The sequence below is a fragment of the Kogia breviceps genome, chromosome 7 (genome assembly GCF_026419965.1).
Source record: "Kogia breviceps isolate mKogBre1 chromosome 7, mKogBre1 haplotype 1, whole genome shotgun sequence".
Classification (NCBI taxonomy): domain Eukaryota; kingdom Metazoa; phylum Chordata; class Mammalia; order Artiodactyla; family Physeteridae; genus Kogia; species Kogia breviceps.
This window is the reverse complement of record NC_081316.1, coordinates 2,409,320-2,481,408: the sequence shown is the minus strand read 5'-3', so window position 1 is coordinate 2,481,408 and position 72,089 is coordinate 2,409,320.

Sequence of the window (72,089 nt, the reverse complement as noted above, 5' to 3'; positions counted from 1 at the left end):
AGAGGCAAGGAAAAATATATTATTACTTTTAGGTACACAGGAGCTGAAAGTGTTCAAACACTAGTGAGCTTCAGAATGTGTATCAAGATTAAAAATCAATGTTTTTCAGGTTAATATCCATTATACATTTACAGTACTGAGTGGTTGTTTAAGTGTGCCCCAAACCTTCCAATTCCAACTAAAAAGCATCACATTCAGTTCAGTCAACTCTCTCACAAGAGCTGAATTATAGAATGTATTGAATTTAGCTCTGAAATGAGAGCAACAAAATTGATTAGAGGGCTGTGTAATCAGGAAAGATGAAAGGAAAAATGTCTTTACAGCTAAGCCGAAGGGGGAATAGGTACACATATTTGTACACATATTTGAATAGAGCAGATCAGAGTAAAAGAACCACTTATTTTGGCACAAGGTATTGTACAGCTGTGAATATTGGGGTGAAATATAGTAAAAAGCATATTTTTGGTGAAGTCTGAAATGTAAGATAGACGTAATCTTTGTAGGAACATAGTAAAACTAAAATGAACAGACATAGTTGTAAGAAATGTGTTAAACTTTACTCAAGGAGTGCATAAAACCTGGATGTTTTATGCTTTCATTATTACTGTTTTACAACAGGTTTTTTTTTTTTTTTTGCAGGAGATGTGAAGTTCTTTGAGGAATGGCTGAGAATTTGTTCATTTTAGATTCCATGTAAGATGCATCTGCCAACAAAAACCATAATAATATTAAGTAAGATATGGGAGGCTTACTATGTGTTATTCAAACTGCAATGAAACTGCATAATAAAACTGTATTAAATACTTCAGTGTAAAGAATCCCAATATCTGGATTTAAATTAAGTGAATCTCAAAATTTGTACTCTGCACTCTCTAAAAAGGAGAAGAATCAAAGAAAAAAATAATAACAACACAACACCAACAACAGCAATATTTATAACAATAGTTAAAAATAATTTCAATTCCAGTTTGTCCAGGAGTGAACCAAGAGTGTAAGCTGTGAATTGATTGCACCCTCAGTGGATTCAGTTCATGGGCCTCCCACAGAATGAGAATTATGCTGTACTCTATGTTATTCTAGTGTTAAAAATAAGTAACTATTATATCATACAGTCTTTAAATACAAGCTAAGTGTTGTATCTGGTGCTTGATTGAGGAAACAGAGCTTTCTTCTTGCAGTGGAGAAAAAGGGGCTGTCTTTGTTGTACAGACATGGCTAAGTAATTTGTTTAGGTGATTTTGGTCTTTAGACAATTATGCCCTAAACACTGACGTTAGAACTTAAGTTCTACACATAACTCCAATCTAATCCAAATAAGTCCTTTGATTGTCACATCTTTAGGTAGACACATTCATTGACCTTGTTTATGAAAAGGAAATTAATGTTTTACAGAAGTAATGTAACCTGACCAAGACTAAATTAGTAGTCTAGTAAGTAGCAGAGACCTCTCCAAACCCAAATCTGTTTGACATCCAAGCCTGTGCTCTTATCCACCTCCCTGTAATTCAACTTAGCCACTTCCCCATAGTTCAACTTAGTGATTTTCAAACTGTTGTGCGCATCAGAATCATCTACATGCAGTGCTGTAAATCACTTCCCAACTCTGTACTCGGGAATGTTACATTTGTATCTTCCAGATGACCATGGTGGGAGTATTTATACCACAGAAATAGGTAAATACCACACATCAGGGTCTTCTTTTTATAAAGACAGATTTCTGGAATCCACAGATCTTGAATGAGTCCAGATAATTTGTGTTTCTCACAGTTTCCCAGGTGATATCATTGCTGGTGGTGTGAGAACAATTATAGAATCACTAATCCAACTCATTTTTTTCTCCACAGACATATAGGTTTATTACAAACATTGAATAATACACTAAGGTGTTATGTATTCATAAAATCCTATTTATCTTGAAATTTAATTGGATAGTAAATGATATTAAATTAATCTTTCATCAAATTTTATGAGGCTACAGGCAACAAAAAGCTAGTAAAGGGGAAAAATATAAAACTTCATTAATGGTTTGGGGAAAATCAAGTACATGTTTGGTGAAATATACAGTCCTCTTTTTCTTAATGTGGCAATTCATATATATTTAAATTGGACTAAGAATTTACTTAATACTGCAAAAATTAACCTATACCTTTCTGTAGACTCAACAAACAAAACAAAGCAAGTTAATACATAAACATACACTCTAGTTCTTAAGCGCTATAAGAGAAATAAAGATAATATTTAGTCTCAGCAGTTTTAACATTCATAAGAATTAATTCTTGACTTTATCTGTAAGCTTACTGACCTTATTTGTTGCAGTTTTAATTCTCCCAAGTTCCAGTGATTTATTCCCATACAATATTCTTAAGTCTATCCTTTAAATTATTTATCTCAAAATGCTAAGTCTAAAGGCAAAGAGAGGGGAAATTTACTGGTGTAAAGGATAATAAAACATAATAAAATTACATATAAAATATTTGGGTGAATGTATTAATATAAATACTTAGAGAAATGTAATTATTTATAAATGCCATTAAAATTCTGGTTCAATTATTTTACATTTACTATTGCTAAATTCTTGATGAAAATAACAATGTGTTGAAAAAAATTCATAAGCAACTTAATTTAAATGAGCAACTTTTAATAAAATCATTTAAATAGTAATAAATGGAAACTATAGTAGGTACTGTCTCCTAGGTTGAAATGTAAACAGGATGCTTGGTTCTCAAGATAGATAGAGAGATAGATAGATAGATAAATAGATAGATATAGATAGGTATATATAGGTATAGGTATAAATAAAGATATAAATATAGGTATAGATATAGGTAAGATACAGGTATAGATATAGAGATATCTATGTCTATCTGTATACATATATATATATATATATATATATATATGGAGGGAGAAGAGAGATTGTATATTTAAAAGCCAAAATATTTTAGGATAAGCTTTTTGGATCCTGTCTTCTGTCCATTAAGTCTACCACATCACCATACTTCAGGGGGTGATGTACACACAAGCAATACACACTGTCCTGGCAAACATGTTGGCTCTGCTGTATACTTTTGAGTTAGAATTATTGGAACTGGTCCTAGAAGATGGTTTGTAATTGTTAAAAGTATATATGCATCAAAAAATTTTTAATGTTAAACTTAGCTCACTTACTTTCAGAGTCACAATATGGTGTTCACTTGTCAGATTCATGCTTATTGTTACATAATAGATATCACACGGATTTGATCATTGGGATATTGGAACTATGGTCTAGTTTGGGATTTGCATGCCTATAATGCCTACTTGTTTTCTTCTTGATTAGAAGGTTTTACAGAATCTGTCTTTTAAGGGTTGCTAAGTGGATCATTCTTTCAGGAACAGTGCATCTTCAGAAAACTTGATGAAAGTTTCAAAACTTCATGGTCAATTCATGTTTAACAGTTCTTTGAACTTCACCAATCGCCTGCATTGAAAGGCATCGTAAAACAGTTAAGCTTCTTTTGGTGACAAAAGATGAAAAAAATATCTTAGTTTTTGGTTCCAAATGCACAACATGATACAATTGGAAAGGAAGGCAGACTCATTGCTTTTTGGCTCCAAACCTCTTCATTGCTGGCTGCTGTGGAAGAAGTATGTTTTCAGCAGGGAGAAATTGACAGGAATACATAAGCTGTTTTGGCAAGCACTTCTGCATTTGGCCTTTTCCAGTTGATGCACCAAGATGATGAAAGGCCCCAAATAAATTAGCAATCTTCTTTTTTGTTTCCTTGCCACGTTAAAGTCAATGGAAATATAGTACAAATTGAAAAAGAAAGATTTTTAAATGGAAGCAAACAATAACTAAAAGGGAAAACCGAGAGAATGAGTGGAACAGTGAAGCAAATTAATTTCCACCTGATACAGTGGAAAAATAATTCAACACTTGTTTACAAAATGCTTACTATATGCTGGGTATTGGGCTGATTACATAGCTTTTGTTCTAATGGAGAGACAAGGCACATTAACAAGTACTTATAGTGTGACAAATGGTACAGTAAGTGTATGAGCAAAAAGCAAGGAGCAGATAGGACCAGGTGAGTCACCACTCTTACCCTGCTTTGCTGTGTATCTTTGGGCAAAACATTTCATCTCTCTGGCACTCATTTTTCAGTCATACTGAATAATGACAAGAAGTGTAAAACTCTCTCCATCTCCAAGTTTAGTTGCATGAGAAATACCTCCACTCAATACTCTAAGGAATGGGTACAGAATAGAGTCTTCAAATCAAGTACCCACAGTGGGCAGAAAGAAAATAAATGAAAGAATATAAGCCAATGCGAGGTATTAGGGATTCTGCTCAAAAGGACAGGGTATGTCCCTTCTAAGTGCATTTAAATGGAAATAAATGCCCTCTCCCAGTACAGAAGTGGGAGACAAACATGTACCAAAACCAACAAGAAAAAAGGACAGTTATCAGTAAAGCCTCACATGAATTATATAAACTAAATAATGTAAAGAAGAGGAAGAGATACAACTGACTGAATAGTCAAGAAAGGTGTCATATGGGAGGAACAACACAGTTCAACTTTGACAGATTAGTGTTTAGAAGGTTATAGTATTCTGAGGTGAAAGCCTTGCCTAAGTGCACTAAGTCAGAGATTGAAGTATTTGTTTTTTTCCGGAAACGTTTGAGTAGATTGGACAAAAAGTTTAGATAGTTAGCTTGAAACTAGTTAAAAATATAGATCAGGTTGAAGTTTTTGGAAACTTTAAATTATTAGGAAATATTGAGGATGTGGGAGATGCAGGTAATGTAGCTTTATAAAAGTGACAGCTTGGATTAAAAATGGATTTTTTGTCCAGACAGTCTCCTTATCCTAAATTTACTATTTCATTAAATATTTTTTAAAAATCAAAGCCAGTTAAGGAGACTTAGTATTCTATTATTCTGTACATGGTTATTATTATAAGCATTACAGAACTTGAGAAAAAGTAGAAAACTATTTAGAATGGCTTGAAGAAAGTTCTGCCTTAAAGAAGGGGACTAGAGTAGGGAAAGACTTAAAGTTGATTTTAGATCTCCAAATAAAAGATTTTTGGTCTTTTGCATGAGAATATATATTGTATCTGCATAGCCCATTTTTCTTTCATATATAGTGTGAATTTCTATCTTTTAATATTAAAAGTTAAGAATGGACCATTGCCATGCATATAGGAAAGCAGAATTATGTACAGTAAAATACTGACATACAAAATGTGTTCACTAGAACTGTCTCCTATTGGATAGAGTTTTTAAAGAAGCATTTGGAAATCTTTGTTCAAGGAAAAAAACTAAAAATTCACAATTAAATTTCTTGGTTATATTTCAAATTTCAGCCAGTTTGTCAGAAGAATTATTCAGCATACTGGCCTCCAACATTTGAAGAGCTGCCAAACTCACCATAGTTAATTTATATGAAAGAAAATTGTATTTTAAAAAAACTTTCATTCCTCCTCTTCTATTACCATGCTTAGAAGTTAAAGTATCAGTAGTCTCAGATTTAGTGTTTTATTAAGATCCAGATGTATTTTTTCCAACATGTAAATACTGTCAGTGATTAAATGAAAAACAAATAAATTATATTAATTAGAAATCAAAACTAACTGAAGGGATACACTAGAATCTAAAAATGTAATATCAACAGCAAATACTTGCAGACGTTCAATTTAATTAAAGACTTAAAAGTCAACAAATGAATCTGCTCTGCATATCAACTACCCTGCTCCATCTCTACTATTACCACCTGGGCCATGTGTCATCGTTTCTCACCTGGACTATGCCAAGAGCTCCCTACATCTTCTGACTGCTGCCTTTCTCCTTTTTTTTGAGTTGTGAATTTTTTTAAACTTTTATTTACCTTCTCCAGGTCATATGTACTATTTTTTTTTTCTTTTTAAAACATCTTTATTGACACATAATTGCTTTACAATGGTGTGTTAGCCCACGTACCTGGGTAGGGCAAAAGAAAAAATTGACTGCTGCCTTTCTTGGTCTTCTATAACCCATTTTCCATACAGCTGTCTCTCTGTGCTCTAGCCATAAGGTCTTTCTTTTCTTTATTTAAACATGCAAACCTCCTTTGGGTGCTCCTTAGTTGAGGTGCCCTGCCACCACACACTCACATGCTTGGTTTCTTCTTGCCAGTCTAGTCTCTGCTCACAGGTCACCATTTCTGAAATGTTTCCCTGACCATTTCATTTAAATTAGACCCTAACCCAACTCACACTCTCTCACATTATCCTGGTTACAGTCTTCATAACACTTAATTCTTTATGTCTATTTTTCCTTGAGTGAATATAAGCTCTATGAGAGCAGGGCTTTCCCTGTATTATTTACTGTTAGAGTTCCAGGATCTAAAAAGTTACTGACATAATAACAGACTCTCAAAAATATTTTCTAAAATAAGGAGCAAGCTTTTTGAGGAAATTCTTAGAAAGCTGGATATTTTTGTGAGATACTGATTCTAAGTATTAATCAAAATTTTGAGATTGGGATTGACATATGCACACTACTATATATAAAGTAGATAACTAATAAGGACCTACTGTATAGCATAGGGAACTCTTCTCAGTACTCTGTAATTACCTATATGGGAAAAGAATCTAAAAAAGACTAGAGACAGGTATATGTATAACTGATTCATTGTGCTATACAGCAGAAACTAACATTGTAAATCAACTATACTCCAACAAAAATTTTTTTTAATTTTTTGAATTTAGAAGAAATAAAACACAACAGGAACTTTTATCACCTCTTTTGACCTTAGGACATGCAGAAGCATATAAAATATTAATAATGTTTATGATTAACACATGAAATGACTTAAAGACATAATTGGAGTGTTATGAATAGTTTTCAATAAGAATTTAATCATTTTTCTTGTTTTAAATATCTGTGTATTTGAAATCCTGATAACTATAAAAAGAGTAAAATGATCTCACTCTTCCATTTTTTTCTTAAATTTCTGCTTGTATAATTAAATTGTACCTTGCCTATTTATATGTTTAGTTTAATTTAGGTATAAAATATAGTGACCCTTATTCATTTAATTATATATTTCCAATTTAGCTGTTTTAGAAAATTTATTTTAAATGACTTATGAATATCTAATACAATGAATATAACTGATATAATTTAAGTCAAGAAAATCGTTTACAAGCACTTTTCTGAGAGCATCACTGCTCTTTCTTTTATTAATGACGATTTGTTAAAAAATTGGAAGTGAGTAGATACTTTTAGGAGAGTCAACAAAAATAGAAGACATGTATTTAGGCTTAAAGGAATATAAAATATGATTCTTTGAATGAGACCTGGAAATTTTAAGCCTCTGTATTCCCCCCAACCCAAATATTAGTCACATAGATTATTTAAGTGATATTTGTAGCTCTCTGCATTCTTCAATTAGTCCACAATTTTAAACACTGTGACGAAGTATTTCAAAAACTAATGTTTTCAGAGCATAAAATGTAGAAATGCAAATTATTTGTTTTGCCGTGACTTTTTAATTTTCAGAACTGTAAATTCAAAGTTGGGGATGTTAAGAACCTAGGAGATACTGTCACTACTTAATCTCAGCATATATTCCATGGGTTTTCAATAGAACTCTGCTTGTTTTTAAAGAAATCTAGCGTCTTTCAAATGTCTGCTTTGCATTTTACATGCTGTATCAATATTAGCTCATTAATATTCTAGCTTTTCTAACAAGTCATAGAAAAGTGAGTCTATTCCTAGTACAAAAATCCATAGTAACAATTAGTATTAAGTTGTTTATTTTTGAAAGTTGTAGAAATTAGGATGTGTTAAATAATATTATAGGTGGTTTAGTCAGGAATATAGATCAATTCCATTTTCCCCTTCCCCATTCTAAACCAGTACACAGTCAATGTGATCAAGATTTTGCTTTCATATGAACACTACTTTCTAGACAGAGAAAAATAAATGAAAACTTTGAAACGATAAGTCAGAAAGTAATGAGGCTGCAAGAAATGGTCATTTCCCCCCCCTCACTTTCCTACTTTCTCTTCTGCCAAATCTTTTTGCTTTCTTTCATCACCTTATCAAAATGTATCTTTCTGAGAATCAGTATAGTAGAGAGATTGGGTTGATATTGACTATTCACTAAATATAGGACCTGAAACAACTTAATTAATCCTTTGTGCTCCAGTTTCTCATCTATAAAGTGGAGACAATATTAGTTTTTACTCAATAAGATTGTAGTATGAATCAAATATATTAAAATATTCAAGGTTTTATAATCATGCTGAACTCATTGTGAGCATTCAATAATTATTAACTGATAATTTTGATGGTAGAAATAACAGCAGTAGTAGTACTAGTATTAACAGTAAGTACTAGTAATATGTAGTAGTAGTAGAAGCAATAGTACACCTACTGTGTTAAAAAATTATACTAGTTGCTATATTTATAGTGGTGAATCAAGCAAGACAATCCTTGTTTCAGTCTGGATATTATCTTGTAAACTACTTTCCATGTCATTAATTCTCTCTTCAGCTGTGCCCACTGTAGTCTTGTGAGTTATGTCATGATTCGTTTTCAAAAACAAAAACCACAAGTAAAGGTGGTATAAAAAAATAGGACTTATGGGGCTTCCCTGGTGGTGCAGTGGTTGAGAGCCCGCCTGCCAATGCAGGGGACACAGGTTCATGCTCCGTTCCAGGAAGATCCCACATGCCGCGGAGCAGCTGGGCCCGTGAGCCATGGCCACTGAGCCTGCGCGTCCGGAGCCTGTGCTCCGCGACGGGAGAGGCCACAACAGTGAGAGGCCCATGTACCGCAAAAAAAAAAGAAAAAAGAAAAAAAATAGAACTTATTAGTAAATCCCATATAATAAGAAGGTGGCTGAAGGCAGATGATGTAAGGATTTGTTAAATCATTCAGCAATATCAAGGATACAGGCTTTTTCTAACGTTCCACTCTGTCTGCCATTCTTAAAGTATCAGCTATATCTCTCCACATGGTAGAGATGCCTGAGACAGTTCCAAGTGTCTCATCCTTACAGGGCTTCATCCAAAATCAGAAAAAGATGAGCTTTTCTTTCATTCCTCAAAACCAGTGGTTAGGCACTGTTGTAGATACTAAGGGTACCTCAGTCAACAAAATAGACCAAAATCCCATGCTCAAGGCATATATATTTGAGGTAGGAAGAAACAGAAAAAAAGAAAAAGAAAACTAAGTGAAATATAGAGTCTGCTAGTTAGTGAAAATGTCAACAGGAAAACAAAAATAAAGGAGAACTGGAAGTGTGTGCATGTGTCATATCTCAATTTTGTATAGGGGGTGAGTTGCAATTGTTGATAGTATAACTGAGGTAGGTTTTAATGATTAGTGACATGGCAGTTAAGATTTAAAGGAGATTAGAGAAGTTACCATGCAGTCACCAAGGGGCAGAAGTGTCCAACAGGTAGAACAGCATTCCTGCCAAGTTGGAGGAAAAGTATGGAGAATGCTGTTAACGGAAGCAGTGTTAGAAAGGAGGAGGGAAGTAGGGGGTGAGGTCACAGAGTTAAAACAGGGCACGGACAAGGGAGTGTGGCCTATGTAGAGATTTATAGGCTACTATGAGAATGTTTACTGCTACTCAGGAGATAGGAAGCCAGGTGAGGGCTGAGAGTAGAGGGGTGATTGACTTCTTTTTCAAGGACTTCTTTTTTAAATGGCTGCCATATTCGGAAAAGACTGAGGAGAAGCAAGGACAGAGCCAGTAGAGGCAGTAGGAGCTAATACAATAATCTTTACTCATCTCTCTCATTCTGTCAAGGAGGAAAACGTTTCCGAGAATCTCTCTAACAGGTTCTATCTCAGGTTCAGCTGGCCAAAATGGAGTTATTTGCTTACTCTCAATCTGCAAACGTGTCTGGGAAAGGAACTTTCTGGCATTCACAGTGAGTACAGTGGAAGACAGGCTCTGTTGGTAGGAAAAATAAAAGCAACAGATGTTGTTTACATACTCAATAATGCTTTTCATGGTGGACTAAGAGCATTAAAATGGCTTGCAGCTTTTAAGTAGAATATTAACTTGATAAACTTTTTTTTTTTTTTTTTTTTTTTTTTTTGTGGTACGCCTGCCTCTCACTGTTGTGGCCTGTCCCGTTGTGGAGCACAGGCTCCGGACGCGCAGGCTCAGTAGTTGTGGCTCACGGGCCCAGCCTCTCTGCGGCATGTGGGATCTTCCCAGACTGGGGCACGAACCCGTGTCCCCTGCATCAGCAGGCAGACTTTCAACCACTGAGCCACCAGGGAAGCCCTAACTTGATAAACTTTTATTTTAGAACAGTAGTTCTTAATGCCTAGAAAAAAATGGACCAGGTTAGGGCAAGACTAGAAGCAGGGAATCCAATTAGATGCTGTTTCCATAATCCAGGTAAGACATGATAATATATGATAGTGGCCTGGGATTGATTGATTGATTGTGAGAATTGAGGGTGATGGAGAGGATGCATCAATTGTGTCGCTCAGACTAGATTTCTGGAATGGACACATGGGTAGAACATATTGCAATTATTTGAAATTTGTAGTTTTTTTAAAAAGGGAACAAGTTTAAGAAAGAAATGAATTTATCTCTGGATATGCTGAGTTTAAGACATGATTGGAAAAGTTTAAGTAATGATGTGCAATAGGCAGGGCCTGAAGGATAAGAAAATATCAAAGCTCAAAATATGATTTTAGGGTTATCTACATATATATAATTATGCTCAAAGTATATAAAATGTTTAATCCAGAAAGAATAGAATTGGTTCAATATGTTCTAAACAAATAATTTTACTGTCTCTCCTGTTCCATGTGCGATGGGATGAGTGAGAGAGAGAGAGAGAGAAAGAGAAGAGCATGTGGAAGAAAGATATTAGTCATGAGCTACAAATGTTTAGCATCAGAATATAAAGAGTATATACAACGTAATCTTCAGAAACACAGAGTGAGAAGAAGTCACAATGCCAAAACCCATGGAGAAAAATATTGTTGCACATTTACAAGTAATTCTAGGAGTCAATCTGAGAATTTCTCCTTGAGAGGAGAAAGTGTAGAATTATTGTCTCTGTACTGGAAAAGTGAACTGCCAATGAAAATAAGTGTTATTGACAGACTCCTATGATCATGCATGCCAAATCTGTAGTCACAAATTTAAAGGGAGACAAGTCAGCATCTTTGCTTGTTTCTGCAAATTAAGTATAGTTTTGGATGTAATCATAGTTGGAGTTTTGCCAATTGAGAAACACAGAGGAAGAGTGGATTATTTGTTTTGAGTGTATTGAGCAAGAAATTCTTAGGCATAAGAACCAAAGAACATAAGCTGTGTGCAAGAATAAATTGCAGATCTGGTGATAGTGGTAGACATTCAAAAAAAAAAAAGTGACAAAGTCAATGGATTATGATTCAGGGAAATCAAAGAATTTTTGAAATGTGTGCAATTGGGTTGAAATGTTAGAAGGTGGTAGTAAAAGTCTCCCTTAAATCAACATTCTGGATGCCATATATTTATTGGTAGTATAAACAGAAGTCCAGGAAATGACTATGAAATGTGGTGGATACGTGGGATGGAGGAAACACTTATTTCAAATGAGGATACCAAGGTTCTGAAGTTCCCAATGGCACCTTGGACTTACCAGATGTTGAAGACCATATAATAACCAACACTATAAGCAGTAAAGAGAAGGATAGCAGGTGTTAAAACGTAAGTTTTATAGTGACTACTAAGTTTAGAAATAGCACATAGTGCAGCTGGATAACATGAGTTTCAAAGGAATTGGGATTTAAGGGAGTGTTAAGGACTTAATGTTTGTGTCTCCCCCCAAATGCAGTTGTTGAAGCCCTAACTGCCGTTGAAATGGTATTTGGGGGTGGGGCCTTTGGAAGTTAATTAAGGTTAGATGAGATCATGAGGGTGGTGCCTTCATGATGGGTGTAGTGCCCTTGCAAAGAAGAGGAAGAGACACTGGAGCCCTCTCTCTCCTCGAGTGCACAGAAAAGAGCCCATTTGAACACACAGTGAGATGGCAGCCATCTGAAAGCAAAGCAGAGGGTCCTCACTAAGAACGAAATCTGCTGGCACCTCGATGTTGGACTTCCCAGGCTCCAAACCTGTGAAAAATAAATGTCTGTGGTTTAAGCCACCTAGTCTATGCTGCTCTGTTATAGCAGCTCAAGCTAAGTAAGGCAGGGAACAATGAGAAGAAACCATGTGGAACCAGCAATGAGGAGCATGTTGAAGACTCTTCCACCTCCAGCCCCAGCGCCATGGAAGGTATGTGGTGCCAGCGAAGTAAGCAGCCACCCTCAAGGGAGCTATAGGGGCAAACGTCCCTCAGATTTCACTGAGAGGTGTTATGAGCAAGAACATTTGGAGAGGAGGTGTAAGGGGTAGACGATCTGGCTGGTGATAGACCATACATATTAGAGGGCATCATGGAACAGTTCTAGGAGTTGGGGAAAAGTCTGAGACTAGGAGATGTAGACAGGGGACAAAAATCCAGGTGAGGAATTAGAGCACTGGGTCAGGACTGGGGTAAATGAGCATGTAAGACAAGAATATCTTAATTGTCTTGCAATTAAATAAGGATATTTTATTCTCATTATAGCAGACAGGTCGCAGTGGCGAGGTCTGGTGTTGGAGGTGGCCCAAGAGCTGGTCCTGCCGTGGAGAACATGAATCTCTGTCGGCCTCTCTTACACGTGCCACAAGTGTGATGACACAGGTGGGAAATGGGTGGCTGCACCACAGCATCTGGAGCTCAACAGCTTCACAAAACTTCAGAACATCTGCAACTTTGTAGTTTGCCTTTAAATACATGTTTGGGCTGACAGTTTCTGTTGCAAACTAGCAGTTTTTGCATTTAGCTAATGGTTATCTCACTATGTGCGTGGGTTTTGTTTGTTTTTCCTAGCATGCCTATTAGTAAAGTGGTATTTGCTTTGGATAAAATTTTACATAAACACTTTTTTCTCGCAGTTAGCTGTTTGAAACTTCTTACAAATTTACAAGAATGTATTTTTTGGTTATGTGTAAATACTTCATGAGGACATTTGTATAAAACAATTTAATGACAAGTACATCAATGTAAATAAAAGTCCTAAACTTATTTCATAAAAATCATGTGAAATATATGCAATATATAAAAGAATATTAATTTATGACATGCAATAATAATAATGGCTGACATTTATTGAGGGTATTGTATGTGCTAGACACAATCCTTAGACTTTTACATGTATTATCTCCCCTAATAGCCATAATGACCCTCTAAAGTAAATACTATTATTAATTATATTTTCTACATGAGGACACTGAGGCACAAGGAGGTTAAAGAAGTGACACAGGAACACTCACACCTTATGGAGAGCCGCCAGAATTTAAACCTTGAGTTCAGACCCAGTACCTTTAACCATTATGCTATCCTGTTTCTCATTCAACATACAACATAAAATTTTATACTCGAATCACTAAATCAGGGAGCAATGATTCAGTGAAGGGAAACAGATCCTTCACTCTGACACAGGATCATATGTTGAGATATGGAAAAGAGTATCAAAATATTCTTTGTTAAAATTTATGTGCTATTCATTCATTACTTCCCTATTTATTGCCTATATCCATGATAATGTTAGGCTCTAGGAGAGCCAAGCATAAAGAAAATATGACTTTGACCATGACTAATAGGTTGTGTATGTTATGAAGACAAATCTCTGTGTATGTGTGTGCGTGTGTATATATATGTATACACACAGATATATATACACACATGTGTAACATACACATATATTCATATATCCATATATTACATATATATGTGCTGAGATGATTTATGAAATATAGAGTATGGAAACTTCAGGTAGAAGTACCAGAATGCACACACACACAAAGTGTATATTTGCAGAGGGCAAGTATCTTGACTTAGCTGGAGAGCCGGTACATATGAAAAGGAGTAATGGTCAATATGGATAGAATAATAAATTGGGACAACATTATTGAAGATTTGGATTGTATGCTAATTTTTTAGGGTCTATTTAATGTATAGTGGGAATCTTAAGACATGTGATCCGAGAAATTCTGTTTTGAGAATAGCTGTATTTGGGGAAGATCAATCTGGAAGAGGTTAATGATACGAATCAGCAGAAGAATTGCTAAGTTGTAAAATACTAAAAGGCATTTCTATAATAAATACTGGAAAAGTAAGGAGGATCGTTTCATACTTTGCTGTGACTAAAACAGTAAACTCTGTAGCTTTAACTTTACAATTACATGATCTTAGTTGCAAATTACTTATCTAATAATTCAAATCCTTAAAACTTCTGGCAGAAATTAAAGACAAAAATTAAACCTGAACTAATATTAAATGTTAATGTACTAAATAAATAAAATATTCTTAGAATGTACTCCTCAGTTCAGTGTTTGCCATACTTCCAGGAGGGTTATAGCATGTGATAAATATCACTTTGCTTGTATTCTGAAAGGAAAAAGGCAACAGATAGAATAATAATGAGGAACTCAATATACCTCTTCTTTCATCACTTCACCTTTACACTTGCTTAAATAGCTGTTTAACAAAGCAGACAAAATATGACTACAGACATGTCCTGCAAGGGCAGCTAAAGATATTTCCAATCAAAATTGGTTATGCAAGGGCAGATGTAGCCACACCTATCCACCCACCATCTTCAAAAATTTTATTAAAACTTCCATTTTTATCAAGTGAATGATTTACATATGAGAAATGAGGTATTTCTACATTATTGACAAATCACAAATAGACTACTACCTGTGAGATGCAATGATTTGTGACATCAATAATTTTACAAAATTTGTTCTATTATATTTTAGGTAACTCGACATCTTCTAAGAATATAGTGACCTCAAAACATATATAATCATTTCCAAAATCTTTCAAAGTTAATAATGAATAACAGCTTGAAAAGTAAATGCAAGTAAAGTCACTTTTCCTGAAGGAAGATAAAACCCACCGCAGGTCATCAGAACTTAATATTTCTTTCTCTCATTAGTGAGGAAGATTTTATCTGTAGTCCATTTATTATCTGAAAATTTTTCAGATCATTCCTGCAGTTCAAGCTATTTTTATAATGAAAATTTATCACATTAGCTTCACTGTACCTTTAAAATAATCCTGACAAACAAAAATTAATTTGCTTTGTAATATTCCATTCGTAGATAAGCATGGAGCATAACAGAAGAACTTGCAGGATTTGTAGAAAAACGAAGTAGCAGAACTTGGTCTGATAACTGAACTATTGTACATGCACTCATCTACTTTTTTATTCCCTTCTCTATTTGGAATGAAAGCAACGTAACCTTCACTGTGCCTTATCATTTCTGTGGTTTAGCGTGTAATTTGGAAGTAAGAACACGTTGTAAATACAGCTAAACAAAACCCTCCTTCTATATGTAGAGGGGGTAATTAGGCATATGCTGCAGACAATTCCAAAAGCCCAGAAGAGGGGTTTTCTTCCCAGTAATCTAAACTTGTCAAATATATTTTTAAATGAAACGTTTCCCTACTTTCCTTGTTTTGGAACTCAGAAAGTTGTTTGCATCTATTAAGTCCAAATATCTAAATGTGTTGAAAATGATGTTTTCAGTATCTAAAAATATTTGTTTTTAAGGCAGGCAGCATACATGTTCAAACAAATCAGTTATTCGCTCTCTCTTTTTTAAGGTCTGTTTCTAGATACAAAGACTAAATTAGTCTCTTTTTTAAGCAACAACCTCCAGCTGGGGCAGGGTATTCTATGAATACCCTAAATGTCAGGACTCTTTTTGGCCTAAAGTAACTGAGTCGTTCTAATAATGAAGCCTAGGGTTTTTGTCTATTTTCTGAACTATTTTACAACCTTTCATAAGAGTAATCCATAGACTTTTTTCACCGCACCAATGTATTTGATGATGTCAACATTTGGGGAGTGCACTACACACCCAGTTATCCGAAGATAAGATTTCCTGCAAAAACATCCAGCCAGCTAAGACCCAATCTCCATGGTGATTCACCAGCCAACCGACATATTTTTTTTTCTTTTTTGCCAAAACCCACATGCCTTATTCTAGAAGACACTCTTGACTCTCACTCCAAACTTAATGACTCTTGTAATCGTCTTAATGCACTTGTTTTGAAATATTCTCTTCCATTGCAGATTATAGAAAATAAGTCGGAAGAATTGACAGAAAGCTACATTGAGTACTAAAGATTCTAGGCCCAGGAGATAAAATTAGTGACATGTTGAGCAAAGATACAAAAAGTGAAGACTACACAAAGAGAGTATTTAGTATCATGCAGCTGCTTCCTCACTTTCATCACCTTTGACAGGATCACTACATGTATTAAGATCAGCCACACCTGTTTCTCGTAACCATGAGTCATTAAGAAAAAGCTAAGTTAGGTTCCATATAGTATGTTTAAAAAGGCATGCCAGTGTGTCCAGTATTAGAGGTTAATATCTCCCAGGGGGAAAATAGCCTATCCTTTCTTTTAAGTTTCGTGGCTTAAATGACTCTTTAGGGAAATATTGCACAGGTAAAAATTCATCTCCCAAAGATGGAGGAGTAAAGTCTCATTTATGGGGGGAATATGTTATTTATTCAAAACTTATATTGGAATAATTGATCACTAATCACGGTAACAATCAGTCAGCGTTTAGATCTTGAAAACTGTTAGAATACGTTGATTGCATTTGATGACTCAAGTGTTTGTTCAGATTTTACCCACAGGGAAACTGAAGATCAAAGATATGAAAGGAATCGCACCAAGTCACAGAGCTGGTAAACAGTAAAACATGACCATAAATTCAAATGTTGTAAAGCTAAATTTGTTAGAGTTTCCTTCAAAACCTGCCACTTCCCATTTTTCCAGATACTATTCATATCAGTATGAATATCTGTCACATTACAGACTAGATAAAATCCAGCAGTTGAATGAAAGTCACTGCTTACTATAGTAAATCATATTATTCCTTTGAATTCTAAGATGAAATGGAAAATACTTTCCCATGGGAAAAACAATCTGCATTATTCTATCTTCTGTTAGAGAAGCTTAGCCTGAATTTAAAAGTCATAGCCCTTTAGCTAATGTAGTACATGTGGGGCTTTTGCCAGTTTCTAGAAATATAAAAAATGACGCACCTCCTGCCTTTTTCAAAAGGCTTCAATGTCACTGCATATTCTTACAAGAAGAGCATGGAGAAGTGGTTAAGAATATTCTAGAACCAGATTTTCTAGCGTAAATCCAGTCCTTTCACTTCCTTAGGTTTGTGACCTTGAGCAAATTACTTCCTCACTCAGTGCCTCCTATTTTCCTCTGCAAATAGGGATAGTAATATTACTTACCTCAGAGTCTGTTGTGAAGAATAATTGAGTGTAAGCTCATTTACATAAGGTTAGAGCTTTGAATGAAATGTACATTTCGGGCTTCACAACAACCCTAAGATATAGGTGTTTTTAATCCGTATTTTAGAGATGAGATCATTGAGGCTTAGAAAGTTAATTAACTTGCCCAATGTCAAACAGGTGTGTGTGGCGGAGCAGGAAATTAAATGCAAGCCTGATTCTAAAGGCTCTGTTTTAACCCATGTTACATTTTAACCTGGAACCAGCTGATGTGTAAAATACCATCTTCCCTAAAGTAGTGCAATATTCAAACAGTTCAGAAAAATGTAGAGTTATATTAAATGAGTTTTGTTTTTTAAAAACTAGACATTGCACTGATGTCGTTAAATTTTTTAAAAAAGTTTGTTTTCAAAGGGCACCATAGAGTTTAAAGCTAGGTGGTTTACCAAAGACAGCAGAATATTGGCAATGGTTGCCCTCACCAAATAGCATTAGTTACAACAGAAAAATTCTTCTTATATTTAGCACCTTTCATACATTATATCAAGAACTTATGACAATCATATAACATAAATACCTATGTTTGCAGATGAGAACACTGAGGCTTTTATACGTTGAGAAATGAACTTACAGTTATCCAGATATAAAGTTGGAGACCTGTAAAATGAAACCAATTGACTTAGCTCCCAAGCCCATACCTTTTCTTCTATGCCTAAGTGCCTTTTTTTTTTCTGTAGGCATTTTATTTTATTTAAATTTCTTATTATGCTTTAATAATTTAAAAGTTGATTGTTACACATACCCTGTGATTTTCTTCAGCTTTATCGAAACATAATTGACAAATAAATTTGTGAGATAAAGTATACAATGTGATGAATTGACGTATGCATACAGTGTGTAAAGATTCTCCCCATTGAGTTAATTAACACATTCATCACCTCACAACTTTCAATTATGCAGTACAGTGTTATCAACTATAGTCAACATGGTATACACTAGATCCTCACACCTTATTCATCTTATAACTGAAAGTTTCTATCCTTTACCAGTCTCTCTCTATTTTCCCCACATTCAGCCCCTGACAATCACTTTTCTACTCTTCATTTCTATGAGTTTGAGTTATTAATATTGTTTTTAGATACCACATATAAGTGATACCATGCACGATTTGTCTTTGTCTGGCTTACTTCACTTAGCATAATGCTCTCAGGTTTCATCCATGTTGTCACAAATTACAGGATCTTTATTTTTTTTCTTTTATTAAAATTTTTTTTTTTTTTTTTTTGCGGTATGCGGGCCTCTCACTGTTGTGGCCTCTCCCGTTTTGGAGCACAGGCTCCGGACACGCAGGCTCAGCGGCCACGACTCATGGACCTAGCTGCTCTGCAGCATGTGGGATCTTCCCAGATGAGGGCATGAACCCATATCCCCTGCATCAGCAGGTGGACTCTCAACCACTGTGCCACCAGGGAAGCCCAGGATTCTCTATGTATAGTATCATGTCATCTGCAAACAGTGACAGCTTTACTTCTTTTCCGATTTGGATTCCTTTTATTTCTTTTTCATCTCTGATTGCTGTGGCTGAAACTTGCAAAACTATGTTGAATAATAGTGGTGAGAGTGGGCAACCTTGTCTTTTTCCTGATCTTAGTGGAAATGGTCTCATTTTTTCACCATTGAGGATGATGTTGGCTGTGGATCTGTCATACATAGCCTTTATTATATTGAGGTAAGTTCCCTCTATGCCTACTTTCTAGAGGGTTTTTATCATAAATAGGTGTTGAATTTTGTCAAAAGCTTTGTCTGTATCTATTGAGATGATCATACGGCTTTTTCCTTCGATTTGCTAATATGGTATATCACATTGATTGATTTGTGTATATTGAAGAACGCTTGCATTCCTGGGGTAAACCCCACTTTATCATGGTGTATGTTCTTTTTAATGTGCTGTTGTATTCTGTTTGCTAGTATTTTGTTGGGGAGTTTTGAATCTATGTTCATCAGCGATATTGGCCTGCAGTTTTCTTTTTTGTGACATCTTTGTCTGGTTTTGGTATCAGGGTGATGGTGGCCTCATATAATGAGTTTGGGAGTGTTCCTCCCGCTGCTATCTTTTGGAAGAGTTTGAGAAGGACAGGGTTAGCTCTTCTCTAATGTTTGATAGAATTCGCCTATGAGGCCATCTCGTCCTGGGCTTTTGTTTGTTGGGAGATTTAAAATCATAGTCTCAATTTCAGTGCTTGTGATTAGTCTGTTTATATTTTCTATATTTCCCTGGTTCAGTCTTGGAAGGTTGTGCTCTTCTAAGAATTTGTCCATTTCTTCCAGGTTGTCCATTTTATTGGCGTATAGCTGCTTGTAGTAATCTCTCATGATGCTTTGTATTTCTGCAGTGTCAGTTGTTACTTCTCCTTTTTCATTTCTAATTCTATTGATTTGAATCTTTTCCCTTCTTTTCCTGATGAGTCTGGCTAATGGTTTATCAATTTTGTTTATCTTCTCAAAGAACCAGCTTTTAGTTTTATTGATCTTTGCTATTGTTTCTTCATTTCTTTTTCATTTATTTCTGCTCTGATCTTTATGATTTCTTTCCTTCTGCTAAATTTGGGGATTTTTGTTCTTCTCTCCCTAATTGCTTTAGGTGTAAGGTTAGGCTGTTTATTTAAGATGTTTCTTGTTTCTTGAGGTAGGATTGTACTGCTATAAACTTCCCTCTTAGAACTGCTTTTGCTCCATCCCATATGTTTTGGGTCGTCGTGTTTTCATTGTCATTTGTTTCCAGGTATTTTTTGATTTCCTCTTTGGGTGCTTCAGTGATCTCTCGGTTATTAAGTAGTGTATTGTTTAGCCTCCATGTGTTTGTATTTTTTACAGATTTTTTTCCTGTAATTGATATCTAGTCTCATAGTGCTGTGGTTGGAAAAGACACTTGATACAATTTCAATTTTCTTAAATTTTCCAAGGCTTGATTTGTGACCCAAGATATGATCTATCCTGGAGAATGTTCCAGGAGCACTTGAGAAGAAAGTGTAGTCTGTTGCTTTCGGATGGAATGTCTTATAAATATCAATTAAGTCCATCTTGTTTAATTCTTTTCCACAGATGCAGGTACATCAAGTTGATTGTGGAGATTTAATCCGCTGCTCCTGACGCTGCTGGGAGAGATTTCCCTTTCTCTTCTTTGTTCGCACAGCTCCTGGGGTTTAGCTTTGGATTTGGCCCCGCCTCTGTGTGTAGGTCGCCTGAGGGCATGTGTTCTTTGCTGAGACAGGACGGGGTTAAAGTAGCTGCTGATTAGGGGGCTCTGGCTCACTCAGGCCGGGGGGAGGAAGGGGTACAGAATGCCGGGCGAGTCTGCGGAGGCAGAGGCCAGCGTGAGGTTGCAACAGCCTGGGCCGCGCCATGTGTTCTCCCGGGGAAGCTGTCCCTGGATCCCGGGATCCTGGCGGTGGCGGGCTGCACGGGCTCCCGGGAGGGGAGGTGTGGAGAGTGACCTGCGCTCGCACACAGGCCTCTTGGGGGCTGCAGCCGCCTTAGCGTCTCATGCCCGTCTCTGGGGTCCGCGCTGATAGCCGCGGCTCACACCCATCTCTGGAGCTCGTTTAGGTTGTTCTCTGAATCCCCTCTCCTTGCGTACCCCGGAACAATGGTCTCTTGCCTCTTAGGCGGTTCCAACCTGTTTCCCAGACTGCTGCCTAGCCGTGGCGCACAAGCCCCCTTCTGGCTGTGTTTATGCAGCGAACCCCCGTCCTCTCCCTGGGATCCGACCTCTGAAGCCGGAACCTCAGCTCCCAGGCCCCGCCCGCCCCGCAGGTGAGCAGACGAGCCTCTCAGGCAGGTGAGTGCTGGTCGGCACCGATCCTCTGCGGGAATCTCTCCGCTTTGCCCTCCGCACCCTGTGGCTGCGCTCTCCTCCGCGGCTCCGAAGCTAACCTCCCCCCACCACCCCCATCTCTGCCAGCGAGGGGCCTTCCTAGTGTGTGGAAACTTTTCCTCCTTCACGGCTCCCTCCCACTGGTGCAGGTCCCGTCCCTATTCTTTTGTCTCTGTTTATTCTTTTTTCTTTTGCCCCACCCAGGTACGTGGGGGAGTTTCTTGCCTTTTGGGAGGTCTGAGATCCTCTGCCAGCGTTCGGTGGGTGTTCTGTAGGAGCAGTTCCACGTGTCGATGTATTTCTGATGTCTCTGTGGGGAGGAAGGTGATCTCCGCGTCTTATTCCTCTGCCATCTTGAAGGTCTCTCTAAGTGCCTGTTATTATAAACTTCCTCCAGTAAGAAAAATAGTGTCTTTACTATGTCCACGCCTACCTTAAGGTCATGTTCTTATTCCTGTGAGACGATGTAGCTAGCACGCCTCCACATTCTTCCTCGCTTATTTTAAACACACAGGAATATTTTAGTTTAGTGTCTTTCTTCTGTTTGTCATCCATCCAGCCATCCATCTCCATTCATGTTGTACTTCACTCCCATCCATTCAGCAAATTGTTATTGGGCATCTTCTCTGTGCTAGTAGCACTCTGTTTAATGTTCAGGAAGGAGATACTATTTCACTTTTGTGTGTGTGTGTGTGTCTATGTGTTTACCTGATGCACCAGTTCTTCTAAAATCTGAATTCCCTTGAATATGTTTTGCAAGGACAATCACTTGCTCTTCTGCGTTCTTTTGCTTCAGATTCTTTCTTTTACACCTGGAACATTATTACAAACATACATTCTACTGTATGATCTATTCACTTATTTATTCTTTAAAGAGTTACTCATCATGCTCCTATCATCTACTGATGTTCATCAGATGCCTGGTTACAGAAGAAAGCAAAACAAAGGAAAGACCTTTCCTTCATGAAACTCATCTTTAATGTAGAAAAGACAGAAAATAAACCAGTAAGGATGTGTTTTCTGTGTCAGGTGGGACTATGGAGACAATTAAGGCCAGTTAAAGAAAATGTGATTACAGGACATGTGACTAGTGTAAATTACATGATCAGAAAAGATTTTTCTAAAGGGTAGCATTTAAAGTGGTACCAGAAAGAAGTGACCTATACAAATACCAGGCAAATGTCTTTAAAGCAGATGAAGAGCAAGTGAAAAGGTCCTGAGGCAGGAGCTTCCTTGGCATATTCAGGAATATGGCCATGTTTGCTGGAACAAGGAGCAGGGAGATAACATGGTGGATAATGGGACCAGAAAAAAGGTGGGGATACTGAGAGTGTAAGTCTAATCCTTTTAGAGCATTATAAGCCATTTTGAGAACTTTGATTTTCAATCTAAATGAGTTGAGAAGATGGTAGAATGATTTAAGAAAGGGAGTGACTTGATCAGACTTACTTTTTTAGAACATCATTCTGATGGTTGTATTGAGAATAAACTATGTAGAAAAGAAGACAGTTAAATAAGAGATGAGGGCTGTTTGGGCCACGGTAATTGTAGAGGATAGAGAGAAATACAGAGAAAGTGAAACAAGTTTCCTGTGGGCATTGGATGCAATATGTGTGATACAGAGGAGTCAGTAGTAAGTCCAGGTTTGGACTGAGTACCTGGAAGGATGCAGTTGCCATTTACTAGAATGTGAAAGAGGAGGTTCTTATGGGGAAAAATCAGGAAAATTGTAAGCAGCATCCTTATTATATGCCAGCACTTTTTTTTTTTTTTTTTTTTTTTTTGCGGTATGCGGGCCTCTCACTGTTGTGGCCTCTCCCGTTGCGGAGCACAGGCTCCGGACACGCAGGCCCAGCGGCCATGGCTCACGGGCTTAGTTGCTCCGCGGCATGTGGGATCTTCCCGGACCAGGGCACGAACCCGTGTCTCCTGCATCGGCAGGCAGACTCTCAACCACTGCGCCACCAGGGAAGCCCAGCACTTTTTATACATTACCCCCTTTAGTTCTTACGTACAAATTTATAATTCAGTTATGATCATCTACATTTTATAACAGAGGAAACCAAGAATAAGTGAGGTTAATGATCTAAGTTTACACAATTAAGATAGCAAATGAGAATTTCAATTCATGCCTGTTTCATTCCCATGCCATTTTTGTGTGCATCATATCTTTCTCCCCCTCTACTTGGTATTCTGTAAATGTTTGCCTGACTTTTTGATCCAACATTACAATAAGACTCTACACCATAAATATATACACTGGGCTTCTTCGTCATTTTGGGGAGTGCTGTGTTCAAAAGACGTACACGACAAAAGAGTTTTAAATAGAGTGTACCGTGCTTGACAAAGAAAAGTAAACCCTATCCTACTGCTGCAAGCAAGGTGACCAGTGTTTCGGATGTGGCATGATGTGATATTTAATTGTGTAAGTTTATCATCTAGAACAGTTGTGACAATGGCTAATGTAATGTTCAACTTCTAAAAATAGGAACTGAAAGACACACACACACACATAACCCAAATTACAATCACTGAACGTTAATGCTAGCAAAGAACAAAGAAATAACCATGTTATAAAAGAAATGACAAAATAGAGCCCAGAATAATTAAATTATTTTTCAGTATCACAAAACTGAGAATTTGGCTTCAGAGTTTCTTCACTTCTTTACAAAGGGACATTCTATTTGTGTTGCTCTGTATCCCTAAGTATTTCATACAGTCAGTAAAAGTGGGGCAAAAATTTGGCAGCATACATAGCCCATAATTAACACTGACTAGTATCAAAAAAAAAATATGGTGGATGAAATACCTCAGAAATTTTTCTGCAAGGTTTGCATTTCCTAGGATTAGAAGTTTGGAAAATTTGCTGCAAGGTTTGTCTAAACAAATCATATTTTTATTTGAATAGACCTGCTTTGCTTAGAGAGTTGGTTGCTTATAAGTTATCAAGTGATGTTCCATAAAGGTCTTAGGAATGTGTAGTCTGTAAGAATCTTTCAACTGGTAATAAATTGTTTCTGATTCTGTGTCATTTGGAAGCTTTATTAACTCTTTCAGCCCACTAGAGCCCTATTAGACAATAACTAGTTCAGTAAATGAAGTAATACTGCTAGATCTGGAAAAACAATCCAAAAGAAAGACTCAAAAAAGAGCTGCTAAGAGGTTCTTAATCTCTACCCCACACATTGCTGTATCTCATTGTACATGTTTACAGACATAAAATATACGCACAAACTTTCAAAGTCAATATCATATTGCTTTTTTGCACAAAAGAAAGATAATATATTTAAGAGTTGAGATTAGCCACTACTAGAATTCTATACATAACCCCCCTCATTTACTAGAGCATTTTAAAGGCAATTGTATCTAGAAGTGTGTGTGTGTGTGTGTGTGTGTGTGTGTGTGTGTGTGTGTGTGTGTGTGTTTTGAGTAAGAGTCAAGGTTAAGTGGTAAAGAATTGCTTATTAAGAAAAGCTATTTCATGTGACATTAATAACTTTAAAACTGGAAATTTTTTTAAAGTAATGGAAATTTCAGATTGTTTTATCACTTTTTTTGGCAAGAATTCACATCTAGAATGGAGGAGGAGGATTGCCTGAGAATTTAGTGATGTAAGGTCCTTGGAAAACACATTAGGTAAATTAATAAAGAAACTGTAGACTTAAAATAATGATTCTTATGTGTCTAAATTCAAATTGTCTAGAATAGATGCTTGAATATTCGAAACTTTGTTTTATTTTATTTTGTCCTTACCTTTTTCAAGGCACAATCTTTAGGTTCTGAATGCCTTGATTATTACAAGCTCTATGGCAAAATTTTACCCTTAAAATAGAAGTCATATAAATAAAGTCAGGTTTAATTAACAAATGCAAATCTTTTCTGCAGAGCAAATAAGTCATTCATTGTAAATTATTCACAAAGGGCATTTAGAAAGTCATGATAATTAATCATTATGTTTATATTTGTGTTTGTGTGTGTATAAATCTTCCTTTCTTTAACTGACTAAAGCTCTGAAGGTTAAAATACTGTTAGTGTATTTTTTTTATTTGTAAGAAAAATTATTCGGAATACTAGAATACATAGAGCACAAACGCTGCTGATTTTATTCTAGCAGCATTTAGCACATTGGAGCCAGACTGCCTGGGTTTGAATGTTGACACCAACACTCGCTAGCTGAGAAATTTTCGTATTCATAAATTGCTTCATCTTCCCAAAATGTTAAATGAAGTTGAGAACAGTACTATGTCATAAGGTGGTTGTCATAATTTAGATAATTAATGCATATAAACCTCTTAGAACATATATCTCTAGTTTAATACATGTGCAAATATAAATCACTGACATTATTTTATTTTTATTGGCATTTGGCATTATTTTCTCAAACTTTGCCAAAACATATCTGATTTGACCCTACTAGATTCTCTTCTGTTAGATTGTAACTCTTCTATTTAGTATCTAAAATTTTTTATGTATTTATAAAATACATACTTATTGGGCAAATTTTGGAAATAAATGTATCAATAGGCAAGAGAAAAGCACAGTCTCTCATCAATCAAAAATTATCACTATTTGAACTTGGTGACTTTATGAGGCTTTTTTCAGTCATGTCTTTCATGAATGTGTTACATATTTTAAGTCATTATATACACAAATTTCTCTATTATAACTATCCACTTAGTATTTTTTTAAAAGCATTTTGGTGTATCATCATATTTAAAAAAACATTTTAATGAGTGCATAATAGTGCATCTGGTAAATAAAGCATAACTTGATTAATCAGATTCCTACTGTTGGTCATTTAGCCTGTTTCCAATTTTATCACTGTCACGTATGTTATGAATTTGTTAAATTAACATGTGTTACGTAGAACCCTGGGGTGCAGGATGTTAAACCTGGTTCAACAAAAGACCACGAGAAAAACTGAAAGAGAAAAAGATGTATTACTCACTGGTCCTTGAAGAAGCACTAGGCATGCTTTGAGGGGCAACACAGGGCGTCAAGGCAGGGTATAGGCAGAGAGACAGATAGGACCTGGGGCACATGCCTGTATTAGGGTTCATGGGTGGAGTGCTTTGGGTTCTTGAGCTAAGGCTTGATTGGGCTTAATATCATAACTTGATCAGTCTGGTTCCCCAGGCCATGATAGATGGAAAATGTAGTTACTTTTCAAACTCCCTAATTTTTTAAATAAAAATGTTACTGATCAACCTGAATTTGAATTTATTTAGTTACTACTATGCTTAATAATCATGTATATTTCCTCTTGCTTCTAGTAAATTTTTAATAACAGCATTATTGAAATACAATCCTCAAATAATAAATTTCCACTATATAATTCCAGAAAATTTTCATAGCCACATAAAGAAGAAACACTATACTCCCTGGCAGTCAGTCCCCGTTCCCCCTTTCACTCAGCCTCTGGTAACCTCTCATCTGCTTTCTATCTCTGTGTATTATTTCTCTATTCTGGACATTTGATACAAACGGAATCATAAGATATACAGCCTTTTGCATCTGGCTTCTTTCACTTAACATAGTATTTCAAGTTCATCTATGTTATACCAAGCATCAGTTTTCCAATCATGATTATGATAAATCAATTTTTTAAAAAAAATCAGGCAACTGTGATGTAACACTAAGTTTTCTAGCATTTTCTTTAGAAAACTTGTTCTATTAGGATATTAATTGGTGAAAAGGGATTGGAGTAAAATATGTTAGGAAATCCCTTGGTTAAACAAAGTTAAGTTTTTCATTGCAGAAATTCTCTGAAACTTAATAATACTCACATGTTGTGTACGTCTCTAAGACGATGAGGCTGTATGCATCTTTTCTTAAATATATCTGATTACAGAACTCTTTTTTGAGGGGGTGGAATATCCAGAAGTGCCAATGACCTACAAACATACTTTTGAATAGAATGGAATAGGGAAAAGGACATTGTCTTTGGTAAGACCATCTTTGAATCATTGCCAATTCCTCAGTGTATTAGTTAAGAAACTTTGGGCAAGTTGCTAAAACTTTGAGACAGTCTTTCATCATATGAAAAACAAATAATAAATCCTATTTAATAAAAATAAAATATGGAATATATTTGATAATTTATGTTAGGTCATATAGCATAATGACTGTTATAGATTTTAAATTCAATCTAGATTGTGAAATCTCAACTTAGTGATATAACAAAAATAACACATTATTTTGATCCAAATAATAATTAGATAAATTCAGAAAAGTTACAGAAACTTAATTAATATTTAGTCTTGAAAATGCTAAGAATTCATCATTTAAAAAAGTATGTGTACATCTATCCAGAGATAGATTTCTGCAACATCAAACAACTGTAACACAGTCACAAATGTGGGTATAAAAACAAGAATGAAATAATGCCATTTGCAGCAACGTGGATGGACCTAGAGGTTATCATACTAAGTAAAGTAAGTCAGACAAAGACAAATAGCATATGATATCACTTATATGTGGAATCTAAAAGATGATACAAATGAACTTATTTACAAAACAGACTCACAGACTTAGAGTACAAATTTATGGTTACCAAAGGGGAAAGGTGGCAGGGGAGAGATAGATTAAGAGGTTGGGATTAACATATACACACTACTATATATAAAATAGACAATCAACAAGGACGTACAGTATAGCACAGGGAACTCTACTCAATACTCTTAAAATAATCTATATAGGAAAAGATTCTGAAAAAGAGTAGATATATTTATATGTATAACTAAATCACTTTGCTGTACACCTGAAACTAACACAACATTGTAAATGAACTATACTTCAATGTAAAATAAAAATTTTTAAAAGTAACTCAAAAATAATAATAATATGGCAGGTACAATGACTGCATATTCTGTTCCAATGACAGGGCTGTATCTAGAAACAGTGATTGGAAGTGGGTGAAAAGCATTTCTTATACATGTAATTAGCATTGCGTGTAACAAATGTTGTCATTGGTCCTTTGCTTTCTGAGTCAGAATTTTATGTATGTTAAGTTTTTAATTTATCCTTTTTAAAATTGTTCAGAGAACACTTAAGATGAGATCTAACTTTTGTGGTCTCTCCCCTTGCGGAGCACAGGCTCCGGACGCGCAGGCTCAGCGGCCACGGCTCACGGGCCCAGCCGCTCCGCGGCACGTGGGATCCTCCCGGACCGGGACACGAACCCGCGTCCCCTGCATCGGCAGGCGGACTCTCAACCACTGCGCCACCAGGAAAGCCCGAGATCTAACTTTTAAACCAATGTGTAAGTGTAAAATACAGTACAGTTAACTATAAGCACGATGTTGAATAGCAGGTCTGTAGAGCAGAGTCAACTCACATAACCGAAACGTTGTACCTGTTTTACAGCAACTTCCCATCTCCCCCTCCCCAGCCTCTGGCAAGCACCCTTCTACTACATTCTTCTATGAGTTTGACTATTTTAGATAACTCACGTAAGTGGAATCATGCAATATTTGCGCTTCTATGACTGGCTAATTTCACTTAGCATATAGTGTCTCAAGGTTCATCCATGCTGCCGCATGTGGCAGGATTCTCCCTTTTTCTACTTAAATAACATTTTTTACTTAAATAACATTCCATTGTATGTACATGCTACATTTTCTTTATCCAGTCATCTATCAGTGGATACCTATGTTGTTTTCATATCTTGCTACTGTGAATAATGCTGCAATGAACCTGAGTCCAAATATCTCTTCCAGATTTTCATTTAAGTTCTTTTGGATAAGTACCCCAATGTGGGAATAGCACAACACATTGTAGTTCTATTTTTAATTTTTTGAGGAACTTTCATACTATTTATCATTCTTAATTAAATAGTTCCACTCCATTTTATAGATGCTATTGCTGATAAGAGAGGGGAAGAACTGGGCTGTTTATTGGTGATATTCATGTTAAAGTGATAAAATATGAAGATATTGGAGAAGATGACAAAAGTACTATCTGCATTGTGGAATAGGCAATCATATATACTTCAGCAGTTATCAGAAGAAATATCTTTCACTGTACTGTCAAATAAAGTTAGGGATTACTATTATAGTATAGAATAATAGCCAACTGAAATTATTCACGCTTAGGCCATAGGTGGTAAAAACTGGAAAAATGAACTTATATTAGTAGAAAAATAAAAGTGCTGTACTTCTTAAATTCGTGATACAAAATAAACTCACCTAAGGACTAAAAAGATGAAGATATTTACTAAGAGATATGCTTTTAACAAGCGAGTAAAAATATGTCACTTGGGGCTTCCCTGGTGGCACAGTGGTTGAGAATCCGCCTGCCGATGCAGGGGACACGGGTTCGTGCCCCGGTCCGGGAGGATCCGACATGCCGCGGAGCGGCTGGGCCCGTGAGCCGTGGCCGCTGAGCCTGCGCGTCCGGAGCCTGTGCTCCGCAACGGGAGAGGCCACAGCAGTGAGAGGCCCGCGTACCGCAAAAAAAAAAAAAAAAAAAAAAGTCACTTGGCAATAATGCATATTTGTTAAATACATGATTAGCGTTCAGCATACAACATTCTAGGCACTTCCATCTAAATATGCATAAATGTGAGAGCTAGATGGATTGTGCTAATGTCAGGATTGCAAAACATTATCTCAAGCAGACACACTCTAAAATAACTAGATTAATCATTAATAGTTTTGGTGTTCATCAAAATATCCTTAATCCTTATAAATTAACTTGTATTAATGCACATGAAATATGGATTTACAAAGAAAAAATCTTTGTAATTATTGCCTTTATTGCTGTTCTCTGTATCTAGGAGTCATTTTAAAGGGAGGAATGTAACACTTGCCAGGTCCTCAAAACAAGCACACTTCAAATCAGAATATACTTGTTGTTTATTTTAATTCCTGACACTTTTGTCTGTGGCACAATTTACCTCTAAAAGAGTATGCCTTTGGCATCTTTGTCTCACAAAGCTCAAAATTCATCTTTATTCCAAGTGACAATTTTTTGTTTTGCAGATGAGGCAAATCCCATAATATGCAGTGACAGCAAGGCATACCACCTTGCTTCTAGATCTAATTCCAGTTTTTCCTATTTTTACACAATGCATTTTAATTTTTTAAATTGAACTATCATGTGCACAAAGTTCACAATTTTAAGCCCATAGATTTATGAATTATCACTGACTGAAATACACTCATGTAAATAGCACCAAAGGTGAGAAATACACCAACATTCAAGAAGATAGACAAGCCTACTCCTAAGCATGTCTCTTTTCTGCCCCAAAGAAAACACTCTCCTGATTCCTAACACAATATATGTTTTACTTATCTTTTATTAAGTGAAATTATAATGTACATATTGTTTAAAGTCTGCACATCTTACTCATTATTTTCATCATAGTTTAGTATTACATTGTATGACTATAACATGATTAAACTTGCTGTGACCATTCTCGTACATGTCTGTTGGTCACAGGTGCACCATTTCTACAAGGTATATACCTAAGTGTGTCCAATTTAGTAGGTAATGCTAATAGTTTTTCCCAGTAGTGAATAAAAATTCCTGTTTCTCCGCATATTCCCCGCTACATATTTTTAGTCTTTTAAACTTTAACGATTCTGATCATCATGTAATGGTATGTCATTATGGTTTTAATTTTCATTTACTTGACAACTAATAAAATAGAGGAAGTTTTCACCTCACATTTATTTTATGACTCGGTATCCTTGTTACATAGTCATATATATGCAGTATCCTTATTTATACATAAAATATTACATACATAAACATCTATATCTATATAGGTATATCAGAAAAAAAGCAAAAACGACAAAAAAACACCAAACCAAGCTGACACTTTAATATTTCCCATTGAAGACTTTATTTATGGAATGGAATACAGAAAAAAAAAAAGCTATTTTGAAAACATATCTATATCTACAGATAGAAGTAGGGAAATGAAATATTTTAATCAGTGAATAATTTCCAAGGATTTTTAAAAAATTGAATGTAACCACCTCATCTACAAGCACTCTGGAAAATGGTCAGTGATCTCAGGCTACGAAGATGAGCCATTCCAGATGGCACTGATGCAGTAGATCTTCAACCTGATTAGCTCCATCAGTGACCCAGAACATCCACTGATGCTAGAAGAATTGAACTTTGTACAGCAAGTCCGGGTTCAGGTGAGTAACCCTGAGGGCACAGTGGCTGCAGCCTTCACGCCCACTGTTCTGCACTGCAGCACAGACACCCTTATTGGCCAGTCCACCAAAGTCAAGCTTCAGCCATCCATTCCTCAGCGTTTCAGGATGGACATGCACAGTACACCAGAGCATGCAACGAACAAGCCCCTTGGGGATAAGGAGCAGCTAGCAGCTGCTCTGGAGAAGCCACCAGCTGGGAACTGTGGCCTGTAGGACCTCTCCTGAGCCTGGCTTTTAACCCCTAGCTCCACCCAGGGCTCATGGCCTTGTTTTCTTGAATCACTGACAATGAGAAACTAATATTTTGTATTTTGTAATAAACCCTTAATATATATTTTTAAAAATTTGAGGGTTTCCCTGGTCGCACAGTGGTCAAGAATCTGCTTCCAATGCAGGTGACACGGGCTTGAGACCTGGTCCAGCAAAATCCCACATGCCTCGGAGCAACTAAACCTGTGTGCCACAACTACTGAGCCTGTGCTCTAGAGCCTGCAAGCCGCAACTACTGAGCCCGCGTGCCACAACTCCTGAAGCCCATGTGCCTAGAGCCCGTGCTCTGCACGCAACAAGAGAAGCCACTGCAATGAGAAGCCCGCGCACCACAGTGAAGAGTAGCCGCCGCTCGCCGCAACTAGAGAAAGCCTGCACACGGCAATGAAGACTGATGCAGCCAAAAATAAATAGATAAAATAAATTTTTAAAAAAAATTGAAGTTTCGTGACAAGGCTTCTTTTAGGTTATTGTCCCTAATGCTACTGCTTTGCAACAGTTCTCTTTTATTCTGGATACAAACTCATTACCAGTTATTTATGGAAAATGGTTAGTCTTTTAAATAAATTATTCTAGGTCAATTAGATACCCATATGGAAAAAATAAAATTTGACTCATAAATCACGATATACACAAATAACAAAGTCAGAAATACTGAAAATCAAAATGCAAATAAGTGTGGAAAATAAAACAACATGCTTTTTAAAAATAATAATAGTATAAATCCCCTGGGTTTGCAAAAGTGAAAGATTTATTAAACAGCATTAACAAATTTAAAATTTGGACATTAAAAGTATAAATTTCTGTTAATTAAAATTCACCAAGACACTCGTATTTTCTTGCTCTGACAAAAGCAACTACATCCTGGTAGAAATGAGTACAACCAATGCCCAGATCTTGGTTTCTAACATCATTCTTCAATAAAAGGAAACATAGTTCTTTGGAGAAATAGCTAATTCTAGGGCTGAGATAGGGAACATACAAGATAAGCCTGGGGCATCTTTTGCTGCCAGAATATAAGAAGGCACTCCGACAAACGAACAAAGACACACAGCCAAGAGACTATGTCAAAAGGGCACAGGAGCAAATTGAAAGATTTCTCAGTGACCAAAGCTGTAACAACGTAAGCAACAAAATAACTAATGCCTTGGATGGTCACCCAAAGTTTAAAATTAATATCCATGAGTCCATGGATATTACATAAATACATGATAAAATACATAAATAACTAAATGGGGGTATCTTAGTTTATTCAGGCTGCTATAAAAAAAATACCATAAACTGGGTGCCTTATAAGTAACAAACATTTATTCTTATAGTTCTGGAGGCTGGGAAGTCCAGGATGATGAGGCCCGCAGATTCAGTGTTTGGTTAGGACTTCCTGGTTTACAGACAGCTATCTTTTCACTGTGTCCTCACATGGCAGAAGGGGCTAGGGAGCCCTGGGGCCTCTATCATAAGACACGAATCCCATTCGTGAGAGCTCCGCTTGACCTAAGAACTTCCTAAAGGTACCGCCGTCTATGACCACCACATTGAGCACTAAGATTTCAACATGAATTTTGAGGAGACACAAACATTCATATTATAGCATGGTGGCAGACAAGATTGATTTGTCAAGAAGAATTCTAAAACATTTATATAGATAATCTGCTCCCAAGGATTTTGAACACAATTCCCTATTCTTTGAATGTGTGCTGCTCACAGTGACTTTCTTCCAAAGAGTACAGTATGGAAAGACAGGAAAAAGAATGATTCTACAATGGAGAAACACTCCCGCAGCCAGATGATAAGTGTCAACATCAACAGGATAAATCATGTTGATAGTATATACTCTTGATATAATGCAATAAAAATGGGACTTTACATCCATAGTCTTCCTCCAAAGAATACATACCCCAGACATAAGCAAAACATCAGAGAAATCTCAATGGAGGGACATGCTACAAAATACTGACCAGTACTCCTTAAAACTGACAAAGTCATTAAAAGCAAGGTCTAAGAAACATCATGGTCAAGAGAAGCCTAAGCAAACATGACAGCTAAATGCACCATGGTATCCTGGATGAGATCCTGGAACAGGAAAAGGACATTAGGTAAAAACTAAGGAAATATGAATAAAGTATTGAGTTTAATTAATGACACCATATCAGCATCAGTTCATTAGTTGTGACAAATGCACCATACTAATGTAAGATACTAACAAAGGGAAAAACAATGCGTGAGGTGTATAGAAATTCTCTTTGCAACTTTTCTATATTTCTAAAACTATTCTAAAATAAAAAGCTTATTACTCATATTCCAAGAAAGTAAAAAGTCCAGTCATTGAATATAAGGATATCTTAAAATACACATAAACAATAAAGGCCTTGTATTTGGAATATATTCGATAATGTAAATAATTTTTTAAGTACACTTTTTGATGTATAAAGTTTAAGATAACGTTTAGATTTATTTTAGGATACATTTTTAGGATACAGTTTGATTAGTTTTGACTAAGGTATGTAATAATTTAACAAATACCACAAAAAAGATCAGAAATATTTTAATCACTCTCATGTCCCTTGTAAACAATTCCATTTGCCAACCCAATTATTCCATTAATTTTCTTTGTTGTTTCTTTCTGTTTTATCTTTCATTAGTATCCACCCTTATCTTTATTATTTTCTTCCTACTGCTTACTTTGAATTTAATTAACTCACCTTTTCTAGTTTCCTAAGGTAGAAGCTTATATAATTAATTTTAATTCTTTTTTCTTTTTTAATATAAACACTACTACAAATTTCCCTGTAAGGCATGTTTTAGCTGAATATCACAGATATAATAGGGTGTGTTTTCATTTTCATGTAGTTCAAAATATTTTCTAATTTTCTTTGTGATTTTTTCTCCAAAATATGTCTTATTTTAAAAGATGGTGTTTAATTTTAAAATGTATTTCAGTTTTGCCAGTCTTTCTGCTAATGATTTAGACTTTGATTTACTGTGGTCAGATAATATAATTTAATGGTTTTAATTCTTTTAAATGTATTAAGACTTACTTTTATGGCCTAGGATATGATTTATTTTAGTGAATATTCCATGTGCATTAGAGGAAAGTATACATCCTCTGATGGGCAGCTACAGTGTTCTAAAAACATTAATTATGTCAAGTTGCTTGCTGGTGTGTTCAAGTGTATTATGTGCTTATTGATTTTTAATCTACTTGTTCTTTCAATTACTGAGAGAGGAATGATGAGAGTCTGTACTATAATTGTGGATTTTTCTATTTCTCCTTTCAAATGATATCAGTTTTTGTATATATTTGGATATTTTCATATATTTTGAAGCACTATTTCTAGGGTTATACACATGTAGGATTGCTATATTCTCTTGATGAATTGGCCCATGTATTAACATGAACTAGTCCTCTTTTCCCTAGTAATAGTCATCATTCCAAAGTCTAACTTACTAGCATAGTCCCTCAAGATTTCTTTTGATTAGTGTTCTTATTGCACATTTTTTATTATTTATATTTAATGTGTTTTATCTTTGTGCTGAGTCAGTTTTTTGTGGACAGCATAAAAAGTGATGAACTGTTAATATTAATATAAAAGACATGCCTCCTAATTAAAATCCAGTAAGTTCAGATATGTGAAGAATGGAATGAAAGCTATTTAAAATTATGCCATTGTGGATGAAAAACTAACTGTTTCTTCTATTTCCTTCCAGACTTTATGAATATCTTCTCCAAAATTTGTTCTTCCCCTAGGCTTTTCAAACTCCTAAAGCACTTGGCCTTCTATTCTGTTCCTCAAACAAGAATCCTAGGAATCAGCTTTGAATCTTCCCGCTCCTCCCTCACCTTCTTCTTCACAGGCAGTGGATATCTTCTCAAGCTGCATGGGTTCTCTTTATTTTTTTAATATGAATTTATGCATTTATTTTATTAAAAATATTTTTAACATCTTTGAGTATAATTGCTTTACAATGGTGTGTTAGTTTCTGCTTTAAAACAAAGTGAATCAGCTATACATATGAATATATCCCCATATCTCCTCCCTCTTGCATCTCCCTCCCACCCTCTCTATCCCACCCCTCCAGATGGACACAAAGCACCAAGTTGATCTCCCTGTGCTATGCGGCTGCTTCCCACTAGCAATCTATTTTACATTTGGTAGTGTATATAAGTCCATGCCACTCTCTCACTTTGTCCCAGCTTACCCTTCTCCCTCCCCATTCCTCAAGTCCATTCCCTACTTCTGCATCTTTATTCCTATCCTGCTCCTAGGTTCTTCAGAACCAATTTTTTAAAAAAATTCCATGTATATGTGTTAGCGTACAGTATTTCTTTTTCTCTTTTTCACTTACTTCATTCTGTACAACAGTCTCTAAGTCCAACCACCTCACTACAAATAACTCAATTTTGTTTCCCTTTATGGCTGAGTAATATTCTGTTGTTTATATGTGCCACATCTTCTTTATCCATTCATCTGTCGATGGGCACTTAGGTTGCTTCCATCTCCTGACTATTGTAAACAGAGCTGCAAAAAACATTGTGGTACATGAGTCTTTTTGAATTAAGGTTTTCTCAGGGTATATGCCCAATAGTGGCATTGCTGTGTCATGTTAGTTCTATTTTTAGTTTATTAAGGAACCTTCATACTGTTCTCCACAGTGGCTGTATCAATTTACATTCCCACCAACAGTGCAAGAAGGTTCCCTTTTCTCCACACCCTCTCCAGCATTTATTGTTTGCAGATTTTTTTTTTTTTGCATTCTAACTGGTGTGAGGTGATACCTCACTGTAGTTTTGATTTGCATTTCTCTAATGATCAGTGATGTTGAGCATCCTTTCATGTGTCTGTTGGCCATCTGTATATCTTCTTTGGAGAAATGTCTATTTAGGTCTTCTGCCCATTTTTGGATTGGATTGTTTGTTTTTTTGATATTGAGCTGCATGAGCTGCTTGTAAACTTTGGAGATTAATCATTTGTCACTTGCTTCATTTGCAAATATTTTCTCCCTTTCTGAGGGTTGTATTTTTGTCTTGTTTATGGTTTCCTTTGCTGTGCAAAAGCTTTTAAGTTTCATTAAGTCCCATTTGTTTATTTTTGTTTTTATTTCCATTTCTCTAGGAGGTGGGTCAAAAAGGATCTTGCTGTGATTTATGTCATAGAGTGTTCTGCCTATGTTTTCCTCGAAGAGATTGATAGTGTCTGGCCTTACATTTAGGTCTTTAATCCATTTGGAGTTTATTTTTGTGTATGGTGTTAGGGAGTGTTCTAACTTCATTCTTTTACATGTAGATGTCCAGTTTTCCCAGCACCACTTATTGAAGAGGCTGTCTTTTCTCCATTGTATATTCTTGCCTCCTTTGTCATACATTATTTGACAATTGGTGTGTGGGTTTATCTCTGGGCATTCTATCCTGTTCTACTGATCTATATTTCTGTTTTTGTGCCAGTACCATACTGTTTTGATTACTGTAGCTTTGTAGCATAGTCCGAAGTCAGGGGCCTGATTTCTCCAGTTCCATTTTTCATTCTCAAGATTGCTTTGGCTATTCGGGGTCTTTTGTGTTTCCATACAAATTGTGCAATTTTCTAGTTCTGTGGAAAATGCCATAGGTAGTTTGATAGGGATTGCATTGAATCTGTAGATTGCTTTGGGTAGTAGAGTCATTTTCACAATATTGATTCTTCCAATCCAAGAGCATGGTATATCTCTCCATCTATTTGTATCATTTTTAATTTCTTTCATCAGTGTCTTATAGTTTTCTGCATACAGGTCTTTTGTCTCCTTAGGCAGGTTTACTCCTAGGTATTTTATTCTTTTTGTTGCAGTGGTAAATGGGAGTATTTCCTTAATTTCTCTTTCAGATTTTTCATCATTAGTGTATAGGAATGCAAGAGATTTCTGTGCATTAATTTTGTATCCTGCTACTTTACCAAATTCATTGATTAGCTCTCGTAGTTTTCTGGTAGCATCCTTAAGATTCTCTATATATGGTATCATGTCATCTGGAAACAGTGACAGTTTTACTTATTTTTTTCCTATTTCAATTCCTTTTATTTCTTTTTCTTCTCTGATTGCTAGGGCTAAAACTTCCAAAACTATGTTGAATAATATTGGTGAGAGTGGGCAACCTTGTCTTGTTCCTGGTCTTAGTGGAAATGGTTTCAGTTTTTCAACATTGAGAAGGATGATGGCTGTATGTTTGTCAAATATAGGGCCCATACCCTGAAAATGCTGGTTTATACCCTTCCTGTACTAATAAACCCCATTATCTCTGTCATTATTTTAACAACTGTCGTTTTAGGGACTATCATTGTAATAACCAGCTCCCATTGATTGCTGGCCTGAATTGGATTTGAAATAAATATACTAGCCATTATCCCCATTATAATAAAAAACTTTAACCTATGAGCCATAGAAGCCTCCACTAAGTATTTCTTAACACAAGCCACTACATCCATATTACTTATAATAGCAGTCATCATTAACTTACTATATTCCGGCCAATGAACCATTACAAAAGTATTAGCCCTAGACATAAAACTAGGACTATCCCCCTTTCACTTTTGAGTGCCCGAGGTAACACAAGGCTTCCCATTAATGGCAGGCCTAATCCTGTTGACATGACAAAAACTTGCACCTCTATCAGTCCTTTATCAAATCTTGCCATCAATCAACCTAAGCCTAATACTATCTGTATCCATACTGTTCATCTTAATCTGAGGGTGAGGTGGGTTAAATCAAACCAAACTCCGAAAAATCAAGGCTTATTAATCAATCGCCCACATAGGATGAATAACAGCTGTCTTACTATACAACTCAACTATAACAACCCTAAACCTAGTAATCTACATTATAATAACCCTTACTATATTCATATTATACATTCACAGCTTGGCCACCACTACATTGTCACTGTCACACACATGAAACAAAATACCTATTATCACAACCCTTACCATAGCCACTCTACTATCAATAGGGGGACTCCCACCGCTATCAAGATTCATGCCTAAATGAATAGTTATTTAAGAAATAACAAAAAACAATAATATTATTCTACCCACACTTATAGCCATCACAGCACTACTTAACCTGTACTTCTACATGTGACTCACATTCTCCACAGTACTGACCATGTTCCCCTCCACAAACAACATGAAAATAAAATGGCAGTTTGACTTTACAAAACAAATAACCCTCCTACCAACCATGATTGTAATATCCACAATACTCCTGCCCCTCACACCAATACTACCAGTACTGGAATAGGAATTTAGGTGAAACCAGACCAAGAGCCTTTAAAGCCCTAAGCAAGTATAATTTACTTAATTCCTGCCTAATAAGGATTGCAAGACTATATCCTACATCAATTGAATGCAAATCAAACATTTTTACATGTTTTAAAATTATATAACAGGAGCTTTCTTAAAATATACTCTCAAGGTATGCATAGGTATGCATAAGTTCATCTCAAGATCTGTTACTTAATCTAGAGAGAAAAATATATTGGTATCAGTTATTTCTACCTAGATGAGACTTAAAAGGTAATATTATAGAATTCCCTGACTTTACTATTGGAGATGGGGAGTACAATGAAGTAAAAACCTGGTCCCCCAAACTGCTCACACTATAGTCAGAGACAAAGCCTAGGTCTTTCATATATTTCAGACAAATCTTTGTATCTTACGTCTTATGACGTAAAGAAAACTGGAAGATATGTGATGCTACATAAGCAAAGAGCGAGCCTCCTTTCAGTATAATATGAGGTGAAGCTGATGCTGACCAAGGCTCCACAGAAGTGCAAGATTCAATGTACAGACCCTGCCTAACTGAATAATCACTAACCAGACAGATAACTGGAACGAATGTAACTATTCGCTTATTTTTATGGTTGTGTTTAATGTTAGATGTTATGAATTTCACGTTTGTAAAATCTTTATACTCTAACTGCGATAACTCAAGCATTAGTCACAAATAATGCTACAGTAAATACTTCCATTTTGATATGTCCTTGCCTCTGAACAAAAGGCACAGCTCTTTCATATTCTGTTTGAGACATGTTGAAATCCTCTGAAACAATGTAGCAAGTACACATTTGGAAAAGATATGTAGAGTTAGATGTAATGAGGAGGAAGCCCCCAAAGTATAACTAACAACCTCTTATGATCTCAAGCTCAGTAGCTTCAAGAATATTGCTTCAAGAAGCAAAGAAAGCTCATTTTTACTAGCTTCCCTGGAGACAATATCTCCAATCAAAATTGATTACTTTTCCATGCTATATAACATGCAGAATTGTTAACAGAAAATCTACTACTCACTCAATCCCTTGCCCTACTTCTTGGCAACTACCTTACATTGCACTTAATTTTCAAGTAAATAACATATTAAAAATTAATCAGAGGAAAGAGTAATTTAGAATGTAGAAGTGAAATAAATGTAAAATGGTACAACCTAAATAACAAGAAATTCTGCCCCAGTATAGGTTTAAATTTTAGGCCCTAGAGGGAGGGAAGAATTAAGAAAGTCCCCCTTCAGGCATTTAACATTTTAATACAATGGCTCTCCAGTTCAAATTCTAGGGCTCAGGGCAAGATTTCCTTAGTGGACTCCACAGAATCCTTTCAAATAGTTCTGCTCCTGACATTTGTAGGACAACATGGAACTAGTGTGTGCATATATACATATAAATATCTATATATATTTACATATACATACATAAAATTGATGTATATAAAATATACATAAAATGTTCTAATAAAATGTTCTTCTCTCTTAATGTAATCTTATCTCAGTAATCTTAAAATATTTAAAAAACACATCTTAAAAATAACTTGAAAGGCCAAGATTAGAATTCTCAAAGTCTTCTGTAGGTAACACAAGGATAGCTAATTTAGCCCCTGACTCAACTGCCCCCTTCTCTTTCTATTCATGAACTGTACTCAATTTAGGTCTTTAATCCATTTTGAGTTTATTTTGTGTATGGTGTTAGGGAGTGTCCTAAATTCATTTTTTTACATGTAGCTGTCCAGTTTTCCCAGCGCCACTTCTTGAAGGGACTGTCCTTTCTCCAAACACATTTTAGAAGATAGTATTACCTTCATACCAAAACCAGATAAGGTGGCCACAAAAAAGAAAATTACAGGCCAATGTCCATGATGAACATAAATGCAAAAGTCCTCAACAAAATATTAGCAAACTGAATCCAACAATACATTTAAAGGCTCATATACAATAAGTGGAATTTGTTCCAGGGATGCAAAGCTTGTTCACCATCTTCAAATCAGAATGTGATACACCACATTAACAAAATGAAGGATAAAAATTATATGATCATCTCAATAGATGCAGAAAAATCTTCTGACAAAATTCAACATCCATTTATGATAAAAACTCTCAATAAAGTGAGTATAGAGGGAAATAACTGAAAATAATAAAGGCAATATATGACAAGCTCACAGCTGACATACTCAATTGTGAAATCTGAAAGCTTTTCCTCTAAAATCAGGAACAAGACAAGGAGGTTTACACTCGCTAATTATATTCAAAATATTATTGGAACAAGGTATGGGGGATAGTGGGGTGAAATAAATGGGTGAACTTTAAAAAAATTTTAAATAAATTGAATAAAAATTAAAAGAAAAACAAAGACCATCAATAATGATTTCCATATCCACCACAACAATCTTTCAAAAAGGAAGGAGAAATTAAGAAATCCCCAGACGGGCTTCCCTGGTGGTGCAGTGGTTGAGAGTCTGCCTGCCGACGCAGGGGACACGGGTTCGTGCCCCGGTCCGGGAAGATCCCACGTGCTGCGGAGCGGCTGGGCCCGTGAGCCATGGCCGCTGAGCCTGTGCGTCCGGAGCCTGTGCTCCGCAACGGGAGAGGCCACAACAGTGAGAGGCCCGCGTACCACAAAAAAAAAAAAAAAAAAAAAAAAAAAGAAATCCCCAGACAAACAAAAACTGAGAGAAACCAGTTGGTCTGCCTACCAGAAATACTAAAAGAAGTATTTCAAGCTAAGTGAAAGAACACCAGATTGTAATTTGAGTCCACAAGAAGAAATAGAAAGCTGTGGTAAAATTAACTATATTTGTAAATATAAAGGATGGGTGGTACACATGTATTTTGTTTGTTACTATTTTCTTCTCCTATATGATATGAATGTAGCTTCATAACAAATTAACTATAAAAATGTGTTGATGGTCTTATAATTTATAAAGATGTAATCTGTTTGACAGTAACATCGTAAAAGGTGGGATGGAGTTACACTGCAGTAAAGTTTTATATAGTATTGAATTTAAGTTGTTAAATTGAGCTAAATTGTATTAAATTTAAGTGTTAATTGTGACCCATGGGCACTGAAAAAGAAAATAATTCATAAAATATAATAAATAAAATGAGAAGAAAATTAAAATATATAGTACACTAGAAATATATTATACGCATTTAATATAAAAACACAGAAAAGAAGTAATAAAGGAACAATAAGGGTATAAAACCTACAGAAAACAAATAGCCTTGGCAAATGTGAATCATATCTTATCAGTAACTATTATACATTTAATGTAAATGGAGTGGCTTAAATACTCCAATGGAAAGACAAATTTACACAATGGATTTTAAAAATGATCCAACTATATAGTGTCTACGAGAAACACATGTCATATTCAAAGACAAATTGATTTAAAGTACAACAAAAATTTTTAAAATGTATACAATGCAAACAGCAAACCAAAGAAATAGTCACTGTATTAATACTGAAAGATAAATAAAAAAAGATAAATCAAATAACTAAAACTAACAAAATAGATTTTAAGACATATTGTTACTAGAGATAAAGAAGAGGTTTTTTTTTATGATAAAGGATCAATCCATCAGGTAGACATAGCAATTGTAATCATTTATGCACATATAAAACAGAACTGAAAAATACATAAAGCATAAATGAAGAACTGAAAAGAGAAATAAATAATTAAAAGTAATAGAGACATTGATACTCTTCTTTCAATGGATAAAACAACTGGGCAGAAGAGCGATAAGGAAATAAAAGACTTAACACTATAAACCACCTAGACCTAACAGATATCTATAGAACACATCACTCAATGACAGAAGAATATAAATTCTTCTCAAAGGTATATAAACTTTTTCTAGGAAATGTTATACGTTAGGTCTTAAAACAAGCCTCCATTAATCTAAAAAGTATTGAAATTACAAAAAGTGTATTCTCTCATCACAATGGAAATGGTTAATAGAAGGAAATTTAGGAGATGCACAAATATGTTCAAATCAAACAGCACAACACTTAACAGTCAAATCACTGCAACTTCTTAATAGCAAACGGATCAAGAAAGAAATCACAAGATTAAATGAAAATTACGTTGATATGAGTGGAAATGATAATATATATATAACTTAAGTAGCTAAAACAGTGTCTAGAAGGAAATTCATTAATGTAAATGTCTCTACTAGCAAATTAGGAAGGTTTCAAATCAATAACCTACACTTCCATCTTAAGAAACGAGAAAAGGAAGAGAATACTAAACCCAGAGCAAGCAGAACTAAAGAAAATATAAAGACTAGAGCGAAAATAGTGAAATGAGAATAGAAAAACAATAGAAAAAAACTCAATGAAACAAAATTAGAAAAATAGTTTCCTAGAAAGAAACAATCTACTTAAATTAACTGAAGAAGAAATAGAAAATCTAAATTGATCTATAAAAATATAGAAATTGAATTAGTAAATAAAATACTTCTCATTGATATAGGAAGTTGTGGTGTTTCAATTTACTCTGCAGTATTCTTGAAAAAAAGAATCTTGGTCCATATGGCTTCATTGATAAATTTTACCAAATGTTTAAAAAAATAATTTTACTAATCCTTCAAAATCCTTACAAAAACTAGAGCACTTCCAATTCATCATATAAGGCCAGTATTACCTTAGTAAAACCAGACAAAGACATACCAAGAAAAGTAATGATACGGATATAACAATATCTTATGGATATGGATGCAAAATCCTCCATATACCAGCTAATCAAATTCAGCAATGTATAGAAAGGGCTGTACATCAATCAGTTAAGTAATCTTTTATCCTGGATTCAAAACATTTATCCCTAGAATGCAAAGTTGGCTTAAATTACAAAAAAGCAATTAATGTAAGACATCATCATATTAATAAGAATAAAAGAACAAAACCCACATGATCATCTCCACAGATACAGAAAAAAAATTTGACAAGATCTAAAACCCTTTCATAAACAAAACAAAACAAAAGCAACAACAATGAAATAAGCACACAACAAGTTATGAAATTACAGGACCAACATCATATTTAACGGTCAAAAACTGAATGCTTTTCCCCTGTATTTGTCTTGTGAGTCAAATTCCTCAATTCTTCTGCTTTGCACTATGACTAGACTGTGAGGGGGTATTTTCCATCCCATGCCACAGAGTGTTTCTATTACTTCTTGCTATGCAGTTCTTTAGTCCTAAGAAACTTATATCTTAAGGGTGATTTTTCCATCCAAGCTAACTTAAATCAAGAGCTATCTTAAAATCAGGTTGTGAAGTTGCCTCTTCAACCTGAATGCAAAATTCATCTCTAGAAAGTTTCTACTATGATCCTAAATAAAGAATTAAGTTTGGATCAGCTGAGGTATTGCTATTTATCTTGAATAGTCATAAAATTCAAACCTAAAACTTTGCTAAAACTCGGTGTGTTCTATAGACTGAGTACATGAGACTCAGCTGCCTTGCATGTTAGCCGTGGAAAGAACTGCTTTAGTATTTATAGTTTCCAAGTCCTGTTTCTGCAAAGATAACTTCGATGGTGGTCAACTACTTTAAAAACAACAGCAAAAAGTATGCCTTTTCTCTAAACTGTAGTGTACAGTTAAGCTAGCCTTCACTTTTGCTCAACCCCACCTTCAAAGAGTGCCTCTGCCTTTGCTAAGGTCCTGCAGATTTACTAAGAACGGTGACCCATTGGTTTAAGACTTAGGGCTGACTTTGCCTCCTTCTTAGATGCCATATGAAGATCAGAAGTAGGAAACACATTGTTTGGAAGATTGGAAGATGTGTCTAGCTTAGTCAAAGATTGAAATTTGTGTACAGTTTGTCTTCCTTGGACATCAGTAGCTGCCATTACCAAGCCACAATCACCCTGACATCTTCTTTAGGGTTCTACTACAACATTCAAATAATATGATTGATACTAACAGCAATAGGTATCTTCTACTAACTGAATTGGAAGTAATACCGCATGTTCAATATATTAGATTGCAGATGGTGCCCAGATCGCATGAAGAGGGCAGTGTGCCACGTGCCATATGTCAGAATAACAACTACCTAAGGGAATTGAATTTTTTAAAATTAGCATGTGTCAAGTGCTTCATGTGTGCCCCTCATGATTTTTCTGAGGAATGTGATCCATGGTTTATATTTGCTCCCTCAGAGCAGCTGAGTCAATCCAGAGGCCTCGATATTGTGTAATAAGTATCTACTCATTGATTGAAAAATGAAGAATTCTTCAGCAGCTACAAACTCTTTTAGTTAGATTTAAGGTCCCACATTCCTTAGAATGATAGGAAACATACACACTAAGATTCTTAACGTGTATAATCACTTCACCCTGGAAATACTGGCAAAAATTTAGATGCTGTTTTCGTTTCCTAGGGCTGCCGTAACAAAGTACCACAAACTGAGTGGCTTAAAATAACAGAGATTTATTCTCTCAAAATTCTGGAGGCAAGAAGTTCAATTTCAAGGTCTTGGTGGGACCCTCCTTTTGAAGCTTCTACAGGAAGATCCCTTCTTGCCTGTTCCATTTTCTGAAGCCCTGAGCATTCCTTGGTCTGTGGCAGCATAACGTCCATGCCTGCCTCCATCTCCACATAAGCATCTTCCCTCTATGTCTCTACGTCTTCACATGGCACTCACCTCTGTCTCTGTTTTCTCCTCCTATAAGAATACCAGTCATTTTGGTTTAGGGCCCATCCTAGTGGAGTATAACTTTATCTTAATTACATCAGCAAAACCTCCATTTCCAAATAAGGTCACAATCATAGGTACTGGGGCTTAGGACATCAGCATATATTTTGTGGCGATATAATTCACCTCACATCAGACATTCCCTTTATATGTTAAATTCCCAAGTGAGATACTTTCAAATTCTTGAATCCATGATATTCAGGAAGTCAAGCATTTGATGAGTTGCATGCTACTTTTTCTGACCATAGGCTTAAGCATAGAGTCAGAGTTCACATTTTTTTCAAGGGAACAAGACTAAAACTCTTTCCTTGTTTTAGTAAAAAAAAAATAGATATTCTTATTTCAATGTTTATAAACTGAGGAATTAATACTGTTTATGGAGGTAACAATCAAAGATAGAAGCAAATGAGCAATAACCCTCCATTGCAATGAAAACCAGAGCGAGTGTCACTGCTTTTGCATACTCAAAACTTACTGATTCAAAAGAATACTGCATTAAAGGAGATTTAATGGGCGTGAGAACATAAAAGTAATGTATTGTTTTATAATCCATTTGAGCATTCTTAGGAGAGAAGCTCTTCGTGCTTGGTGAGTGGTTTATGGGTTTTAGAGGCCCCTATAAATGTTTGTGTTGATTTCCGTACTTTCTGGAAGCAGCTGCTTTCATTAGGAAAAAAGTCTGGTTTGGGGGTAACAGATACGATGACATAAAATCAGTTTTTCTTCCCACTTTAAAATGTACTTTTACACATTGCAGCCAAAACAATTTTTAAAGAAATATTATCATATAAAAAATCCTGCAATGCTGGGTGTATTTTTTCATTCAATAAATATTTATAGACTGCCTAGGTGTGCCTAACTTTTGTTAAAAGTGTGGCAACATATTTAAACATGCTGCAGTTAAAATGAATATTTAACTGTACCTTGAAAATCTTACTTCAAATGGAGTGTTACTATAGGGAACCTGACTTTTGGAACAACAGAGACCAGAATATGAGTCCATGCTCTGCCACTTGCTGGTTTTCTGAAATTACTTTAACTACTTTAAATCCCAATTTGGTCAATTAAAAAGTGAAAATGATAGCTTATTCTCTAGCTGACAATGTTACCTTTAAGTAACATTCACATGTAAAAGAACTTACCAAAAAACCTGGTATGTTTAATATTTATTAACTATTAATTGCTATTGCTAATTACTATTATTAACAATTTTTTAAAACTAATGTTCAAAAAGTCACAGAAGGTTAAACCTGAGATATATAGAAGATTATCCATATAACTAGTTTATACACGTATATATAATTAGTTTATCTATATCTATACCTATATCTATAACTATATCTATATCTATGTCTTTATCTAGATGTAATGACTTTCCTAGATCTGCCATAACAATTACTACAACCTTGAAAGGCTTAAAACAACAGAAAAGGTATTTTCCCAATTCTGGAGGCTAAAAGTCTAAAATCAAGGTGTCAGCAGGGCCATATTTCCTCTAAAAGCTCCAGGAATAAATTCTTCCTTGCCTTTTCTAGCTTTTGGTGGTTGCTGGCAATCTTTGGCTTGTAAACGCATCACTCCAACCATTCTCTTCACATGCCTTTCTCCCCTGAGAGTCTGTGTTTCTGTGTTCAAATTTCCTATTATAAAAACATCAGTTACATCAGATTTTGACCCTACTCTAATCCAGTATAATCTCATTTTATCTTATCTAATTACATCTGCAAAATTTTATTTCCAAATGAGGTCACAGTCACAGGGTCTGTGTGGACATCTAAATACAAGGTCACGTCAGCAATGGATATGTTTTTCTGTAGGTCAGGGTAAAGGAGGAGACTGTAGATGCAAATTGGAAGCCGTCAACATAAAGATAATCTTTAAAGTCAATAAGCAGACTGGATCAGATTGTCTAGGCAGGAAGTGATACATAGAAAAAGTGTTCTGAAGAATGAGCTCTCTGGCCCTCCAGCAATTTGATATTTGAACCAAGAAAGTAGGCTGAGAAAGACAAGCCAGAGAGGTAGGAAGAGAACCCAGAGTTCAAGGGAAGAGAGAATATCACAGGAGAAAATGATCAGCTCTCTCCATTGCTGATGAGAAGTTTAGAAAAATGAAGACAAAATGTACCTTGGATTTACTAAGGTGGAGATTACCAATAACTCTTACAAAAGCTCTTTTAGTAGAACGTTGGAGATAAGAATTGGATCATAGTGGATTCAAGATCGACCTGGAGGTGTGAAAGTGGACTTCCAAACTCAAAGTCTTATACCGTAGACAAGGAAAGAGTTATGCAGTAGTAACTGGAAGGTGATGTGTGGTTAAATAAGGGGTTTGTTTTGTTTTCTTAATTTGTTTTTATTTTTAAAATACAGAGATTAATGCTTTGATGATAGGAACAATCCAGTAGAAAGGGAAAAATAAGTTAATATAAGAGAAAAAGATTCAACGATTTCAAGAATGAAGCCGTGGAGGGACGGACCCCTCCCTTTCTAAATGGAGGGAAGAAGAGGCGCAGCAGCACCCCCAGAAGCAGGAGGTGTGGCGTCGGGCACAGACTAGAGGCGAGGAGGTTAGATAGTCCCGGCAGCATGGGGGACAGCTCTTCCAATTGCTCATAGTTTCTTTCAAGAATCAAGGTTGGGGGCTTCCCTGGTGGCGCAGTGGTTGAGAGTCCGCCTGCCGATGCGGGAGACGCGGGTTCGAGCCCCGGTCCGGGAGGATCCCACGTGCCGCGGAGCGGCTGGGCCCGTGAGCCGTGGCCGCTGAGCCTGCGCGTCCGGAGCCTGTGCTCCGCAACGGGAGAGGCCACGATAGTGAGAGGCCCGCGAACCGCAAAAAAAAAAGAATCAAGGTCAACAACCAAGAATAAGGAAGACAGGAATGGGAGTATCTTTGGAATTTTGAGGAGTAAACACAAGGTGTGAACTGATCATGTCTGGAGTGTGGGAGAATGAATGAACTAAGGAAACTAAGATTGTCAGAAATCACTGAGGGGGAATTTGAAATTCAAGAAAACAACTTTAAAGCATGATGGGTTAGGGTGAGGGTTAGGGTTATGTTGCATGTGTGCAGCAGCCAGTGACTCAGATTTAAAAGAGAGTTGAAATTTTGTGAGGTTGAGTGTAGCTGAGGGAGAAAGTTGTAAGTGAACTATAATTGTATGCAAAAAAGAGGTGAGCCCATGAGGCTGCGAACGAACAGGAAAAGATGATAGAATTGTCTCTAACTTTTACCAGGTAGGGTGGTTATAAGGAATTTTTGGTAATACCTAGAGCGAAAGAGCAGGAAATTAGAAATTAGTGGTCAGAGAGTGAGGTACTGAAAATCCCGCTTATGGAGGAGGTGCAATCGGCTATTATTAAGATCTACAATATGCACAGAGACATCAGTGGCTCAGGCGGCATGAATGACAACATCATGAGAAATGAGGCGTTTAAGGGACGCGAAAGAGTCTTCTTTATGAATGTGGGTTTCATGTTCAGTTCTGCCCATGAGTAGACATGGAGCTGTGGATAGGGTGCTTAATCTCTCTAATCTTAAGCTTTATCATTTATAAAATGAAGATAACGATGCTAATTTCCTCAGAGGTATTTTGAGAGTTAAATAATAATGACCACGATGTGATAACTGAAATGTATCAAGCACTTACTTTGTGGCAAGCTATTCATGTGTAATGAATTAATTTAGTGAAATTCCATATCACTAAAGCTGGTGATATTTTCCCATCATATATACATACATATATACTTGCAAAATATTATTATATTAATAAACTTAACCAAAGAATTAAGAAACTTGTTAAACCCACTAGGCTAGGAAACCCCTTCCTTCCCCCGCTTCTTTGCCAGTGGTCAAGCCCTCCCAATTCTGCTGCCGTGTGAATCCCATGCCTACAAATTGCTGGTTTGCGTCCTCTGTGGGAGTGCCTAAAAATGCAGAATATTCTTTCATTCAGAATTCCTTTTTCTGAATACTCATTGCAGTTTCCGCATGACCACGGAAAGACCTACTAGAGTAGGTATTCTCCCGAGATTGTTGGGCCACTCGGCATCCCCTGGATGCAAATCCACCTACATAATTTGTGGAGCCTGGTGCAAAATAAAGATGTTCAAAATGCAAAACAACAACAACGACAACAGAAAACCAACCAACCAACCAAAAAAAAACCCAAAAGCAAAAACAAAAACTAAAAACCTTCTGTTAAAGGTACAAAAATATAAAGATTTTTCCTTTCTTTGTGACCTCTCTCGAACTGCCATGGCATTTTCCATTTTTCATTTAATGTCATTGTAAGTAAAGAAAAAATTAAATTTTAAATTATTAACATGAATTTTACTGTTTATCTTTACACTGTGTAAGGTCAGTTTTAAGCGCAAACATAAGAGAATTTAACTCATATGCGGAATCACCAATATTATACAATTTGTACGTAGTAGTTCCAACAAACACATATTTTGTTCTTACCAGAACCATGAAAGCGCTGCATAGAAATACCTCGAATGTTTTTATTTCATGTCTTAATTCACACACATTCCATCAACACACTCTACCTTTGCCCTACTGATGAGTAAGGAAGGGCTTAAAGGAAAAGGAACTTTCCATTGTGCTATCTTTCCCTTTCTTTTATCATCATTCTCAGTGTACATGATCGGCTAACACAGAAAAGTAACAAAAAATAAGAAAGACTAAGGCAGGTTTCTTTGTTGCTTGTGTTTCTCAGTGCTCCACTGCCTTCTTACTGCATTTGAAGAAAGTTCTGTTTGTAACAGAAAACACAGCCTCTTGGGGCTATTAGCTTACTCACTGAGTGATACAGACACATCCTGTACTCAGTTTGAGTCCTAATGGACCCCTACACACTGTGAGTCCACCAGATTTCTCTGCTCCCGGGGCACTGCCAATGCTCTACGTGAAGAGGGTGGCAGGGTGGTAGCAGGCATGCGTTGGACAGACCTCTTCTGCTCACTTGCACGCTCGATTGCCCCATCTGACTTTACTCATGATAGAGACACCAGAGTCGTAAACCCAGAGAGGGGCTCTTCTGAATGCAGGGTCTTATGAGACTGCATAAGACACATGCCTATGAAGCTGGCCCTTCCATGGCATAAAACGCATGCCATACATTAAAAAACGATAGGAGTTTATGTGGTAAGTGAGACGTGTTTTGAATGGGAGAGAAATGTCTATTTCTTTACATTTTTCTATTCTTATTCCTCTCGTCTTTCTACATACGCTACGTGAGGCATTTCTTTCCAACTAATTTCTTACTTAACTTAGCGAAAAGTGAGTTCAATGAATCTTACAATTGAGCCCTTACCTTAGGAAGGTTCACTGTGGGCTGGACACTGGCGTGTGGTCCACAAATCCTTGCACTTGACACATCCTGCATCTGCACAAGTTCCCTGAGACACACCCTTATTCCTCACCCATGCTCCTCTGAGTGTGAAGTCTGAGACTCTGAAGCAGGAGCGTAGTGGTTAAAGTCATGGCCTCTGAGGCCAAACGCCTGGGTTAAAATCTCAGCACTGACACTTAGTAACAGTGCGCTCTTACATAAACTACTTCATTTCTTTTTGCCCTAATTTCCTCATATATAAGATGATGCTACCTTTGATACCTAATCCATGAGAGTGTGAAGGATTAAATGAGATAGTACAGTACAAGCAAAGAGCATAGAACATGCCAAATACCAGTCAGTGTTCAACCAATATTTTCCTAACTGGTTGGTAGTGATCTCTCTCCTTAATGTCATCTTTAAATTATTTGTGGGTTTTACTTTATATATCTTACTGTTCTATTTCCCAGCACTGCTACAGTAACTTTTCTACTGTATTTAATTATCCTTTACATTATCAGTGGTATTTAGAGATGGAGAATGGATAAAATTAGTGGCCTACCTCATCATCTTGAAAACAGGAAACTACTTGCTACTATGTAGTTTATGAAGAGCAACCCATTTCTCAAACAAGTATTATTTATCACCAATATGCCAAAGGGGAAACTGAGGCCTAGATATATAATTTGCCTAAGAGCAGACAACCAGGAAACGGTGAAATTCAAAAGTACATCCTTCCTAACTCTAAAACTGACATATTTTATACTCTTCTGCCTCATCAGGTAGGATAAAGTTTGTTAGGAAAATAATCATAATCATAAAATCAAAAACAGTAACTCCTCTGCATTTAATTCAAGATCACTTTTGGAGAAACATAAGTATTCAAATATAAAAGGACTTAAAGGCATTGACTTGACATTTCAAAATGGATAAGATCAGCAAATGTACTGACCATAGACTGAAAAATTACAAAAGGGATAGAGATTTCTCACTCACGTAATAAATTCAGAAAGATGAGCAGCAAATTAGCAAAGAATACGCTGCAGTGGCTCAAAACTCAGGCTCAGTAGACAGAGGCCTGACACTCATTAAACGTAAGTTTGATGAGCAACTTCCTTAATCTCTCAAAGCCTCAATTTTGCCATCTGTAATATGGGGAGAGTAATGGTGGAATGTTTAAAATACTGAGAACAATCCTTGCCAATTTTAAAAATATTTAAAATAAGCCTAGTGTCAATCATTAATTGCTATTAATAACATTTTATCTCCTTTCCTCAAAAAGGCTCCATTGACTTCGTTTGTCTGCAATTTACAGGGACATTAATATAGCCACTAAAATTCATAATTCTCTTGAGGTCACAAGCTGGAGAATATAAGGACAACAATCGAAATGGCAATATTCCTTTTCACCATTGTCACGGTATTACCAGAAAAGAAAATTAAGTAAATGAAACATATTGGGGTTCTTAAATAACCTTTCCACATATGGAACTGCAGTAGACAGAAGGACTCCCCCACAAAGATGTCCACCTCCCTAGACCCAGAATCGGCGACTACATTATCTGACAAAGGGACTTTGCATGTGTGGTTACATTAAGGACCTTGAGGTGGGTAGATTAGCCTCCATCATCCAGGTGGGCATAATGTAATCACAGGGGGGTCCTAATAAGGGAAAGAGAGAGGCAGGAGAGTCAGAAAAGAGAAGGAAATAGGGTAACGGAAGGAGGGTCAGAGAGAGATTTGAAGATGTGAAGGTGCTACACTGTTGGCTTTGAAGATTAAGAAGGGGACCCAGGAGCCCAGGAATATGGGCGGCCTCTAGAACCTGCAAAAAGGCAGGAGAATGGACACTCCTCTAGAGCCTATGGAAGGAACACAGCCTGCAACACCTTGATTTTAGCCTTGTGAAACCCAATTCATACTACTGACCTCCATGACTGTAAGATAATACATCTGCATTGTTTTAAGCCACTAAATTTGTATTAATGTTTTACAGCAACAATAGGAAACCCAATATATTAACTAAGATAATAGATTTGGTTTCTAAAGATATCATCAAATATTCTTCCTCTAAAGGAAGATTTACTGTAATGCTGAAAACGATTCTATTGACACATCATGTGAATAGAGGTACTTTCTTAAACTTTTAATTCTAGTTAATTGTTCTTTACATTTTTATAGTGAAATTGTCTGCAAATTAAGAGGTGGAAGATACTCTGAAGTAAAGGACATTGTACTTTCAGCTAAAATTATGAATTTCATGGTGTGGAGGGTGAAAAACAGTTCTAAATGTTTTAATATAATTGTATGCCAATTTTCTAGTTATAATTTAGTCATAAAGACTTTCTTCTGTGTTCAATTATATTTTATCTTTTAAGATAATATATGCAGCATTCATAAAACTATTGCACTGAGAATGCAATTAAATTTGTTTTTTAAATTGTAAAATATCCATTTAAATAATTTTCTTTTCTTGACAAGCACCTGTTCAAGGAAACAGCAGCTCCAAACTAAAATAAAACATGTGGAAAAAAGACATATCCATTTGTGTGTGAAATCCTAAGTTTTTTATTTTAGTTTTTTTAATAGTGATATTATGTCTTTTTCCCTTTTTCTTATATCAAAAACCAAGCTTCCAAACTAGCATTTCATCTCCTTGAAGATATAATTAAATGACATTTAACAAAACACTTTTATTCTGTTGGATTCTCACTTTTTGTTTGTTTGTTTGTTTTGTGGTACGCGGGCCTCTCACTGCTGTGACCTCTCCAGTTGCGGAGCACAGGCTCCGGACGCGCAGGCTCAGCGGTCATGGCTCACGGGCCCAGCCGCTCTGCGGCATGTGGTATCTTCCCGAACCAGGGCACGAACCCATGTCCCCTGCATCGGCAGGTGGACTCTCAACTACTGCACCACCAGGGAAGCCCTGGATTCTCACTTTTAAGAATAAAGTAGGAATTTACTGTACTATCGATCTGTGGAACATGCCAAAAATAAAACTGGCCCATAATAAGTTCACCTGATATTTTAGAAAACAAACTCCATGCCTATTAATGGATTCAAAGTACATTTAACTTCTATAAAATTTTGCTCAAAGGAAGGATCTTTATGGTATTTCTATAAACCATTCTTTGATATAAGGATAATACTAGTTAGATGGTCTTTATTGATGAACGCAACAGTGTCACCAACAAATAAAATGAAACTCAAAATCATCAGGATTTGTTGAATAGTGAAAACCTGGATTTGAGGTGAAGAGAGTTGCTTTATGTTCATAATATCATAATCTGACTAACCAATACTCATTAATTAGTTAAAGTAGAAGAAAAAGAGAGAAACTTTGAAGATGGAGAATGACAGTAGTTAAATTCAGTATAAAATACCCAAGAGAACCAGGTTGAATCACTTTTACCTTGAAAAGTTTATATCTAGATGTCCAAGAAAATAACTTTTATATTCTAAGAGTATTTTTCTAAGTAATTTCTTTGTTTATAATGAGTTATTTTCTTGACAAATCTTTATTTTTTTTTAATCTTTAATGAGACATTATACAAATAACTTTTGTATAGGATAAATTTCACTTTCTTTAACATAGCCTTTAGCATGAAAAAGCTGATGAAGATCAAAAGGTCCCATTTGTTTTACTTAGCATTAGTCTTCATTTGATTTAGAACCACACATGATGAATATAAATACGTCAAAGAGGATTTTTTTAGTGATACTTTTTAAGAGGATAAATCTTCAGAAATTAACATGATGGAGATACTAGAAACCATAAGATTAAACAATTTAAAACAAAAATAAGAGTCTAAAAAGATATATGATGGGGAAAAATGTTCTGCAAATTGGTTCTATCAAAAATGAAAGAAGGATACAAGTCCATTTATTTAGAAATTCTTGGAACTGCATCATTATTGGAGTCAAAACATAATACATGCCTCAATTTCCTTTAGCTTACTTAGTAAAATTCAACATACAGATAAGTGTAAAATCTGAGACAGTACAATTATAATATGTTGTTATTTAGAAAGAAATAAAGATAATTTAATATTCAAGTCATATTGTCTTTAAACACACAAATTTCTATAATTTATTAGCCAGATTCTCTACTGGAAAAAATCAATTATTACATTTATTACAAGCAGTTTAATAAAAACTTTTAAAAGTAGTAATAGCAAAATTCTTATTAAATAATTATAGGAAAGTAGATTTTACAAGTCTGATTTATAATTGCTTGATTATTTATAAGTATTTCAAACAGAAGTAAAGCTTTCAAATAGTATTATCAAGTTTACCATGATAGTATTTTTATGTTTTAATTTTTTAGTTAACTCATTAATTACCTCATTTCACCTATGATAATATTATAAACATATAGTATTAAAACAATATGTACTGGTATCAATTATTGCCAGAAACTATATCCATAGTTGTACGTGTATTTTCTAAGATAAAAATAGCGATGACTTCTTTACTAATGTTATTTTAATTAGAGATCATCAAAAGTTTGATAAAGTAATATGTTTATAAAGTTTGTAAAGTAACATGTTTATCTGAAGTTTCAATATTTTTCCTATGTATTATTCACAGAACATGTGTTAACTGTATCATGTCAGTTATGATGACAGTATAAAATCTTTTTTACTGTTTTCCTTACTAGATATTGGGGATCATATGGTCAGGGACTATGTCTTTCTTTTCTTAATACCCAAAGTGCCAGCATCAGAGCATGACACATAACACGTGCTCAACTTTTTCAAAAATAAATGAATGAATCTTTAAATGGGTGCATTTATATTAACTAATGATTGATTGCATGAATGGGCCTGAATAAATAGTTTTATACTGAGATCACCACCATTAAGTGCATCTTTGCCTGTTTTCTCATTTTGAAATCCTTGAACTACTGTAATTCTCTTAACAGCTTTTAGCCAATATAAGGAGAAAGATAAAAAAATTAAGTAAAGGTAAAGGATCTACCCACAAAAAAATTTTACTCTCTTTGACATGGACAGCAATAAGATCACACATATAAATAACATGTTAATAATAAGATCAATAAGTCAAAAGGAATTAGAGAACATGAAGCTAGACTAGGAGGCAGGTTAGAAAAATATGTAAGAAGAATGGAGCATAGACAAAAATTTCAAGAATTGAAATTATTGGATATATTAGAAGAGGGGAGGACATTTCAGATTTGAAAACAGCTCATGAAACAGCAAAATGGAACGGAAAAGACAAATTTGAGAAATCATCTAGAAGATGATTTGGTGACATTGCTGATGAGTAGCAAGTTAAAGAGGAAAAAATGGGCAGGCATTTGAGTCGAGGGATTCTGATTTGGAAGACAGAAAAGAGTATAGCATAGCAATTAGCAGAAATGGGAAAACAGAGAATGATTTTAAGAGAGGAAACAATTAGACATATTTCATTGTGCAAGAAACAGATTCTTGACAATAGACCAAACACAATTAGAAATCATTGACTTGATCGGACTCAGAAATTTAGGTGTGGTAGCCATTCTTCAGGGATGATGACTGAAGCAAGAGAAGGCTAATTTTCACAAGAGAAAGAAGAGTAAATTACTATGGCCTGGGTCTCAGGCATTTCCCATTCTAGTAGAGGGGAAAAAATGAAGACAAAGAAAAAGTCCATGAATTATTATTAGGCAGAAGGGAAGAGAGACAAATAGCAACTGTTAGGCTGCACCAGGATGAAGGAGAAACTATGAGAAAAAAAAAGAGTTACAGTTAAAATGATAAAATGTAACATTTAGCTCAGGCTCTATCAACCAAGTCCAAATACTCACTGATCCCAATCCTCTCTCTGAAATTAATGTTGCTACTCAATGTATTGATTTTGTTTTGAAATGGTCACCAGTGTTTCTCTTGTGTGCAGTTTTTCCTCTTGCACACTTGCTTACCTTTTGCTCTGAACCCAATTCATTGACTTCTGAGAGCAAATGCTGATGCTGTGCTATCTCTCAGGCAATAGTGGAGTTGGTTCTACCATCAATTCCCATCTTCCTTATATCATATTTTTTGCCACTTTTCCATATGAGTTAGCTAAAATCATCATGCTGAATTGGAGGACCAGTCTCCCCTGTATCTGTATCTACTCTACAACTTGGTCTCTGAATAGTGTTGTTTTGCACTCCAAGATGTTTCTTTTTTCTTTTGCCTTTTAATTAATTAATTCAGTAATCTTGTATGGCGACAATGCAGCTCTTTAACGTGACTCTTAATTTATCACATTTGTTTCTAGGAATTCATCTTTCATATGCCTGTGGAGTAAGAAACCATACAAATAGAATCTAATATGTTTAATTCAAAATTACTTCTATATCTGGGCCTCAGCTTTCTCTTGCCTTGCCCTGTGGTTTCTTTCCTGGCCTTGGAGCTACAAGAGTTACTTCTCCAGTTGTTTCATGCATTAACCCGTACTCATTATCCTTCTGATAGGACAAAGAAGGATGTTGTCTATGGGTTTTCAGGGAAGACTTTTATGACACTCTTACCAGAAAAATTAATTTGATGGATGAAGAAGCTAGATGTGAGGAGTAAGGGTAAAAAGATAAGGAAATAGAGCTGGTAATGTAGATTGTTGGAATGATAAACTTGAAAGGATAGGGTCTTAAACAAAGTCCAGTTGCTGTTGTTTAGTTCAGGTGCTTGTAGTTGCAACTTAAAAAAAAATCATAACTATTCTGGCATAAAAATAAGAGAATACTAGGATCATACAGGGTCATTTCATGTATCCAAAAGGGAGGAATAAAGATAGGTCATAGGAAAGTACTAATACTATGGAAAAGAAAGTCATCTAAATATTTTCTCAAATTCTCTTACCTTCTCCCTATTGAAAAATTTTAAAGTAAAATAAGAATTAGTATCTTATGATAAAAATGCTCACATTTAATGTGAATTTATTATGAGTCAGGTGGTTTTCTGAGAACCATCATGACTGAACTCTTAATTCCCAGAATAAACCTATTTGGTGGCATTGTTAACATCAACAAAGAAGATGAGAAACTGAGATGCCAGAAGCCTGAGGAACGTGTCCAAGTGCCCCAGCTAGGAAGTCGTGAAATTGTAGAGACGATACCAAGCAGTAAGATTTCAGTGTTCATGTCGTAAACTCTGTTTTTAAAACTGAGAGGGAGGGCTTTAAGAACATTTAAAAAGAGGAAATATCATATGAAGGTCATTATCTTTAGGAGCCTGGGATTTATCATGTACATTGAACTTAGACTGAATAAATCTGCAGATCCTATTAGAAGTAAAAAGCAGATAATCTTTGATAGAATCATAGAAATAAAAGTAAGGGTCAATAAGGGAACATTAGAACATTTATTCACTCATTCAACACGTTTCTTTTTTAATATCCATTATAGATGAAATCTTCTCCTTGACCCTGGAAATAGAGCAGTAAACAGAATAGGAAAGCTTTCTGCACTCATAGTGCTGATACATAGATGGAGAAGTCAAATACAAACAAACGCAAAATTAATAAAAGCACTAATTATGGAAAATGGTAAGCGCTGAAACCACAATTCAACAGTGTGTTACAGTGTTGATAACTGGAAGAGAAGCAATGCTTTAGATAAATAACGACGGCAGACAGAACTTGGGTTCAAATTGCAAAATTTGGAATAGAGATTTGGGAAAAAAGAACAGAGGTGACAAAGGAGCACATGGCGAGGGGGTCCTAATACAAGACAGATGGAGAGAGGCTAATCTGATTCTCTCTACACGATGAGGTTCAGAGCTTGAGCGTGTAGTTCCAGCCCTTCTGTGCAGGGTGAGTCTCCTGCCCTCATTCCTCCATCCTGCAGTCAAAGGCACTAGCCAGGGCCCGTATTTTCCTCACCCCACATTCCTTTTCTCTCTCTTCACATTCTATCAGCCCAGTCCTCATTCTACGGAGTCACCGAGTATATGAAGTGTTGATAGTGACTTTGGGGGCCTCCTCAGTAACCCGCACACCTCATGCATCACCTCATTTCACCTCATGAAAGGGAGGTAGCTCGACTCTACCTCCCTCTCAGGAAAATTTGTGCTAGAGTGCTGATAGGACAAATTAAGTATTTACTATAAGCAACACAATAAGTTTTTTTACCCTGAAAAAGATCTGGTTTGGGGATCATCCAGGGCGCAACTACTTTGAATAAGGTAGGAAACTGGGTCATTAGTTGAGAATCTGGTGACTGATAAAAATAAAAATATAAGCAATGCTCAAATATAGTGGTAACTGACCTAGGTTATATCCAAAAATCAACAAAAGGATTGTCTAGCAGAGATGAGGGTCAACCAAAAGCAAAGTTGATTTGTTGATTATTAATGGTTAGGGCTAACGACATCTAACTTTTAAGCCTCAAAAGATGAAAGTCACATGTGAACACCAGTGAAATAAAAACTGTAATGTGATTGTAGATAAAAATGATGAATTAATTAAACACAATAGAGTAAAAATCCAATCATATCAAGAGGAAGTGAATAACACTGTGGATATGCAAGGTTTTGGTGGAAGGAAAGAAGGAAACAATCGTCTTTAATAGTAGTTTTTGGAGATATCCTTCTTAGAGAGCTATTATATATTATAATGAGTTTGAGGATTTAGACTTTTGAAAGCACTAAAACATTTTTTTATAATCATCAATAGAAATAACTAGAAATGTTAGATAACTTCAGTTCAAAGTTCGGAGAACTTCAAGGGCTCAATGCACCATGGGATATTACTCATCTCAAATGACAGCAAACAGCATTTCATTCTAGCATGGGATTATGCTACGATCAACACCGAAATTAATCAAACTTCTTTGATTAATCAAAATTATATATTATCATCCTGATTGCAATCACCTATCAAAGAATCATTTTCCATAGTAATTTCTATAAAATATAATCAGTGCCAATGAACCAAAAGCTGGAGGTCTGTGCACCTAAAAAAGAGCTAGTTGATAATTTCCTGTTATCCTCATCTCCCCACAGCACCCCGTAAGAAAAAAAAACACCAGTGGAATAGACAGGAATAACCTAGTTCAGGATTTCTAATTGTGCGTCACCCCACAATGAAACCCATATAAACACTTTATCATATAAAATAGATGGTAATTGCACTGACAACATATGCTTATTCAATTCATCATCTGATGATACCGTCACTTTAAACTCTTAAATTTGCAAGAACAAAGCTGTTTTTATCATAATTTTTGAGTGGCTCTAATTTTATCCTGTTCATATCTCATAGGCTGAACAAAATAAATGATCTTATGTATTTGAAATGACTGAAATTAAGAGGTCCCTTTCGGCCTAAAGATTTCATTAAAGCACAGTCCAAGACAGCTAAAAGTTGCCTGACCTGGATCACATAGGGCCTGTTTGTCTAAGGATACCATATAGCTACATGTTGCTTAACTCCTACTTCACCTATTCACCTAAGTTAAATTAGTTCTTCCAAGAAGTCATCTCATTTTAATGAAAGCAATATGATGCAGTAGAAAGTATTCTTGGCCAGCTGGAGAAAACTCAAATAAAGCTCAAGCCCTGCCATCAACTAGTTCCACGACCTTTTTCAAATAATGTTATCCCTTTGCTCCTTAGCTTAATTACAGACAAAATGAAATGCTGAACTCCATAATACCTAAAGAACCTTTTAGCACACAATATGAAAAGGAGAAATAACGATTCGTCGTCATATCAGATTGTTTTAAAAAAATCAAATATGTGAATTTCATTAAGATCCTTCCACGCCTACCTCATAATTGACGTTTTCGTTTGTTTCTTTCAAGACTGGCAATCTAGCATGGGCTGTCATCGTCCCCCATCAAATGCATCCCTGCAGAAATGAGAGAAGTGAAACACAATTATGGACCTAAGAGACTGAACAAATTGAAATCCATCTTGAATTTGATGTGTGTCTTGGGTTTGTGGGGACAGGTGGGTGGTGCCTGCTACTTGGAACAGACGAAAGATGAAGGGAAAATAGATGAATTGAAAGAAAATTATTCTATTCTGTTCTCTTACCTCTCACCTCTGCTACGTTGAGACCATCACTGCCTGCTTCTTCAGCAGGGAAATCGCCAGCAACAGCCCAGCTGCTTTCCTGGCAAGGGCAGAATGTCGTCAGGGCAGCATAAGAGGCTTCCGGAGAAAGAAATGAAGACTGTTGTGGGCTGACTGGTCTCCCCAACACAGACAATTCTCCACCCTCTCACTGTCCAAAACTTGGGGATTGATAGCTTAACCTGGGGAGATCGGCTCCTCCAAATGGAGCTTCTCATGAGCGTGTGTGTGTGTGGCTGCGTGTGTGTCTGTGGGTAGGGTAAGACATGCAGAAAGATTTACCGGTTTTTTTTTCCTCTCTACATAGAATAAAAGCTGTATCTTAAACCCAATCACATGTTTTATAAAACCCATAAAGATTAATATACTTTCTTTACGGTATACTGACATATGCAGACCTAAAAGCTAAAGCTACTGTTAAGATATGTTCATTCATTTATTTTACATTTATTAAGTATCTGATATAGGCCAGTCACTAAGTTAGATATATGCAACCTAAAAGAAAATACAGAGTTTTCAACTTACAAAAATTCACAGAAGTCAGGCAGTATAATTGCAACACAGTGTGTTTTGCTATAGTGGAGATAAAATTATGATGGAGTCCATAAAAGAGAGCAATTAACTCTGTGTAAGGAAGTCAGGAAAGATTCATGGAAAAGAGGACATGTTTGAAAGCTTGATGGGGGAGAAAATATTTCAGGCAAAGAGAGCAATATTATCAAGGTCATGAGAACAGAAAAAAAAAAAAAAAAGGTATTCATGGCTCCTAAGGCATATACATGGCTCCTAAGGCATATACATGGCTCCTAAGGCATATACATGGCTCCTAAGGCATATACATGGCTCCTAAGGCATATACATGGCTCCTAAGGCACTGACACCAACATACCTATGGCCAATGCACGAGAGCAGCAGGAGACAAATATGTGGAAATGAGGTGCCAGAGGGATCACAAAATATGTAGGATAGGGTTTAAAAGCCCTCAGAGCCAACGCTGAGGAGTGGATCTTATAAAAAGATGTGTTCATCTGAACACTAGGCTACATTCCTAAATATAGATTATAGCTGCCTTTTAGAAAAATTATCATGGATGGGAAGATTAAAATTGGGAGGATGGTGGAGAATTAAAAAATAGGGAGTTATAATGATCTATTCAAGAGATAATGAAGGATTGAACAGTGGATGCTATGAATGCCCGTCTGACGAGATAGAAAGGCTGAGGAAAAGCACTGTGTTGAATGTGGACCTCTATTATCCAACACAATGCCCACCACAGAATAGATGGTCAGTATATTTTGCAGGAAGAATGAACTGTGATTTCCAAATGGAAGACAGAACATTTCTAGCAACTCTTCTCCATTCACAGGTTTCTGTCTATTCTTCTTTGGGTTTCACTTGCTATTAACATATCATTCTTTCTCTCCTTCCCTGCTCTTTTTACACCAGGGTTTTGCTTTTCACTCTATACACTCCATATGGGTCACTATCAAAAGCAAGTATCTGTTAAAAAAAAAAAAAAGACTTCAGAAACATTTCTTGGGAATTATAGAATGTCCTTAACCACGACTTTCCACAAGAAAGGGATGAGAGCAAGGATCTGAATCAATTTTACCTCATTGGGAAAAGATACTCACTGACTTTATACATGAAACATCCCATCATATATTTTCTACCTGTTGAAAATGTATCTTGAGGGTAGATATATTAGACATAAACTATGCAATAGTTTAGGGCTTCCCTGGCGGCGCAGTGGTTGAGGGTCCGCCTGCCGATGCAGGGGACGCGGGTTCGTGCCCCGGTCCGGGAAGATCCCACGTGCCGCGGAGCGGCTCGGCCCGTGAGCCGTGGCCGCTGAGCCTGCGCGTCCGGAGCCTGTGCTCCGCAACGAAAAAAAAAAAAAAAGCAATAGTTCTTTATAGCTGTGGATAGCTAGCATGTTGGTAATGTTGATTTCAAAGCAGTTCACCAAAATGGTATAGTTAGGGGAGAAAGAATGACGTGGAAGTTGTACATTTAGCAGGCAAGGAAAATGATTAGCGCTAACAGCAAAATTTTAAAAATGTAACACAATCAATGACTATCAAAAATATCATAAATCATGAGATAAACTAAAGCAAAAATTCCCCCATAGAATTTCAAAAACACCATTTAGATTTTATTGACTTCAAGCAAATCATTTATGCTTCTGAGTTACTTTTGAGCACATGTAATACTTATTTCAAAATTCACTCAAAAATGAAAGCAAAAATTAAGCCAGAGTTTTGTGAATTCCTTTGTAATGAAATATTTCTAAATTCTATTGTGTAATTTTTATGACTTCCCAATTAACCTTTAAACATAACATTTATTATATGCTATTATTATTTAACTTGGTAGAAATGCTAGATTTTATTCCTCTACTTATGTTCTGACAAATTCCCAGGTATCTCCATACTGATATTCCTTTGATTTTTCACGTAATCTTGAAACATCCCTGAACTTATTCAGGTTACCATTTTCTAACTTGTGAAGTAAAGACATCAAAACAATAAAGGCGACCTAAAAAGTGAAACATGACATGTAATTTGGTCTGTCACCAAATTGACTGAATATCTATAATTGACTGAATATATTTAGAATGTCTTTAGAAGGAATGCTTTGTGACTAAAAGCAGGACACCTTGACAAAAGTTATAAGAATTCAAAAAATAATGGTCAAGTTCAGTCTACATATTTTCTAATAGTGGAACGATTATTCACCAACACCTGCCATGTGTCCTGAATTTGGAAGAAGGAGAGGGGGGTAAGGAAAGTATAACACAGTCTATGTCCCCTTGCAGATTATCACAGGAAAAAAAAAAAAAAACACAACAAAATTTGGTATGTGGAGTCCTGCTTCTTTGATTCATATTGGTAATCCAGTTTTCTCATTGGTGAAATGGAAATAACTCTCTTACTTACCTGTTTTTGTAGGAAATGAGAAAAATCAACATGAATACTCTTCCAAACTGTAATGAGGCATACGAATGAAATCTATTATTATTAATTTTGCATTTCTTCTTACAGAGCTTAGGAAAACTTTAGATCTTGCATAAATTCTCTCTTACATCCTTACCCTGAATTTTTCGTCCTGAGGTCTCTTTCTTAGTGTTTTACATAAATAATGAGATCAAACAGCCTCAACAACTTCCCTAAAAGTGCCTGCTGCCCAAGCAAAACATGTTTCCAACCCTCTCAGCTCTAACACAAATGGTCCATCACTTTCTCTGACCCTCCCTGCTGACTTTTATAGTGATTATAGAATATTTCTCTGGTGGTGAAAGATATTATTTATTTATTTTCCTATTCTTTTCAAGAGCATATTTTGAAACCTTACAAAATCCCTAGAGCTAATTTTTGGAGATGGATGAGAGGTGGCTTGCATATTTCAAACCCCCTGATTTCCAGGGTCATCTCAAAAGGCATTTAGTATTGTCCCCGAGGGGAATCCTTTCTGCCTTTCTCTCCCCATTCTTTTCTCCCCTGGGGAAAACTACATTGCTGAGAAGCTGCAAATGCTTTAATATGTCCCACCTCCCGGGAAAAGTGTATGTTTTCCCCTAGGAATTAGCAAATGAATACAATATTTTCCCATTGTTTCCTTTCCTCCAGTCTGGAAGAAAATCAAAACAAGTCTCTTGGGTTGTGTTACAGTTTTCTAGCTTCCCAACCAACATACCCATTAATAGTAGGTAACTTCTGCTGGGCTCACAGGTGAACTAACACCATAGTCACTGGCATTTTCTGTCCTTTAGGCAATGAATTTCATAATTAGCGAGAGAGCTGAACTGGGTGCTACCTTGAGAAGACAAGGCTGTGGGGAATTGAAACCAAACAAATATTTCAGCAGTCAGTGGTAAGAAGCTACCAGGCCTGGACTTCTCAATTCTCTAGACCAGTGCTGCTCAAACTATGCAGTAAAGGACCATATAAAAAATATATTCTACCTTTAATGGACCAAAAAACAGTCCTCCAGCACATGACTACCACATATGCCTCATCAGGGGAGTTCAACAGCAATTGAATTATTCTATATTCTGCTCTACAATAAAAGTATGTCTGATAATACACTTGGAAGTTGCAACAAATACAAATTGTTATACATTTTCTATATACATTCTTCCAATTTCTGTACTTGTAACATACAGTTCACAAAGAGATGCCATGCAAAGGATCATACTCTGAAGTAGCAGTGTTAAAGGGGGGCTTTTAGAAATATTCCTACCTCTAGGAATATTACAAAATTTCCACTGCGCTGAAAGCAGTCTTATTTCTATTGAAATAAGAGTTAATGCATAAACAGTTGGCTAATAAAGAAGTCCATCTGGTGTTATGATATATATAAAGAAGCAAATTCTGCTGCCATTTTCCAGGTTTCTGTCTTTGCTTCATACAAACAGAAAGAGTTAAGCTTGCTGGATGACTGAAACACAGATAAACATACAAAATAGCGTAATTTCCAACACTGTGAGAATCTCAGTAAAGAGTTCATGGCAAAAAGCCCTGGAGGAAAAATCACAGAAGGTTATGGATTCTCCTGTGTTACTCAATAATAGTTGCAGTCTTTGACCATCACTTAACCTCAGTGGAGTAGATGTTCTCATTTGTAAAATAAGCTGACATATCAGATTAACTGTTTAGCAAGTCCCTTTCATGTCTAAAGTTATAGATTCATTTCCCCTTTAAAATGTATAATCTCCCAACCTTCAATTATGATAAGAAAGATCTCATGTCAAAATAAATCAATAACAATTTCTACCTTCTTTACTGGAGTCTTCCCAGAATAACATACCATTGATGGAAACATTTCTGAAGGCAATAATACAGAGTAGAACATACTGGCCCTTATTATAACCAAAATGTTAGTTTCTTGATTAGGATTGTGAATCACATTTGAGTTGCTTAAATTCAAACACATGAGACAGCACTCTTCAAAAGTTAGAATTTTGTTCTTGATATGTTAAATCTAGATCTGGCTTCATGTTTCCCTAGGTAATTACAGTACAATAAATGGGGCTGTGGAAACAAGTAAGCTTCTTTTACTCTAATGGATTGCATGAGAAGGGCTGAGTTCCACCACTCACCTTTATAAAGAAACAGGGGAAAAATCCAGTTAAAAATAACTGAGAAATTTTGAAGGATGACGGTACTGATATAAATTACAGTCAAAACTGGGAGAGAAAATAAAGACTTCCTGTGAGCACTAAAGCCATCAGGGACTCCCAGGCATTTTATTTTGAGCCAAGAGCAAGTGCAGGAGAAAATACTTTGGATGAGCTGTTGGTCATTGTCCAAAAAACATTGGAAGAGAATTTTGTGACTATCCACACAAAGTGATGGAGTTGAAAAACAGATGGAAAAATTCAACTGGAGTGGGGAAAGATTATTTCCCAAGCATTATGTTGGCATAAAAGAATATGTCCAGCAGAGTCATAATGACTTAAAAAAATATACTTCAAGCTGAGTTTCAACCCAAGAATATTAGGCCTATGTGGTTCTAGAAATAGATGATTCTAAACACTCTAAGAGGATGAGATATAAAATGTCATATGTTTTTTGAACAGCATGGTCATCTGCAATATCCACTCCCATTGTGTATTTTTCTGTCGGTCTGCTCAACAGTTTAAGCTGGTAGGCAATTCTGGTATAGCAGCCTATTAATGAGTAAATGAGGTTTTACAGTGTCAATAATTTCTTTCAGAGAAGTCTATGGAAATAATGGCTCAGTTTGCTTATTGAAAAACCATTACATATATCATGGACTATGTGAATCATCTACTTAATCCTTAGAATTTCTCAGATAAAAAAATGACTGTCAGAGTTCCCTGAATAAGGCATTTAGATGTCATAATTGACTTTCCAACAAAATACCTTATTGTATGATATCACAAAAATGACACTATTAAAATGACACATATAAATACAGTTCTTACTAATTTAGACACATGCTTTATATGAGTTATGCTTTCAATCAACTGTAACTTACATGATATAAAATAGGCTTATGAATCACTCATTGATTTAAGCACTTTAAAGGGTGTTTATTATATCTATTCCCGTTTTCCATTACTGATATGTCAGCTTTCCAGTTTTCTCTTGCCTTTTTTTCTTTATCAAATTAATTGTACTCAAAACTACTAGAAAAAAACCTTTGAATTACATTTTCCATATTGGCATTTACCTATTTAAGACCTAAAGTCGACTAAAACTTAAAGTTATATTAAATCCAAGTTCAAATTTAATTCAATCAATAAATATACATATAAGTATGTTCTACATGCTTAGACATGTCTGTGCTCCCTTGTTATTTTGCAAGTGACTTGCCCCACATTCCAAGATTTCAATTTTTTCAGCCCTGGCAATGCACACCACTCAAAACTACCAACTTGCTCTTTTGTCAAGAAATTAAACCATGGTTAACTCCAACTTGCTCAGAATTATTTAGCCTTTATGTTGTGTTTTGTGCAGAAATGAGCATAAAATAAATGGTAAATCTCACTCAGGAATTATTAAACATGTTTAAAATGATTGAACTTAAAAATAAAAATCTGGCATCTGGAGAGGGAACACAAGGCAAGCAGCTTTTCTTAATGCTTTACTAACAAGGCGGAGGGAAGTCAAATTGTTGTTTTTTTAAGGGTTTTCTACGTAACAAGCTCTATTTGAAACTTTAATATTATTTTCCACCTTAATCCTCAAAAACATTCTCTAACACAGGATTAGTATTTATCATTTAAAATAAACGACAAAGTCGGTATTTAAACCATTATCTAGCTTGTAAAAACGATACGGCTCTTACCAAAGTACCACACCAACCCCTGAAAAATCTGTGTTGAGCATATTTCAAAGTGTCCTATGCACATTGTAACATGTTAATATGCTTGCAGTTGTGGTTTGCAAAATCATTTTTAAGTGTACTGAACACCAGAACATATTTGAGAACAGAAATCATTGCTTCTATATCCCGCCATAGGTTTTAGTGGAAGATAATTCTTAGTTGATATACTTTGTGCAAAATTAGAGCAGCCAGAAACCCTGCTTCAGTTGTTCCGTCTCCCATCACCCCAGCATGACCCACGTATTTATTTGGCAACTGTCCATCTGAATGCCCTGCATGATTTACCATCCGTCTCCTTCCTATATTAAATGCATCCATTGTCTAGCATAAAAGAGATGATGAGCGGATTCTCTACAAAGAATTACAGACAGGATATCTGGCTTTCCTACACTATTCTTTTATTTTATTTATTTATTTTATAATTTTATTTATTTATTTATTTTTGGTTGCGTTGGGTCTTTGTTGCTGCATGCGGGCTTTCTCTAGTTGCGGCGAGAGGGGGGCTACTCTTCTTTGTGGTCCGCGGGCTTCTCATTGCGGTGGCTTCTCTTCTTGCAGAGCACGGGCTCTAGGTGCTCAGGCTTCAGTAGTTGCGGCACGCGTTGTGGCTTGCAGGCTCTAGAGCACAGGCTCAGTAGTTGTGGCACACGGGCAGGCAGATTCTTAACCACTGCGCCACCAGGGAAGTCCTACACTATTCTTTTAGTGAGGCCTGAGATATCACACTGTTTATGTGAATACTACTTTTGACACCAATTGAAGTGGTGAGAGCAGGAGCAAATCCTAGTCTTTCTTTCTGACCCCTCTTTCTCATTGGGAGATCATTGGAGAAACAATTACCTCACAATGCTCATATTGAAAATGCAAATATCCATGCTGAGTGACAGTCCTCCCAGATCTGTAGAAATTCTAAACCTGATTCCCACAAATGCCAATAGATTGGTGGAATTTGTTTGGGATAGGACCTAGATCTGCGTGTATCTCATTAGCAAAATGAGCACTCACCGGGAACCCATATGTTGGGTCACTATGGCTTTCTTCTTGAACACTCTTTAAGTCTCTCCTTTGTTACCTGTTCTGGGGAAGCCAGCTGTCATGTGATGAGGCAGCCCTGTGTAGAGATCCACATGAGTGAGCTTGGAAGCAGACTTTCTGAAGATGCCAGTAACCCAGGGGGAGAGTTGGAGACAGACCCTTCTGCCCCAGTTGTGTCTTGAGGTGACTATTCCTCAGCTAACAGCTTTACTCTGACCACAGAATAAAGTTTCAGGCACAGATATCCAGAAACCTAGACCCAGACCCTGCAGGCACAGATATTCAGAAACTTAGACACAGACCCTTCAGGCACAGATATCCAGAAACCTAGACCCAGATCCCTCAGGAACAGATATCCAGAAACCTAGACCCAGATCCTTCAGGAACAGATCTCCAGAAACCTAGACCCAGATCCTTCAGGAACAGACATCCAGAAACCTAGACCCAGATCCTTCAGGCACAGATATCCAGAAACATAGACCCAGATCCTTCAGGCACAGGTATCTAGAAACCTAGACCTAGACCCTTCAGGCACAGATATCCAGAAACCTAGATCCAGATCCATCAGGCACAGAAACTATGAGATAATAACTATTTGCTATTTTAAGCCACTAAATATGGAAGCAATTTGTTACACAGAAAATAGATAATACAGAGTTTGGTTCCAGGAGAGGTGTGCCATTATAACAAATACCTAAAAATGTAGGAATAATTTTGAAACCAGGAAGTAGAAGGAGGCTGGAAGGATTTTGATTAACTTGTTAGACAAATCTAAAATTGCATTAAGCAGATTTTTGGCAGAAATCTGGACTTTAAGTATGCTAAATGTGAAGGCTCAAAAGCAAGTGAGGAGTAGGTGACTGTTTTATAAAGGCAGAAATTTAGCAACATTCTTGCCTGTAGTTATGCAGAAAGTAGAGCATATGCCAAATGAAGGGCCTGATCTAGCTAAGGAGATTTCTAAGCAAAATGTTAAAGGTGCCCCCTTATTTCTTCTAGCTACTATAGTAAAATGCAAGAGGCGACAGATAAATGGAAAGGAGGATTGTTAAACTAAAAGGAGCCAAGATTCAATAGTTTTATAAAGCCTCAACTTTTCCAGATAACCAGAAGTACTAAAATTAAGGAACAGCTTTTAAGCAGACAGAATCTAGCCCCCACCAGGAAAACTTGGTCAAAAGATGAAGCCAAAGGCATGAGTGTAAAATGTTTTAAGACCTCAGAAAGATCAAAGGTGGTGTCTCAAATATTCAGTCACACTAAAGACCCTTAAAAAGATAAAACATGTGTGCCTCCAGGATCCTCTTATCAAACAAATGAGAATCAGGAAGTTTAAGGATATTGTTCCTAGGCTCTCCCAGCAGGATCCCCAAAGAGAGGAGTGCTTCTCTTTCAGAGAGTTAGGGGTGTGACTTTTGTCTAATGCAGAAGCATCACCTGCTTTGACTAAGGGGCATAGAGGCGATACCAGTTGAGAAGCATTTGGACCCCTGAGTACTACTGGCAGAATTGAGGCCAAGAGAATTGGTCAGCTGAAAACATGTTTCTTTTCATGAAAAAGAGTGTTGACTCAAAGGTCAAATCCAAGACCAGGAGGGCAAAGCTGAGTGCCATGAAGTATTATTCTCAGGCATATAATTAATCAAAGAAGTTCCTATGATCACCAAACTGGATTTCAGAATTGCTGTGGATCAGTGACCCCACTTTTCCTTAAATTAACCATGTCTTTTAATTTTTTTTTTAATTCTGATGCTTTGACATCTGGGGCCTTGCGCTCATCTCGGGGGACTGCCAATTACTGCCCCTGGGTTAGTCAATTACTAGAGACAATGAACAACATTTTTTTTTAATTGGAGTATAACTGCTTTACAATGTGTTAGTTTCTGCTGTACAACGAAGTGAATCAGCTATACATACATATATTCCCTCTCTCGGGCCTCCCTCCCGTCCCCCACAAACCACCCATCTAGGTCATCACAGAGCACCGAGCTGAGCTCCCTGCGCTATACCACAGGTTCCCACTAGCTATTTATTTTACACATGGTAGTGTATTTATGTCAGACATAATCTCTCAGTTCATCCCACCCTCCCTTTCCCTCCATGTGTCCACACGTCCATTCTCTATGTCTACGTCTCTATTCCTGCCCTGGACCTAGGTTCATCTGTATCATTTTTCTAGATTCCACACACATGCATTAATATATGATATTTGTTTTTCTCTTTCTGGCTTACTTCACTCTGTATAGATACAATGGAATATTAGCCAGCCCTAAAAAGGAACAAAACTGGGTCATTTGTAGAGATGTGAATGAACAACATTCTTAAATGTACCATTCAAATGCAAACCAACCAATCCAGAGCTCACCACCCTAGCATTTCCATTATAGACTTTTATACTCTGGGCAACTAACCCCTGCCCTAATTACTCCAGGCCAGTCACCATACAACTCAAGACAGCCCATACAACTCAGAGCCCACTGAAATTATTCAAAGTAGCTACGAAGTCTACATGCCCTACCCTACCCGCCTCCTTCCCACAGAAACCACAATAAAAGCTTTAGCTCACTAGTTCCCTTGTTCCCTCTGCCTTTTGACTGGCTCCAGTGCTTTCTGGTGTCGTGTGTTGTGCCCCCTGTTTCTAGGCAACTGTGTGTATTATTTCATTATGACAGTCATTTCCATTTTTTTATTTTTTTATTTTTTTTTTATTTTATTTTTTTTTGCGGTATGGGGGCCTCTCACTGTTGTGGCCTCTCCCGTTGCGGAGCACAGGCTCCGGACGCGCAGGCCTGGCGGCCATGGCTCACGGGCCCAGCCGCTCCGCGGCACGTGGGATCTTCCCGGACCGGGGCACGAACCCGCGTCCCCTGCATCGGCAGGCGGATTCTCAACCACTGCGCCACCAGGGAAGCCCATTCATTTCCATTTTTGTGTGTCTTATCATACCTGATTAAATCAAACCTTAGGCATCCTCAAAACAGTTCCATTTAACTCCTTTTGTACATGATTATCTATAATAGTTGTCCTATGCCATTTGACCCAGGATTCGGTATTTATGGAGTTGATAATTGTCTGTTTATTATCTCTGATATACATTTAAAATGAGATTTCATGTGAGGAGCTGTACTTAAGGAACAA